The following is a 72,089-nucleotide window of genomic DNA, read 5'->3' on the forward strand; positions in this document are numbered from 1 at the left end:
GACTAATTTCAGAATATTTTTATCACCCCAAAAAGAAACCCCATTCCCATGAGCAGTCACTCAGTACTTCCCCTCTCCCCCCAGCTCCTGGCCACCACTAATCTACTTTTTGTCTCTATGGATTTGCCTTTCCTGGACATTTCTTACAAATGAAATTATACAAGATGTGGTCTTCTGTCTGGCTCCTTCGCTTAGCATAATGTTTTCAAGGTTCATCCATGCTGTAGCATGAATCAGCACTTCATTCCTTCTCATGGATGAATTATATTCCATTGTATGGAGAATTATCACATTTTGTTTATCCATTCATTAGTTGATGGACATTTGGGTTGCCTCCACTTTGGACTTACGAATGATACTGTTAGGAGCATTCCTATGCAGGCTTTTATGTGAAAATATGTTTTTAATTATCTTGGGTCAAATTAAAATTTTAAGACAAAATGCATAACATAGATTTGGGTGTCCTTATAGCAAAATGCAGATTAAATGTCCTGCATCTGTGCATCAGGCCAGGTGACTTCCTGGGGAATAGAGGCATGCTGGGAGACGGCCGGCTGGCCTGTTTGGGACCCAGCTGGTACAGGCAGGAGCTTTCTCTTCAAGCCCCCATTACCACCACCACCCTTTACTAGGTATCCACACCCCACTCTGTATTCCAGGGGGTTCCTGAGCATCCTGGCTGTCATCCACTTGTGAGGAGTTGGGGAGGGGGCCCTGAACAAAATCTCAGAGCACAGATGGCATCACTCACGTCGGATGATTGATGAGCATTGTGCACTCCTCTCTGGACCTCAATAGGAGGCACGGATGGGCCCGTGCTTGGCTTTGAGAGGGCCTCCTGGCATGGGAAACACACCACGCCGATTCTGGTGGGAGCTCATGGTCCTTCACTTGTATGCTGCACCCCTTTCAGGTGCTTCCTCCCAATCCTTCCCAATATATTTCTTCCCACCCCCTGGGTTCTTTTAAACTATCCTGCCTTTCACCACCTCTGCAACTGTCTACCTTTCACCAGCGTATGTTGAATTCAAGACTCAAATATGCCACCAGTATTTTCCTGTCTTCGGGGCCTCTCTCCACCCAGAGGAGAGGGTAACTCATGTCTGGCTACCTGGGTTGGGGGAAGGAGGAGGTGAAAAGCCCAAGTAAAGGTAACTCATTTTTATATACAACTTCGGAGTAGAAGGAGGAAGAAGAACTGATCATTTTCAACATTATCCCACATAGCAGTGCGCTCAGTAATGCCATACCATTTCTTAATGATAAATTATCCCAGGAGACTAAGAATAACCATAGGTTTGATATTTTTCTTAGACATTTAAGAAGAAAGACATTCACTAGTATCCCTGTGAATTTCCCCCACCTGGCACAACCTTAGCCCTTTATGGAACCCAGTTTTGGAAATGAAGCACCCCAGAGCGTGCGGCCACACAAAGGATCTATTTTGAGCCTAGGTGTCCTCAACTAGTCCCAACTGAGGAGTTAGGATAGCTAGGTATGCTGCAGAAACAAAAGACCCCAACCTTGAACTGGCTTACAATAACCAAGGTTTATTTCTCACATAGTTATATGCCCACGTGGGTCTGCTGTGGCTCTGTTCTGTGTCATCCTCACTCCAGGATCCCCATGGAAAGCAGCCACTATCTTCGAACATTGCCAGCAAGAGGAAAGAGAGAGCAGGCTGACCCAGGCCCTGGCTCTCTGCCTTGCCCAGAAGTGACACACATTACTTCCTCCTCCATTTCATTGGCCAGAGCAAATCAAGTCCCACAGCCATGGCCAAATTCATGGGGTGGGGATGTACAACCCTCTCATGGGGAGGGGCATTACAGTGAGGAGCCCTGAATTTCAGTGAACAATAAAGCAGTCAACTATGGGACCAGAACCAGAAAGCCCCACAAAATCTGGACCCTCGTGTAGGTCCTAAGTCACCAAGCCATACCTTCTATTCCCCTCAGTGAGTCCTTTGAGATCATTTGGGTCCTTCTCTACTGGGATCACACCTCCTGGTCAAAGCCATCTTATTCTACCCCATCTCTATATCTGCCTCTAACTTTGAATCTCAGAAAGTAGGGGTTGGGGTCTCAGACTCTTCCCTCTGAGCAGGCCCTTGGCTCCTTCCTCCTTGGCAATGGGCACAGCATTCTGCTGACTGCCTGTTCTACTCCCTACTCAGAGACAATGTCAGGGGCAGGGAAGCCACCTCAGCAATGGGCTACATAGCGAGCTCCAATCCCAGGCCAAGTTGTGGAAGGCTCTGGAAGTTTGGGCCACCGATTTTCCCTGTTCATGATTTCCTCCATACAGTCACATTGACTCATTATAGAATAACTACCACATCTTGGATATAAAACCATACAATGAATTAACTAAAGTCAGCAGGAGATGTAACAAGTCCAAAGCACTCAACAAGTTCTCTCAAACATGCACGTTTTTATTATCCTAAATCTAAAACCCTCCCTTTCTCTGATCGCTGTTATCAATTAAGATTGCATTCACTGCAAATAACAGATCCTCCCTCCCCCCTCCCCTCCCCCCACACGCATTGGTGACTTAAATAACTCCCTTAAGGGAGTATGTTTTTTTTCATTTAACATGACCTTCTAAGTTAAGCAGAGCTGGTACTGAAGTTCCACGGTGCTATCAGAGACCCAGGCATTTTCTCTTTTTCTACTCCTTCATCTTTAATATAATGATGTTCACGTCGTGTTTGTCGATTCATGGTCCTCTGATGGTTGCTGCCCCTCCAAGCCACACAACCGTGTCCAAGAGGGAAAAGAGCAAGAATAGCGGGCAAGGGGCTTTTTCTTCAGGGGCTGTGCCTTTTTATGCAGGAAGTGGCACCATAGGGAATCCCTCTCAAGAGCTTCTGCCTGTATCTCACTGACCTGAACTGTGTCATTTGCTCCACTGGCCATAATAGAGGCTAGAAAAGAAAATGTTCACCTTTTACAGCCTCTGAGGTTGAGTTTGAGTCAGCCAGTCTGCAACGTCTGCTGTGTCCGGGCTGCACAATTTCCACAATGCCATCTACTTCTGTGCCCAAATTAGGCATTTGATTAGATTACATTTATCTCCTGAGGAACCGTATGATTATACTCCTGGGAGTGGCTGGTGTCCCCAGCTTCCTTGTTTGAAGCCTCTGCAGTCCTTCCTTGGTAAATACCCTAATGCCAGTTGGTTTTCATCCAAGTGTGTATAACCATATTAATCTTGGGTGATCAAAATTATACAAAGAAATAGATGCTTGCTTTCTGTCATACATTAGAGATGCTAGTTGGTATTAATATGACCTGATTTTCACTATCCTTGTATTTTTTTTAAATAGATCTTTATTGGACTATAATTGCTTCACAATACTGTGTTAGTTTCTGTTGCACAACAAAGCGAAATCAGCCACATGCATGTATATATCCCCATATCCCCTCCCTCTTAGGCTTCCCTCCCACCCTCCCTATCCCACCCCTCTAGGTCATCGCAAATCACTGAGCTGATCTCCCTGTGCTATGCTGATGCTTTCCAACAGCCAGCTATTTTGCATTTGGTAGTGTATATATGTCGATGCTACTCTCACTTCGCCCCAGCTTCCCCCTCCCACCCTATGTCCTCAAGTCCATTCTCCATGTCTACATCTTTATTCCTGCCCTGCAACTAGGTTCATCAGGACCATTTTTTTTTTTTTTTTAGATTCCATATATATGCGTTAGCATATGGTATTTGTTTTTCTCTTTCTGACTTACTTCACTCTGTATGACAGACTCTAGGTCCATCCACCTCACTACAAATAACTCAGTTTCATTTCTTTTTACGGCTAATAGTCCATTGTATACATGTGCCACATCTTCTTTATCCATTCATCTGTCGATGGACATTTAGGTTGGTTCCATGTCTTGGCTACTGTAAATAGTGCTGCAATGAACATTGTGGTACATGTCTCTTTTTGAATTATGGTTTTTTCAGGGTATATGCCCAGGAGTGGGATTGCTGGGTGGTATGGTAGTTCTATTTTTAGTTTTGTAAGGAACCTCCATACTGTTCTCCATAGTCGCTGTATCAATTTACATTCCTACCAACAGGGCTGGAGGGTTCCCTTTCACCACACCCTCTCCAGCATTTATTGTTTCTAGATTTTTTGATGATGGCCTTTCTGACCGGCGTGAGGTGATACTTCACGGTAGTTTTGATTTGCATTTTTAATTCTATTCTTGGTTCAAGCCCATTTTTCCTCAGACTGAGGCTACTGATTTCTAAAATACTAATTGAACCTGATCACACTTAAATATTTTATTCTGTTTTACTCCTACTATTTGACTCCCTAACATGTACCAATACAGCCCATGTTCAGGGCCTGATATGAACAGGGCATAAAAAAATTCCATTGCACTCTTTCCCTAGAGAAGTGGGTGGCTCTAGTTAGATAAGCTAGGAAGACGATTATAAGTGATTCTTCCCAAAATAAAAAATCTGTTTCAAAATAATTTGTTGTGTCTTACCTAGTAGAGTCTTTCAGTTACAAGTAGTCTAACAATTTAGTTGTAAAAATACTACCACACCTTCAAAAGGGGTTGGACAAAGAAGAACCTACAAATTCAAATAGTCTGTGTGCTAAAGCCAATAGTAAACACAGGTTAAGAAGAAAAGGCAAAGGTAAATACAATTACTGTCAAACTATATGTGACAGATATTACTATTCTTTGGATTTAGTGAGATGCAGGAAAATATGGAGAAAGAAAAATCTACACACATTTTTAAAATTGAATGTTCCATTTGTTCAATGTAACAGAGTTATCTGCACTATGTCTGTCCTCACCTAATTTCTGCAGCACCATCATGCCCCTTCGAACTTCTGGGTGGCTTGCAGCAAATACATTGATGGCAGTGCTGAGGACAGCAGAGAGAGAGTGCTTGAGGATGCCCTAGGGCAGCTTTTTTTTTTTTTTTTATAAATTTATTTATTTTTGGCTGTGCTGGGTCTTCGTTGCTGCGCGCAGGCTTTCTCTAGTTGCGGTGAGTGGAGGCTACTCCTCCTTGTGGTGTGCGGGCTTCTTATTGCGGTGGGTTCTCTCGTTGTGGAGCACGGGCTCTAGGCACACGGGCTTCAGTAGTTGTGGCACGCGGGCTCAGTAGCTGTGGCTGGCGGGCTCTAGAGCGCAGGCTCAGTAGTTGTGGTGCACGGGCTTAGTTGCTCCGTGGCATGTGGGATCTTCCTGGCCCAGGGATCAAACCCGTGTCCCCTGCCTTGGCAGGCGGATTCTCAACCACTGCACCACCAGGGAAGACCCCTAGGGCAGCTTCTGAAAGTTTCCTTACAAGCTGGCTGACATTCACCTGTTGCTCTTTGTCTTCTCTTCCTCCTTTTCTCTGGCCAGAGTGCAGACTGATAGACGGAATTGGAGCCTCTATCTTGGACCACAAGGTGCCCTTGAGATTAGATGTCACACATGGTGGACCTACCAGACCCAAGCAGCCCTGAGTCATGGGGGACTTCCTGGAGCCATACCTGCCCTGGACCGCCCACCTCCAGATTTTTTAAATTAGTTTTTATTAGAATATAGTTGCTTTACAATTTGTGTTAGTTTCTGCTGCACAGCAAAGCCTCCAGACTTTTATATGACAAAGATGTCAACTTCAGTCTTATTTATGTTGTTATGCTTTGAGGCTACACTCCACACAAACGTAACCCTGATATACTTAGGGAACAGCTGAAATATCTAAACACTTACTCTGTATTTTTATGTTCCTTTCACGGGTGATGTGGCTTTCCCCCACCTCCATTACCTCTGCAGGAAAGGGCAACAGAGCCTCTGGAAATTGGCAAGATGAAGGAAAGATAAGGTGCCCCTGGTTGCACAGGTGCGTTGTGGGGAGAAGAAAGGGGAGCACGGGCTGTGAGACCCATGTATCCTGACACCCCCACCCCAGGTCAAAGCCCCAGAGGGCCAGGATTTGCCTTAAGAGGGGAGGAAAAGCCACCAGCTGAGAGGTGGGCTGCTGGGCATGCGGAGTAATGGTGCTGGAGCTGGGCTGGGCAGGGGTCAGGACGGGGCTAGCCCAAGCCCTCCTGCAGCCCGCCCACCCCCTTCTCCCCTTGCTGTGCTTTGTAGGGTGGACTATGGTGGAGCTCGCAGAGGCGTGTTGGGGTGGCCGCTGCCCAAACCCACTGCTACAGGAGTCTCAGGCCTGGGATCCGCAGCCCAGCAAGGGATTTACCCATGCCCAAGGACGCAGCCAGGCCCCTCAGGCGTCACGAGCACAGAGAGCCACCCTGGCCACTCTACAGCCACAACCAGTGAGGGCCCAGCATGGATCAGAGGCCCTTCGTCCCCCTCCAGCACGAGGCCTCATAAAATCTCCATCTTCCAGCTGCCGTTTTTGAGAGAAATGGGAGGGAAGAAAGCTTCCCTAGAAAGAAATCTGATCCCGAGACACAAATCAAGTGAATTCACCCAAAAGGGGACTGCTCACACTAAGAGAGACTGAAATGTTACTGACAGGCCAGTAGGAGCTTTTGCGTCCCCCTCATTCACACCCTCCTGTGTCCTCCACACCCTGGGACCCTAGGGGGCTCTACCGAAGAAAGTTAAAGAAGCTGCCTTGTCTCTGCACCTCTGAATGTAGCCTAGGTGAACACTGGACCCTGGTGACTCTGGTAACATCAACAGCAGTGGATTTTTAAAGATTGGGAGCCTGTGTATCTGCTGCCAACCCTGTGATAGGAAGGTGTGGTCCTTATATAATGTCACGTCCTGAAGCACTTTGCTAAAACAATAGTGTTTATTTACTGGGTAAAAGAGTACTTTTTTTGTGGCCCTAATGTGAATTCGTAAGTGGAGATTGTTTCTGCTTGGAATCAAAACCAAAAAAAATGTATTCCCCTTATTGTTATTGTGGATACATCTGTGGTCCAGTTGTGACATCTGGAACCTGTTGAATCCAGCTCTTTTTACAAACAAAAAGAAGTCTAATATTAATTTTGTTTTTTAAAAACATGGATATTTACTTACACGGGGTCTGTATGATATAAAATGTTCAGAGTGTTAGGAGAAAAACAGATTTGTCTAATTTGTGGCTTGAAACAAAAGATCTTGTGATACTGAATTCTGGAGAAATTTTGTTTTTACTTGTCAGACTTTTGCAACAATGCCCATTAAACATTTGGATGACCTGATAACAAAGTAGCATTCCTTTTAAACAATGGGCAGAGATGTCAAGAAAACTCAAATGATTTTAGACTTAAAATATAGCCAAGCAGACTTTTGTTCATTTTTAAAATTGTTTTCAATTAAATAGGAATTTTTAAAAGTACTTTAAGGGAAAACTTATGATTTGGTATCATGTGCTTTAAATTGTGCTAAACTCTTCTATGAGATTAATGTTATTCTGAGTTAAAAGGAAGTCAAAATCTAAATTTTACACTATTCAATGAAGGTCAAAGTCTCTCTAATGTTAAAGTTTATTTGTAGCATACCCTTAGACAAAAGAAGGAAATTAAAAAACATGTACTAAGTGGCCAAATATATTTTTTCCTGATTGCCTCTTTTGAAATTAACTTATTTCTTTTCAGATTCCGAAAGTAATTCATGGCCGGTGTGGAAAATCTGAAAGATTTAGATTAGTATGATGATGACAGATCCATAATACTACGTCTTAGAGATAACAATTACTGTTTTTGTATTGGTTTATGTCTCTTTGTTCTTTTGTCAATTTGCTATATTTTAAAAGATTTTAAATTCATCAAACCAGCAATCTGGAACTGCATTTTGCTAATCTGATGGATTATATACCACCATGTTTTTCTTTTTATCTACTTCTGGAACAGTTAAAAATATTAACTAAAAAAGAGTAGAAACCAACCAAACAATTATTCAACAAGTGTTAAGGGAGCTCATCACCCCTTGTGGTTAATACTATGGGAAATAAAATACACAATTGATTTCTGCCTTGAGGGATTTATAGGCTATGTGCAAGATGAGACTAACATGCATGAAACCATTAAAAAACAAACTAGGACAGTAAATGTTATAATATTTATCTTAGTGATTATTAATTGAGACCATTTAATTGAGCCTCTGGCTTAATCAGGCTCTCTGATTTCAAGAAACAGAAACCCACTAAAAGGAGACTTATTGGAAAGATGCCGAGCTCTATCATAGAATGTAAGGCACTGGAATCAGGAAATACTGATTCTTGAGTTCTTAATTCAAACTCTAATGGGAGAGAATCTGATTGATCCAGGTTAGGTCAATGTTCATTCCCATACAATCAGTCGTGGCTGGAAGAACTCAGGTGGCATCTTGAGTTGCCCAAAGGACAGTCATGGTTGACACCTAAAATATAGCCATCCCCTCTTCTTCCTTGACAATAGAACCCACTTCTGGTATCAAGCAGGAATGTGCCCAAGCCCAGAGGATGAATCACGACTAGTTCAGGTCAATTATTATAAATGCATTTCCCTTTGGCCAGATATGCACTTACCCAGACTCCCTTTGAGCTGGAAGTGGATACATCACACAGTTCTGGCCAATAAGGTACAAAAGGAAGTCTATTAGGAAAGATTTTCCTCCCAAACAAAAGAGAGATGTAAGAAAGTTCCTTCCTTCCTTCCATGAGGGTAAGTCATGCTTTACGGTACTAACCAAAGAATCCCAGAGGTGCCAGTTCAGAGTCTTGACATCATAGAGCCTCAACACCAATGCTAGAACTGCTTATATCTAGACTTCATATTTATTAGGTGTTTTTTTAAAATCAGTATTATTTAATCACTTTTTATCAGGCATTTTTTAACCTATATCCAAAAAGCATCCAAAACAATGGGTATCTCTTCTGGGGCTGTGGTAGGAAAAGGTTCTCTCAGAAGGGGGTATGAGAACAGGAAGCAAAATATTGGCTTATCTGGTGTGTGTTTTTTTATTGACAAGGCATGGTGTTAAGCACCAGATACCTATCCTTCCACCTGCCCTCTCCTTCCACTGATCCTCTAAGGTAAAACCATATTACCCCCTTTTACAGACAACAACAGAGCTTCAGAGAGGGTAAAGAGCTCCCCCACCCCCAATCATTAAGAGACAATGCAAACCCAATGTAAATCCAAAGACTTGCTATACTCTTTCCCCAGTTTCAGAGGTTTTGCCATCCAAAATTGCATGTTACACAATTTGGGCACTGAAATGTCTAGGAGAGGAAGATAATGGTGGAATTGACAGAAAATTTCAAAGAGAAGGGGAAACTTGACTAGACCTTCAAGTATAGGTGGAATTCAGGGAGGAAATGCACAGCTTGAAGGGCGTTCTAAAAGGAAGGAATACATGGGCTCCCCTGATGGCACAGTGGTTAAGAATCTGCCTGCCAAGATGACATGATACTATACATAGAGAATCCTTAAGATACTACCAGAAAACTACTAGAGCTAATCAATGAATTTGGTAAAGTAACAGGATACAAAATTAATGCACAGAAATCTCTTGCATTCCTATACACTAATGATGAAAAATCTGAAAGAGAAATTAAGAAAACACTCCCATTTACCACTGCAACAAAAAGAATAAAATACCTAGGAATAAACCTACCTAAGGAGACAAAAGACCTGTATGCGGAAAACTAAAAGACACTGATGAAAGAAATTAAAGATGACACAAACAGATGGAGAGATATACCATGTTCTTGGATTGGAAGAATCAACACTGTGAAAATGACTATACTACCCAAAGCAATCTACAGATTCAATGCAATCCCTATCAAACTACCAATGGCATTTTTCACAGAACTAGAACAAAAAATTTCACAATTTGTATGGAAACACAAAAGGCCCTGAAGAGCCAAAGCAATCTTGAGAAAGAAAAATGGAGCTGGAGGAATCAGGCTCCCTGACTTCAGACTATATTACAAGGCTACAGTAATCAAGATGGTATGGTACTGGCACAAAAACTGAAGTATAGCTCAACGGAACAGGATAGAAAGCCCAGAGATAAACCCATGCACATATGGTCACCTTACTTTTGATAAAGGAGGCAAGAATATATAATGGAGAAAAGAGAGCTTCTTCAATAAGTGGTGCTGGGAAAACTGGATAGCTACATGTAAAAGAATGAAATTAGAACACTTCCTAACACCATACACAAAAATAAACTCAAAATGGATTAAAGTCCCCAGTGTAAGGCCAGACACTATAAAACTCTTAGAGAAAAACACAGGCAGAACACTCTATGACATACATCACAGCAAGATCCTTTTTGACCCACCTCCTAGAGAAATGGAAATAAAAACAAAAATAAACAAATGGGACCTAATGAAACTTAAAAGCTTTTGCACAGCAAAGGAAACCATAAACAACACGAAAAGACAACCCTCAGAATGGGAGAAAATATTTGCAAATGAAGCAAGTGACAAAGGATTAATCTCCAAAATATACAAGCAGCTCATGCAGCTCAATATCAAAAAAAACAAACAACCCAGTCCAAAAATGGGCAGAAGACCTAAATAGACATTTCTCCAAAGAAGATATACAGATTGCCAGCAAACACATGAAAGGATGCTCAACATCACTAATCATTAGAGAAATGCAAATAAAAACTACAATGAGGTATCACCTCACATCAGTCAGCATGGCCATCATCAAAAAATCTACAAACAGTAAATGCTGGAGAGGGTGTGGAGAAAAGGGAACCCTCTTGCACTGTTGGTGGGAATGTAAATTGATACAGCCTCTATGGAGAACAGTATGGAGGTTCCTTAAAAAACTAAAAATAGAACTACCATATGACCCAGCAATCCCACTACTGGGCATATACCCTGAGAAAACCATAATTCAAAAAGAGTCATGTACCACAGTGTTCACTGCAGCACTAGTTACAATAGCCAGGACATGGAAGCAACCTAAGTGTCCATCGACAGATGAATGGATAAAGAAGATGTGGCACATATATACAATGGAATATTACTCAGCCATAAAAAGAAATGAAATTGAGTTACTTGTAGTGAGGTGGATGCACCTAGAGTCTGTCATACAGAGTGAAGTAAGTCAGAAAGAGAAAAACAAATACTGTATGCTAACACACATATATGGAATCTAAAAAAAAAAAAAAAGGATCTGAAGAACCTAGGGACAGGACAGGAATAAAGATGCAGACATAGAGAATGGACTTGAGGACATGGGGAGGGGGAAGGGTAAGCTGGGATGAAGTGAGAAAGTGGCATGGACTTATATATACACTACCAAATGTACAATAGATAGCTAGTGGGAAGCAGCCGCATACCACAGGGAGATCAGCTTGGTGCTTTGTGACCACCTAGACGGGTGGGAGAGGGAGGGTGGGAGGGAGACGGCAAGTGGGAGGGAATATGGGGATATATGTATATGTATAGCTGATTCACTTTGTTATAAAGTAGAAACTAACACACCATTGTAAAGCAATTATACTCCAATGAAGATATTTTTCAAAAAACCTGCAAGATGAACAACGGATTTTAAAGGAACAGAATAAAAATTTCACTGAGCTTTTGCATACAAGGTGCTATTTAGAAATGACCAAAAATGGATATTTTTGCCAGTGATGTATGTAAACACATGTACAAATTAAATAATAGAAATCATATAGATTTTGTGATTCTAAAGTGTCTCCTATATCAGGTAGTGCAGAGTATAAGTTCTCATGTCACCCTAGCTTCACTAATTTAGTAATAACATAAGCCCAGGCAAGTCATTTATGCTCTGCAATCCGCACTTTATTCATGCATAAAATGAGAGAAAGTACTTATTTACAGAGTATCATCAGTACTGAAATAGGTAATACATGTAATAAGCTAGATAGAGTGTCTGACCCTCAATAAATTTTTTTTTTGGTTTAAAAAAAAAAAAAAAAGAATCTGCCTGCCAATGCAGGGGACACGGGTTCAAGCCCTGGTCCGGGAAGATCCCACATGCTGCGGAGCAACTAAGCCCGTTAGCTACAACTACTGAGCCTGTGCTCTAGAGCCCACGAGCCACAACTACTGAAGCCCACGCGCCTAGAGACTGTGCTGTGCAACAAGAGAAGAAGCCACTGCAATGAGAAGCCTGCGCACAGCAACGAAGACACCATGCAGCCAAAAATAAATAAAGTAAATAAATTTATTTAAAAAAATAAAAGGAAGGAATACAGAAGGCAGAATGAGAAGGGAGTTGGTGAGACAGTCTGATTAGGGCTATGGAGGGCGAGGTCGTACAGTAACGAGATCTAAGAGCCAGGCTGAAAAGGTAAAATTTGATATACTAAAGCTAGCACTAGGGAATGCTGGAAGGTTTGTGAGCAGAGCAAGAGAGCAATACACTGACAGTAGCGTCTGATGGCGATTTAGGTGGCATGGATTCCAGTCACAGAGCTATTGGAATCATCCAGGCACAAAAAGAAGAGAACATGACCTGATTTTTTTTTTTTAACCAAGAGTATGTCCCATGGTCTAAAAGAAAGTTGTAGGAACAGAAAGGAAGCTCTGTTAGAGAATCAGTTTGAAGGAAAACTGACAGAACTTGTTGACTGACCAGATATGGAAAATGACAAAAGAATGTTTCCCTCAACTATTTCCTTTCTTTTTTTAAGTATGTGCATTTTCTCCTTTTCTATGTCTTTTCTTTCTTTACTCTCTGATTTTCTTTCAATTTGTGTTCTATTCTGCCCTTTCACTTCCGTTTCTTTGTCCAGGTTGGCTGAAATGCTAGCTACAGCTACAAAACACAAAATGTTTGCCAAAAGGGAGCTCTAAAATTAAAGACAGATTTTTTTTTCAGTCAATTCCACATAGGACACAGGAAAAATCCTTAGTAGGGAAAAGGAAACAGCTTCTCCTTTTTAGGGTGATCAGAGATTAATTTATGTTTGTGTTAATCAAGTTGCTTTCTGAGCCTTTCCTGCTAGGCTCTAAATGCTGGTCCTGTGAACGATGTATTTATTCATCTGAAGTCTCACCTCTTTTCTCTACAGGTACTCTCACTCTAAACAGAGGGGACCAGGGGCAAGAACAGAACTTCAAAAGTTGTTGGATCTTAGTACATTGTTGTCCTGAACAGATTTCTCTGGGGTTTTTTAGGCACTTTCTTTGAAAGTGAGGGACTAACTGATTTAAATAAGAGCTCTTATGGGGTTTTTTAGGAGGATGTCCAGGAACGGGTTGATGTTCAAAGGCACTGAAAGCTTCAACAGTTGATGTTTACACCACAGATTTCCTTTCCTCTCTTGTTTGTGGCTTACATCTCTTTAATTCAGGGAAAGAAACTCTTGGAAATGAAGGTAACTCTAATGCATTACACTGGACTAGAATCTCAAGGAAGCACCAATACCACTGCAACCTTTGCCCAAGGGGCTGAGGAGGAAAAGAAAGAAGCCAAACTCCCACAAAACAATATACAAAAGACAAGCAACCCAAAAGAAAAATGGCCAGTGGCTAAGAACAGGCCAGAAGAAGAAACTGAACAGTCAACAGACAGCAAAAAGGAGGCTCAGTTCCATGAACAATCAGGGAAATGCAAAGTAAAATGAAAATTAGATGCTGTTTCTGTGCCATTGGGCTGACAAATTCAAGTGTTAAAGTATCAATATTGGCAAATGAACTGACTCACACTCACAGCTGTAAACTGTTATATACTGGCACAGCACTTTAAAGGGCAGTTTCCTGCTACCTATTAAAATTTGAAACGTGCATATCCCATGACCCAGCAGTTACACTTTTTGGTGTTCACTGCAGAAAAATACTCATGTGGCTCCAATTAGACAGGCTCATTGTGTATATTTGTAGCAATGAAAAAGTGAAAACAGCCTAAAGGTCCATTGACCAGGGAATGGCTAAGTAACTATGGTATATCCATATTATGTAAAATTATGCCACAGTTAAAAGGTATTAGGTAGATCTATATACTGACATTAGAAGTCTCTTAGTCATAATGTTAAAGGAAAAAAATCAAGTTGCAAGATGCATACAGTATGATACCATTTGTGTTAACAACATACAATAAAGTATTACATATTATAAATATACATATATAGTCTATAAGTATATACTATAGCATATATATATAAACTATATATAGTACATATAGCATAAGTAGCGTAAGTAGTGTATATTTTCTACAAGTATACTAAAAGAAGTACATATTTTCCATTAGCATAAGTACTTTCTATAAATACAAACAGAACATATTGCATATAAGTATACAAAAGGGAAAGCCTAGAAAAAGGTGTGCAAGTATTCACACCAAACTACCGACAGTGGTTATTACCTCTGGGGAAGGATCTGGGATGGAGAGTTGGCGGTCAAAGGGAAGTTAAACCTTACCTTTAATGTTTTTCATTTCTTTAGAAAGGGAAACGTATTCTTGTATTCTCAAAAAAATGGATAAGGAAAAGAAAACATTTAAATACAGAAAAACTATGGAAATGAAGGTGAAGTTGACTAGGCCTGAGGAAAAGGAGACGAGCGAGTTCTACCAGCCTTTTCTCCCTGCTCCTCCACGGTGTAAAACAGCCTCTGCTTCTCTGATGTGCAAATGTCTGCTCAGTGATGCCTCTTGACTCAGAAAAAAGCAGTTTCAAAGCGACTGGGAGGAGTATAAGCATGAGTAGGGAGCTAGCAGTGGGAGCCAAGGCTGGAGATGAGGTTGTCAAACGGTATAGGTGTGACCCCAACACCTGGAAAAAGGACGAGAAGATTTTCTGACTGGCAAAGTTCAGAGGGAAATTTCTGTTAACCGGGTAGCCTCCTCAAGGGCCAATTGTGTTGGAGCAATTCAATGGTGTAGGTTGGTTTGAACGTAGATTTGGGGGTTTTCCTTCATTTTGATGGAACCACTTAAGTCCTGGTCCTGGCCCTACTTATTAATGTGAATATATCAGAAATGACTAAAAAACCTTTTTTAATAGTGAGAAAAGGGCTTCCCTGGTGGCGCGGTGGTTGAGAGTCCGCCTGCCAACGCGGGAGACACGGGTTCGAGCCCTGGTCTGGGAAGATCCCACATGCCGCGGAGCGGCTGGGTCCGTGAGCCACAATTACTGAGCCTGCGCGTCTGGAGCCTGTGCTCTGAAACAAGAGGCCGCGATAGTGAGAGGCCCGCGCACCGCGATGAAGAGTGGCCCCCACTTGCCACAACTGGAGAAAGCCCTCGCACAGAAACGAAGACCCAAAACACAGCCATAAATAAATAAATAAATAAAATTAAAAAAAAAAAAAAAAAGTGAGAAAAGACTCCCAACCTTCCTTCCTCTTTACTTGGCTACTCTCATGGAAGTCAGGGATTTAATTTGTCCCACTACATTAGCCCTTTCATCTCCCACGAAGCTTGCTAATACAGCATAATGGTTAAGAATTCAGACTCAGAAGCCAGACTGGATCAAAACTGCCACTCTGATATTTACCAGCTGTGTGATCTTGGGCAAGTTATTTGACCTCTCTGTGCCTCTGCTTCCTTCTGTATAAAATGGGGATGGTAATAATAGTACCTATTATTATTATAAAGATTGGATGAATTAACAGAAGTAAGATGGTTAGAATAGTGCCTGGTACGTAGTAAGCACCATATCAGCATCAGTGATTTTTGTCATTATTGTTACTTTTAATAAGTCAATCACTTTCACGGTCATCTGTTTAGGCAGGCCTTTTTAAGTCACTGTGAAGATTAGGTCAGCGTGGCTCAGGCCAACCCCCAAATTCAGGCAACCTGCTTATGAGATTAAGTGTTGAATGAACAAACTATTATGCAGGTACTAGGGTTAAAGGTGAATAAATGGGGCTTAAGCAACATTGCTCAGTGGACAGACATCTCTGCAAGTACACATAAGTGCCCTTGAGGTGTGTGTTGCTATGCTGGGCCATGTGAATACAGGCCCAATAGAAGCTAAGGTACCATACCCTGAGATTTAAATGGCATTGGCTCAGACTTCAGTGTGCAGTTGGTATAGCACACATCTCTTTCTATATCTCTGGGAATTCTGAAAGTATGATTTATGGCTTCCAGGTCACTTCTGGCTCCAAGCTTCTGTCCCTGATGAATTATTTCATCTGTGGATCATCCTGCTGCAGACCGTGCAGTCCCTGTCTATACTATGTTGCTCCGGAGGGGGAAAAGAGACACTTTCTTGACAGCCCTCACAAAACGCCACTGGCACAAAGCTTTTGTGTATGTAGTAGAACCTTACTTAAGGTTGGAAGCAATAGAGCGGTATTGTGTTATGGAGTCAGAGCAAAGAGCCATAAATCTTTTGGCTGTTAACCATCTACTTAAAAGTACTTTGGCTGACCTCACTCTCCACCTATTTCAGTCAAGGTTTTTTGTTGCAAGCAATAGCCACAGTACTTTTGGCTGATTTAAATAGAAAAGGAATCTCAAAAAGGACTGAAGAACAAGGTTGGAAGTCTGTGTCTCCAGGAACAACACGTGGAATCATGCTGCAGAACTGGTCCAGTGAAGGAGCTTCAGCTGCTACTGCTGGGCACTGAATGGCATCACAGCTTGCACAGCTGACCTCAGTGGATATCGCTGCTCTGACTGATGCCAGGGCTGCTGCTGCTGTCACTCCTTTGTGGCATTATTAGTCCCCTATTCAAAATTTAGGGTAGGTGCATCTCATTGGTGTTGTTTAGGTCACATGCCCAGGTCTAGCTGTAAGAGAGGCTGGGAAAGCAGTCTCTCCCTGTAAAGTGAGGGATTCTCAAATCCAAGAATGCAAGTTGTTTATGGCAAATATTCTCTATGTCAGTGCTTCCTGAACTTTAATGTGTTTGTGAGCCATCTGGAGAGCTTATCAAACTGCAGATTCTGATTCAGTAAGTCTAGGGTGGGGCCTGAGATTCCACAGCACCCAGATGATGCAAAGCTGCTGGTCTGAGGACCACACTTTGAGTAGGAAAGCTCTATACCAAAGATTTTCAAATTTAGTTGCATATTAGATTAACTCGAGAAACTTTTTTTTTTTTTTTAAATACTAATGTCTGGGTCTCATCCTGAATTAACTGGTCTGGGGTAAGGCCTGGGAATGTGAACTTTTAAAAGCCTCCAGATGATTCCAATGTACTCAGATAACATCTTTCATTGCAGTCTCCAACTTCTCACTTTGCAAGGTTATTCCTTTTTTCCAAATTCCCAGATTTCCACTTTTCCAGCCTTGCTTGGTTTCCCTCTTCAAATCGAATTACTCTCACTTATTATGAAGAACAATATGACACTCCACCCCCTAGTTGCTGGGACCTAACTTTGTATATCCAAAGACTGGATAAAAAGTTCTCCTAGGGGCTTCCCTGGTGGCGCAGTGGTTGAGAATCTGCCTGCCAATGCAGGGTACACGGGTTCAAGCCCTGGTCTGGGAAGATCCCACATGCCGTGGAGCAACTGGGCCCGTGAGCCACAACTACTGAGCCTGCGCGTCTGGAGCCTGTGCTCCGCAACAAGAGAGGCCGCGATAGTGAGAGGCCCGCGCACCGCGATGAAGAGTGGTCCCCACTTGCTGCAACTAGAGAAATCCCTTGCACAGAAACGAAGACCCAACACAGCCAAAAATTAATTAATTAATTAATTAATTTAAAAAAACAAAACAAAACTGATTAAACCCTTTGTAAGTTAAAAAAAAAAAAAAAGTTCTCCTAATCCAGTATTTTTCTATTGCTCTGGGAAAGTGTGATCTGAAGTGATCCACAGACCAATACTTTTTTTAATGTTAATAATTATATATTTTAACATGCATTGCTAAAAAAAATATAACTAACACAATAAATATGATTTCATAAATATTTTTGTTATGACAAGTCAGTTTTTAAAAAGTTAGGTAAATAATGAAATAGAGATTCAGAGCAGATACAACTTAAATTATGAAAATGGTTTGCAAATGAATGAAGTTTGAGAGTGTTTTTACTGCTAATTGTAAGCCTTCTATCCAAAGTCACAGGCTTTAAGAGCACAAAAGAACTGGCAGAGGAGTTTAAAAATATCAGTCTTTTTTCTTCTCCCTTCCCTATCAGTCTTGGAGGATAAGGAAGCAATATAGAGATTTATTTCTGAATTTATGTGAATTATGCTACCAATCTTAACACATTGAAATACAGTCAATCTTCGCCTTAAATCAATTCTTTTTCTCTATGTATGTGACGATTCCATAAGGTTTTAAGAAAATACTATCATCCTTTGAAAAAGTCATGAGCTAAACAAAAATCACCATAAGAATTGCTTATGGAATATGAAATATAGGTTAAATTCCCTAACCAGTTAATCTTTGACAAGAAAATGGATGAAATTTTTTAGAATTCTTGAAAGCTAATCTACAAATCCAGAGAGCCCAAAAACTCCTAAGGAGAAGAAATTTTAAAAACTGTACACCTTGTCACATCACTGAAATTTCAGAACACCGAAGAAAAACAGATCTTAACCAGCAATTAGATTGATAGCAGATTTCTCAGTAGCAACAGAAACCAGAAGATAACAGAATAATATGTTCAATATTCTGAGGAAAAAAGAAAACTGCTAACCTAGAATTATATCCAGTAGAATTACCTTCAATGAAGAAGGGCAAAATAAAAGCATTTAGGGTGGGAAAAAACCTGAGTTTACCACACATCACACTTATTAAAGGAAATTCTATAGAACTTACTTCAGGCACAAGGGAAACAATGCAGAAGGAAGATCTGAGATATGCAAAGAAATGGTAAGCAAAATATTTTTACACATGCAGGTGGCTTTAAAAAACATGATGTCTAATTCGTGGAAGGAAAACAGGATAGAACTAAAGTAGTGATTAACAATAGCTTATAAATTGGGAGGGGTGTGCCAACTTAAAACATCCTAAGGTCTTTGAATTATTCGAGAGGAGAGCAAAGATATTTACTGGTTTGAGACTTTGCTTACAAGTTATAATATAGTAGAAAAATCACCTTACAATATACATAGAGTGTATGACTCCAAATAAGAGAAAAAGACATGTGCCCAGGTGTATGCACACACACTCCAAAAGAAGTTTCTTTTGTTAAGTTTTTGACATTTTAATCTTCACTGTTTGCCATTCTTATTCATGGTAAATAGTATGTTATGACTTTTCATTCTGAGTTTAACTTTAAAGGGTTCTTTTCTCATGAGAATTCCTTTCAGCCTTTTACGGAAGCATCCCTCCAGGTTGGTTTTTCGTTTTTTTCTGCTAGGCATTCCAGTTGCACCCTGTCTGGGATCTCTTTTTGGGGAGGAGGCGAAGGTTAAGGGGAATCAATTTCTAGCTTTTGAAATCCCAACGCCACATAAGTGCTCCAGATTTAAACTCCAAACTCATGAAATGCAGGTCTAGGATTTTAAATTTTCATTGGAGTTAAATAATTTCCATTTTCACCCAGAAATGGGATAAGCTTCCTCACTTGCTTGTCCACTGGGTGTTTTACGTTGTCCCTAGTCCACCCTTTTCCTGAGCTGATGTCTCGCAGGGACAATGGCTTTTTGTAGCGTATTCAGTACCAGCTCCCACCCTGAGCTATTCCAGACCCCTGCCTCCTGTCCCTATACTTTCAGGCCTCAAGTCACAGAAACTAACGTTTTGCCCACACCTAAGATGACCAATTCTCCTGGTTTGCCTTGGACCTGGTCTCCAAGAATTTGGGGGTTTTCAGGGCTAAAACCAGGAAGGTCCCGGGCAAACCAGCTGATTAGTCACCCTACACTCCAGCCCTCACACCCAGGGGCGGAGAAGAATCTGTTCAACAAGTCATTGCTCTCTGATTTTCAGTTTATTTTGATTTCTGGCCTCTTGGGATTTCCCTTCATTTCTTGAGTTTAACTGCACATTGAACTCAAAACATGAAATTATTATATTATCCAGTAATGCTAGCTGTTTGTGGTCAGTTTTACGGTTACAGCTGACCACCATTTTGCCAGCTCACAAAGTAACATTTTCTAACTTTTCATCAGTACCAAAGTGAAGTTGGAGGATAAAAGTCAGTCAGTTACCCTCTGTGGATACAGGGTGCTGGAGTGGTTACCAAAGCTATGTGACTTGCTCCACCAACTGCCCCACAGCTCACCCTTGCTCTAGACCCTGTTTCTCCGACCTTGAGAAAGTTCTAGAATTCTCTAGACAGGCCTAGCTTCCTGTAAGGCCTAGAAGAAAAATTCTCCCCCTCACAACTTGAACTCCCCGAGCGAAGGAATGTTTGGCTGTTTTGTTCACTCCTACACCTTGGGTATCCGGCAAATCGCAGACCTAGATAACTATTCCTTGAGAGAATGAACGTCTTGAGCACCAAGTTGGCCTGCCCTAGCTGGTGTTCATTCCAATCCAACCCCATCTCCCTCAGACTTGACAGAAAGTCGTCCAGGTTTCTGGACTTTTGATGTCTCCCTCCCTGTTCTCCATATACGTGTTTCTATTTTCTATTTCTGTTGGCATTTCAATTGATTCTGCGGCCGAGGATAGGAATAATCGCCATCGATCGGGCTAATCCCGTGACTTCAGGACGCCATTTTGATACCAGCGCCTGGACACATTAAAATTTTGTTTTTAACTTTAACATGTATTTGAGAATGCATACTTATTTGAGGCGTGCCTCTAAGGCACTTTTGGGGTGATGCCTGTCTCTGTGGGTCGGGGGGCCCCTTAGTCTGGGGCCTGTGCCTGGGGCGTGGGGGAGGGGCACGATGCCGGCCCGCGCGCACCCCCTCCGTGCCCCCCGGGCGGCACAGTCGTGCCCCGCGAGTCCCCCCCCCCATGGGGGGCGGCGGCGCGGCCGCCCATTGGCTGACGCGTCTCTCCGACGAGCCCCCTCACCCTGCGCAGGAGCCACGTCCGGGCGCTCCGCTGGCCACGCCTCAGTCCGCCTGCGCCCCTCGGCCTCGCCGTGAGTCGCTGCTTCTCCTCGCTCGTCCATCTCTGCTTCAGTCAAGCCGGGCGGTGGGTACGAGCAGGCCTAACAGCAGCCCCGGTGCCTGAAGCCAGCCTCAGCTCCTTCTCGAGCCCCTCTGTGGGAACACTGGCTGCCGCCATCATGGTGAGTGGAGGAGGCCTGAGGGGTTCCTCAGGGCGGCCGGGGCGCTGAAGGGGACGGGGGACGGGAGCCGAGAGCGGGGCCACCCGGCTTTCCTGTACTGGGGCCCGGCCTGAGGGCGAGGGGGAGGCGGTTCAGCACGGCCTACAGGGCGCTGAGGGCCGGCGGAGGGGCGGGAGGCCTGGCTGTGGGAAGGGAGTGCCCGGGGCCCCGCCCAGCACGTGCAAGGCCCGCGGCCATCCAGCCAACGCAGGCAGGGTGTGGAGGGGCTTCCGGCCTCCGCCGGCCGGATTGGGGGGCGGGGACCTCACTCCGCCCCACCCCCACCCCACTCTAGAAGCCTCCCTTCCCAAGCTTATTCTGAGGAGACAGGCGGGGCGGCCTCCGCGAGATGGCGTCGGGCCTGCCGAGCGCCGCGTGGCGCGGCCTCGGGGGCGCCTGCGTGCAGACGCGGAAGCCGGGCGGAGCCACCTCGGGAGGCGGGGCCCCATGGGTCTGGCGCGGGGCGGGGGTCGGGGTTTCTGGGGGGCCTTTGGGGGTGTGTCCAAGCCCAGAGTGGGGGCGGGGCGGGACCTGGAGAGCTCGAGCCCATGGTGCCCCTGGGGCAGCCTCGTGCCTGCGCGGTGGCGGCCGCGGGGACCTCGGGGCGGAAGCTCACCCGACGCCATCATTTCCGCACGAGGTCGGCGCTGTCCACGTCTCTGAGCGGCCGCAGCTTGGGGAAGTCTAGCAGTTTTTAATCCGGGGAACACTTTTCCCCAAGAGAAACCAGAAACCTTCAACAAAATGTCCCTAGAGTATTACATGCTCTGTTGGGTGACATTTATGTGAGTTTTGTTAAGTGCATTTAGTTGATTTCACCACCTCAAGGTACAACTCTGAGAACACTTTTGACCAACCATCAAGTCACAGGTGTATTATATATGTGTAGTTGTCGGTAGTGTAATAACTTATTTTCTGTATTTTTAGAGGTAAAGGGAGGGAATTTATATACAATTTATTAGAATGTATAAATTTTAAAGTAAAAATTTGTAACTATTTGTAATAATTATGTCATGTACGTATCCATATCAATAATTAATAATTGGAGTTACTGTAATTATTTCCAACTTTGTCCTCTCCTCTTTTTAGAGGAAAAGGGGGGAAATGCTAATAACTTTACTGATTTTTTTTTTTTCTGATACAAAACTAATATGTTAACTCATTGGAAGATAATCAATGTAAGAAAGTAGAGGTCCATCTTAATCCCAACATTCAACCACTATTGAAGTTTTGATGTACGTATGCCCTTCCAGATTGTTTTCAAGCATGTATTGCATATATATAGGTACATTTTACTTTATAAAAATTTTACCGTGCTATATAATACTATTTTACAACCTGTATCCTTCACTTAGTGTAGTGGGCCTTATTCCAAACAGAAATTAAAATAATTTTGAATATATACTTAGTTATTTTACCAAAAATTATATATTTCTGTATTACCATTACTTAATTTTACCAAATTCCCTTATAATGAGTAATTTGTTTACATTAAAACAATACCATAATGAGTATGTTTGTGCAAATGTTTTGGCATGCTTATTCTGTTAATAACTTGAAATAAATTGCCAGGAGTGGAATAAATGGGTGAAAAGGTTACGCTCATTTTGTAACAATTTTGAATTATGATACATTTTTCTTAGTAACTCTTGATAAAGCACATACCACTATATATTCCCAGTGATGGTGTGTAGTGTGACCCCTTCTCCACACACTTTCTAATGAAAGGTATTGTACTTTTTAAAGTTGCCAGTCTAATAACTGGAAAATATTTCACTGTGTTGATGTACTTTTTCTTTTGTTTATCATTAGTGAAGTTAAAGTTTGTCATTAGCTTTTTGCATTTCTTTTTTTTAAAATTCTTAATCCACCTTTCTATTTGCATATTTATCTTTTGGTGATTTATAACAACTCTATTTTAGTACATTAGTTATATATAGGAAAAAATTTATAGGGGTGATAAGGAGAGACCCTTATTTCTAATTTTAATGTAAATTACTATCATGTTGTTTCACTTTAAGCTTGATGATAGCCTAGATTTAGATCAATAGAAAATAAGATGTTTTTATTTTACTTGGGTTTTTTAAAAATTAAGAAATGGATGCTGTATTTTATCAGATGCTTTTGCAGTGATGAATTGCAGTAACACATTTCCTAAGAATGAACCATCCTTGAATTTACAATGTAAACTGTTCTTAATTGTATATTTTTTTGTATACTGCTAGAATGTAGCATCTCAGTGTTGGGGGCAGGGGTGGACCATCTTAACCAGATTTTGTTATTTAGATGGTGTTAGTTTTATAAAATGCATTGAGAAATATTCTTTCTTCTTCTTTTCTCTGAAAATTTTTTTAAAACATCTGAATTTTCCTTCTCTTCCACTCTCTCTCCTGTCTACCGTTGTTTCTGTCTAGGTGCGCCCCCTCTTAACCACCCCGTTTGCCCTCCACACACAAATTACCTGTTTCTTTACAGTTTGAGAAAACTCCCAGTGAAACTGACCCAGGAATTGAGTGCTCTTTGTTTTCTTAAGATTGTCTTTAAAAGTTTACATTTCTCTGGAAAGTTAGTCATATTATCAAGATTTCCAAACTTATTCCTACAGAGCATTCTAATCTGTACTCATATCCCAATTTTTCAGGACTAATGTGTATTTTTGTATTCTTGCCTTTTTCTTGCTTAGCTTTCCCAGGATTGTTTGTTGTTTGGATTCCCCTTGCCCCCCCAGAGTCCATTCTTTGATTTACTTAAAGGGTTTTATTCTGATTTTCATTTACTATTTCCTTAATAGAATTTCCTTTTCTCTTTAATAACTACTTCCTTCTGTGGATATGACACTGATGACTGCAAATTATTTCAGTTTGCTTGCATGTAGACGTAATAGTTGAATAAAATGTCAAAGAGCTGACATCCCAGAAGCTTTAGTAATGATAAAGTTTTTTTTCCAGCTTTTAGTTATCTTTGTCATTTGGTCATCCAAATATAAAAGGGAATATATTACTGAATAGCAGTGATGAGAATTTTGTATATGATGCCCTCCAAGTTCACCCCTACTTAATATTCCAGAATTACTCATTTCAGAACCCATCAACTCACTTGAAGGTGTAATTAAGAAAAATAATTACTTCTTTCATTCAGTTTATTTTCTACATGCTGTTGGTAGGTAAGATGAATTTCTTCACCAAACTTTTTGCTTTAGCCTAAGAGTTCATTTGTGAAGTATTTTTGGCAATAGTTTAAAAGTAACCAAAGGTTGTGCATGGTTCTGGATTTGTATATATAAGTTATAACTGTATGTAAATACACATACAGGCGAAGTTTTAAAATCCCTGTTGTTCAGGCGTCTTAAAATGGAGTACTTTCCTTACTTTAGCTTTGAGCACCATCTGCTGGCTCAGGACTAGGATGGACATAACGATGCCTTCCTTAAGACATTATGATACTAGTGAAATGATTTGATCAATTTTATACTTAATACCTCAATTAAGCAGACAGTCAATTTGTACAACCCAGCCCGAAACCAAACTTTCTATAATATCTAATGGCTTTTTTCTGTTTTCGCAAATTACTGTTTAGTTGTCTCAAATCTCCATTTTACTTTTGTAAATAGGATATAAGAATTAGAACTTATCTCTTCAGTTCTGGCAACACTATCACAGGTTTCTCAACTGTGACACTATGCAAATTTCGGGCCAGATAATTCTTTGTTGTGGGAGGCTCTCCTTTGCATTATAGGATGCTTATTGTATCTGTGGCCTCTGCCAACCAGATACCAGGTACACCCCTCAATTGTGACAACCCAAAATGCCCCTGGGCCACAAAATCTTCCCTGGTTGAAAATCAATATATTATCATAACTCTTTATAATCTGGCACAGTTTTCTGGCCTAATGTTATACCTCTAATTTAAAATACATTTATCCATTGTGGTTCACAGACAGCTAATACTATAAATAGTTTGTCAAATAAAAAGGTATCCAAAGTTCATCCACAAACGAAGGGGAAATTGAGAAGGAGAAAAAGTCTTATAAGAATTTCAGAACTGCTATTTTTGTTTTATTCCTGTTTTGGGTTTTTGAATGTGAGCTAATTGAAAGAGATTGGTAAATTGTCTGTCATGAAGGGAAATCTAGTCAAATTTCTCGATAGTTCAAGGTATGTGACTTATGAAATATAGTCCCATTTAGAAAAAAAATAAAATTATAAAACATTTAAAAATGGAAAAGCTTTAGAAATGGTTTTTACTTTCTCTGATTTTATTGTCTTGGAATATCACTGTACCATAGTTAAAAGAAAGAATCAGGAACTATTCAAATAGAAACACTGAATAGCAAGTATGAACACAAATTAATAGAGAAAAGCCCAAACACTCAAATTTGGTAATTTAACAATTTTGATTTCATAGCTAATTAGTACAGCAGTTTATAGAATCTTAAATTTATCAGTAATTTCTAACACCTAACAAAGTAGGAACTCTACCTGCTTTTCATTATTGTAATTAATTTCTGTAAAAATTATTTTGCTTATCTTTTTAAAAATATGTATCAGTTGGTTTCTTTTGTCCTTGTTTTTGTTTTCCTTCGTAAGCTGAAGTGTAATATCTATATCTCTCTCTTGCAGCCTTTTGTATTTACTACTTATAATCAATAGGCACTTCATAAATGAATTTCAAATGAGCAAATGTGCCATAAAGTAGTTTCCTGAGGTTCCAACTCAAATTAGTTGTTAATTAATAGAGTATCTACAAAATAAGTACATAAATCGTAAAACCAGGAAAGAAACCTTTCTTTAACCTATTGAAAATAAATTCAGATACCAGGATGCTAACTTGTATTGGCATACCACTTTATAGTTTACAAAATGAATTTACAGATGTTATCTCACTTCATTCTCAAAGCAGTTTTCCAAGAGATAAACAACTGCTAAGTAAGTGATTTATAACTTAGTAAGGGACACGAATGTCTGACTAAATCAATTTTTAGATCTCCTGGCTAAATCAGTTTTTGTTTCCGAAATACGTATTACCAGTAAATTCTGATTCAGAAAAATCTACATTAATCTTAGTGTGGGAAGCCTAAAGACAGAGTTCTGACCAGAATTCAGAAAAATAATAAGTTTCTTGTGTGGGTCTCTGAAAATAAAGATGATATCATTTGTATTTTTCAGCTCATTGTGAAAATTAGAATTATCAGTAGGCCTTACTTGGTATTATTCAAGAAGAAAACATTATTTTAAAGATGCTATGAACACCCTACCATTAGGGAAAAGGATTATAAACCCTTTTTTTAAAAGCAGGAGCTATGATATGTGAGCAAAGGATGTTTTCATGATCCATTTCCAAAGTAAAGCAGGCATACTAACACAAGGAGTGTTACAATTTTAAAGTCTGTGTTAGTTTTGGTGAAGAGGAAGATGAGGCAAAATAAATTGGTTTAAAACCTTCTTGTTTCCTTTTTGATGCAACTTATAAAAAAATTGGTTATCCTTACCATACTTTTGAATAAGGTACTCAGAAAAGTGAGAATTTGCATATTGACGTACAACAGAATGATTTTAGTAACTTTACTTTTTACAAAGCCGAACTTTCTAATTACTTAACCAGTTCACGTAGTATTTCACAAACTCAATATAAAATCAGTATTCTGCCACAGCACTGTCCCAGGGATAGTGGTGAGTGACACTGGGTTTGAGAAAGTACTATATACCCTTCTGTTAAAATTTCATGCTGGTCTACTCTGATTACCCTAGACCTTGAGCCTGAACTAAGCTATATTGATGACTAATTTACGATGAAAGTAATTTATATGAAAATATTTTGTATTTTAAAAACATAAATTATATTTCATATCATCTGTGATTTTAGCCTGTATATCTAGTGGTGATATCTGCTTTCCAAATTACAGTCTGCTGCAGATCCTGACACTCCAAACTCAACCACCTCCAGAGAGGCCAGCACCCAGTCTTCATCAGCTGCCACCAGCCAAGGCTATGTTTTACCAGAAGGCAGAATCATGCCAAACACTATTTTCGTTGGTGGAATTGATGTTAGGGTATTGTATTCATGTTTCATTTATTTTTAAAAGTATTCTGTGAATAGTGGGATTTGGGCCCTGTTGTAAACATAAGGCTTTTTTTGGGGATTGTTTTTATGTTTAACCTATAGGGACTAAAAATATCTTTGACAAAGAACTACAGGTAATTTGGGGATACATGGAGGAGATACTTCCACATCATCAAATCTTCTTTATAGTATAATTGAAAATTTTGAATGTTGAATTTTTAATCTTGAAGTCAAATTCTTCTTCATAGATGGATGAAACCGAAATTAGAAGCTTCTTTGCTAGATATGGTTCAGTGAAAGAAGTGAAGATAATCACGGATCGAACTGGTGTGTCCAAAGGGTAAGTGAAACATATGTTCAATATAAATTATAATAAATATCTGAACTATAGCATCTATAGAGTTTCAGAAAAGAAAAATTCAAATCTGGTATTGTAACATTTGTATAAATGTAATTTGTTGCTTTGTAATTTCTTTCATGTAGAGAATAAAAGTTTGCTGCCAGCTGTTTTATTTAATCATTAGCCTAGTGTTTGTATTTAAATGTTTCCCATCTTCATTTGTTTCACTTAAGTGGATTAATCAGTTTTATTGAAGAATTGTTTTCTTCACACATTTCACAGTATCTTAAATTTTGACCATCTTGCCATAGATAGTAAGTTAAATTCAGGTTCATAGGTATGAATTTTTTGTTAATCTTTGTGCATTCTGATACAGATGACGATAGGAAAATAAAACAGTATTTATAGAGGATCTATCATGTACATCTTACAGTTATTTATCTCAGTATATTCTTCATCCTTTATCATTATTACTTCTGTCAATTATTTCATGGAATACTGAAGTTTCAAACCACGTACTGTTACGGTAGTGATTTTATACTTTATCTGCTTTTCTAGCTATGGATTTGTTTCATTTTATAATGACGTGGATGTGCAGAAGATAGTAGAAGTAAGTAATCTTCTTTTGGGAAAAAATCTCTTAATTACCTTATGGATGCAGTGTTCAGTATTGTTTGAGTCCTGAATATTTACTCAGTCTTGTATAATGTACAGAAATAAATGTATTTTCTGTTTGAAATCCAGACTTAGAATAATCTTACATAACTTGTCAGAACCTGTTTATTTTTGATTGGGCATCCAGCTGCATGATCCAGAGACAGGAAAGATTAGAGATAGAGAGTAAAGGTTTTTGATCAAATTCCACACCACCTCTCAACATTTGATTAGAGTAGTGAAGGTAAGTAAGGTAACTTCAGGCTGATACATTTTGATTTGGTATGTTCTTAGCAATGATCTTCTCCGATAGTAGTAATTTTAGAGAACTTGGGTGTTTACCAAAGTCTTGGAAGTAAAGATGTAGACATTGATTCTAGTTTTGTTACTGTTTTATTTTCAGTCACAGGTAAATTTACATGGTAAAAGGCTGAAACTGGGCCCTGCAATCAGGAAACAAACTTTATGTGAGTAAAGAAAGGAATTGTTCTCATTGACATGTGTAGCTTTTCAGAGAACTAAAAATAAGTTTTGTTTTCTTTTTGTTCTTTAAAAAGGTGCTTATCATGTGCAGCCACGTCCTTTCGTTTTTAATCCTCCTCCTCCACCACAGTTTCATAGTGTCTGGAGTAATCCAAACACGGAAGCTTACATGCACCCTCCAACCATGATGAATCCTCTAACTCAGTATGTTCAGGTAAGAATTACCTACATTCCTGGTTTTTTTGTGTATTCTATTAGAAATCTTATACAATAAGATGGGGGCACCTTAAAAATTAAGCCAGTCTCACTTCTTACCCTCTGTGGAATTACGTCAACAATTTCCATAGTAAGTGACGATATTATTCCTGTTTGAATATTTTTGAGTGATGGGACATCTGTTACGCCTGTTAGAAATCTGTCATTCTTAGTGTTACTTCTCATACTAAGCTAAAATCTGCTTCTATATAGTTTGTAAGCCTTTATCTTAGAACTGACGGCTGTAGCCACATAGAATGTGTGTATCTTTTTTTTTTTTCCCCCAAATAACTCCTAGAATATTTGAAGGCAGCTTTCCTCATGTGTTTGCCTGGTTTGTTCTTTTCTAGGGTCAGCTATTCTTTATTTGCAATGATTTCCAGATGCTTCCTCATATAGATTGTTGATTTCTGGATGTATTATGGTTCTAGAATGGATAAATTTCTGATGACTTAACTATATTTGTAAACTCTGTGAGTTTCTGGCATATAATTTGTCTTGTCTTGGTTACTTTAATATTTGAAGTGGGATTTGGAATACTTATCTCCCATTGATGATATTTATTTTCTTAGTTCAGTTTACTTTCTTCAGTTTAAAAGACTTTTTATTTTTAGGAAAAGAAAGAAACAAAATAATAGTGAAATAGTTCTGCAGTGTCTCTCATTTGTTTACATTTTCCATCTACCTGAAGTGTAGGAAATATCTTTTTTTTACTTTTCTTACATAAAACACAGAAGAAAAGCCGTACTTGTTCCTAACATTTACCATGAGGTGTTATTACCTATTCTGGTATATTTATGTATGCTACTATCTAGATATTTTCAATCGGTAAATACCTTTTGAAAGATATAAGACATTGTATTGTCTCTTTTCTAGTTTGGGGTAATATACTGCCCTTAACTTTTAGAAGTGAAATACAGAAAGAGCCAGAAAGTCTGTAGGAGGATTCCACGTTACCCCGAAATACTGTCAAAGGAATACAAAACTGCTTAAAAGTATTTTTACAAAGAAAGAGAACACATGTATTAATATAACTCTAACATGGAAATCTCTTCTAATAGAGCCTTATCATCATGTAAGAAAGAACTTCGGGGTGGGAATAAATATACAGATAAGATAAACTTAGGCTGGCAAAATCAGTCACTTACCTTATTTATGTCTTCCTTCTCCCAGCCCAAAAGACTAACATTTGACAGAGAATACTTATTTCTTCATGAAGCCAGTCACTCAAATAGAATCTTGCATTGTATATGAAAAAGCTAAGATTTCCTTATTTTCATATTTTTGTTACATTGGGAATAATATTCCTTCTTTCTGATTTTTAAAAATATATCTCATTCATTCATTCTTTCTGTAAAATTTGTTTTCAGGCTTATCCTCCTTATCCAAGTTCACCAGTTCAGGTTATCACTGGATATCAACTGCCTGTTTATAATTATCAGGTAATTTAAGAGGGATCAAAATGATTTACATTGGAATATTATTGAGGCCTTTATTTATGTAAATTTCCCTAATAGTTTGTCGTTTAAAGTAGTTGAGTGTGCTTAAAATTTAAGAAAAAACTTGGAATTAGTCTAGAATTAGGGCTTCTCTGTTACTTAGAAATAAGGGAATGAGCTTATTAGCAAGAAGCTTTTGACAGGAATGAGTTTAGGAAGAAGCTTTCTCTTGTACTTTCTTACAAGATTTGGTGTCCCCTTCTATATTTCAGCATGTATTCTTCATCTTTTCTGTCAAATAGCTGAAACATCCAGGCTGACTTTTATGAGTTTTTCTAATGGCATAGGTTGAAATAAAATGACTACTCAGTTCTTAGAGCATTGAATTCCAATTATGTTTGATAGTGTTTATTTCAGCTGGCTGCCACAAGATAGTAGTTCTCTGAATTTCTGTCCATGGATATGACCATATCTATGATAATATATTCACAGAACTGTATGTTTGAGTTTTCCTGTAGACCAACTCCAGAAAATTGAGAAAAAGATGGAGTTTATATATAAAAGTAACAATAAAATCCTTAGGTATCAGAAACAGAAAGTACTTTATTCTTCCATTTTGGTTCTTTTATTATAACAAGGTCAAGGAGCCAGCATGACAGATACCTCAACATTGTCTATCTCATATCTCTGTGAAAATGTGAGGGTATATTTAAATAATTATTTCCTATTTTTTCCTAAGATGCCACCGCAGTGGCCTGCTGTGGAACAAAGGAGTTATGTTATTCCTCCGGTAAGGTGAATTAGCGAAACGTGCACTTCCTATTTTAAAGTATTTTATTGTTTAACTATTATATATTTTAAAGTATTTTACTGTTCAGCTATTATATATTTCTTGACCTTTTGCCATATCAAATATGCCTAGAAATATTTTAAATGCTCTTTTACATTATGTGTTGTTTTATTTCTTGTCAACCCAAGTATATACTCCCGTGGGAGAAACTGTGCTTTTTGTTTCTCAGGTTGTTGTGTGTGTACTTAAGCAATGGCTGCCCTGCATACAACAAGTGCTCAGTTACTTGTTGATAGAATATGTAACCAAGAAAGGTAGTATTAATAACTATGCTAATTCTAACTCCAGGGATTTAGAATTAGTATTGAATCTGCCTCTAGTTTTCTAGCCATAAAAAATGTGATGAAGAGAAGCAAAAATGTTTTGCTGTCAATACTGTTATATGTTATATAAGAAAAGGAAAAAAACAAGAGAGGGTGCTACCTCTAAAACACCTGAGCCTTTGTTATCTTCTGTCTTTCATCAGGACTGGATATTTGAAGGATATAGTATGAGCTGAAATTCTCAGGCACTAGGAAATTCCCTTCTCATTCCCTTACTATATGTTGGAGTTTCTTTTTCTTAGGGAAATTCTAATTCTGATTGTGTGGACATTTCAAAATAAAAAATTGCCTTATTGCATTTCAACTCTACAGTTTGAAATAGTTTCTGAAATAATGTAATTGAACTTCACAATCCACATTTAGACTTTCAGTGTCAGCTCACCATTTTGAAGAATAGATTGTTTAGAAATGTATCTAATGTACATCTCTTTAATTACACTTTTATCATTTTAAATGTAGGCGTATACAGCTGTTAACTACCACTATAATGAAGTTGATCCAGGAGTTGAAGTTTTGCCAAGTGAATGCTCAGTTCGTGAAGCTACTGCATCCTCTGGAAATGGCCCACAAAAGGCAAACATCTAATTTTGCTTATTAATATTTATATTTTTATATTTATTTTTTCAAGTTTTTAGGGCCATTTGAGAAGCAAGCATCTTTGCCCTAATTTAAATACATTACATAGATTGAGTCATTGGCTAATAACTTTGCAATTTACGTAAAAATTAATGAAATTTTAGGCATCCCCAAACTTTCAGTGTGTATATATAGTTGTTGATTCAGTAGTCCTTCCCTCTGTTCTGTTTTCATCGGGGTTTTTTTGTTGTTGTTTTTTAACCGTAGTCTAATAAATATTAACGTGATTTGGCAGAGTGCAATGGGTTGGTTTCCTCAAGAATCCTACTCTTCAAAAGATGGATTAGTATGAATTATATCTACTTTGTCTTTTGCCAATTTAAACATTTATTTAGCTAAATAGTAATATACAGTTATTTATGGTATTCTCTCCATAACATTATATGTGGTAGCAGCTCTCAAGAGTGGTGGAGCTGCTAGTAATTGAAATACTAAAACAGACAGAGTTGTTTCTTTTTTATCATTAGAGCAGATCCCTATAATAACAGTGCCCTCACTCTTGAATTCTGTGTTTTCTTGTATGGGTGAGAATATGGAAGTAATTGATGTGATTGGAATGTGCATAACATTGGATGATTCCCATTGGAGTATGTGTACTTTGTTCATGTGTTTCTCAGTGGAAAAATGTTGAGAACTACTGAACTGTGGGGTGAAAAAATTCCCAGATTTGTTACACAACTTAAAATTTGAAAAAATATCAAAGTAACTTACAGTATAATTATATTACCAAAGTTTACCTAAATGTTTCTTGAAATGTTGAAGTCCACTGTTTTTTATCTAACAGGAAAAATTAAAGAGGCTTAAGCAAATATCTTAGGGCTTGACTAATTGAGCTTTTTAAGTCAGTACTCTATCACTAAGTTTCTGAAATAATTCTTAAATTTGGTACAAAAGTTACACACTAAGTGACACGTGGCACGTATTACAAAATTACCTGAGAATTGTTTAGAAATAAGTGTATGTATTCATTAAACTTTTTCAAAAAGCTTGTTACCAGTGAGTAAAAGGAGGAATAGTCTTTACCGAAAACTTCTGTGTTTCAGAAATCTGTGGACCGAAGCATACAGACAGTGGTATCTTGTCTATTTAATCCAGAGAACAGATTGAGAAACTCCTTTGTTACTCAAGATGACTACTTCAAGGTATGAAAGGAATAGTATACAGGAGAAAAAGCACACTTGTCAGCCATAAAGTATCTTTTTTCTGTGGTATATATATTTTGATACTACATAGAGCATATATCAGTAATTAAACTGTTAGTTTCTGACTGTAACCTGGTAAATCTCTGTGAGTGAGTTTTAAGTGGCAGTGTATTCTAGCTGCTCAAATCTTGATACAGTGTAGTTTGCCCTTAGGGAAGATATCTTTAGCAGAAGCCTGTACTGTAATTGATAGGGTTCATGAGAGTTGAATGAGAATATTGGCTTGACCAAATAGGAAAAGAGAAAATTTTAGAAACAGAAAGCAAAACTTGAGAGTACGTAGATATTGGACTAAAGAGAAGAAAAGAAATCGATCACTTAGATGATGCTTGAACAGTGTTTTGGGGGGAGAAAAGAGGTAAAATGAAGTAGTAAAAAGAGCTGAGTAGAAAGAAATGGAAGTTGATTCAGAGTTGGTGAAGTGGAGAAGAATATGGGTGTTTGAATTTAAGAAAGTTCTGGTTTCTGATCCTGGTTCTATCACCTTGGACAAATCACTTAAATCTTATTAAGGCTCCAGTTTTTACGAGTCTGAAATGAGTCTCTAAGATCCCTTTAAGTTCTGAGTCTCTGATTATGGAAAGGAACCGGTCGCTTCAATGGGGGAAGAATATTGTGCTTATTAGTAAAGGGAAGGTTTTTGTTGTTTTTTGTAACAGGTTTATTGAGAGAACGATTTTCATACCCTACAGTTCACCCATTTAAAGTGTGCAATTCAGTACTTTTTAGAATATTAACAGTTGCGCAACCATAACGACAATCAATTTTAGAATATTTTAATCACCCCCAAAATAAACCCCCTACCCATTAGCAGTCACTCCCTATTCCCCCATACTCTCTAGCCTTAGGCAACCACTAACCTCCTTTCTTTAAGGATTTGCCTCTTCTGGATATTTCATATAAATAGTATAATATGTGACCTTTCGTGACTGACTTTCACTTAGCGAAATGTTTTCAAGGTTCATCAATGTTACAGCATGTATCAGGACTTCATTTCTTTTTATTTATGGATCTGCCACTTTGCGTTTATCCATTCATCACTTATTTGATAGACATTTGGGTTGTTTCCACTTTTGGGCTCTGATGAGTAACGCTATGAACATTCGTGTACAAGTTATTGTGTGGACATACGTTTTTATTTCTCTTGGGTATATACCTAAGAATGGAATTGCTGAGTCATATAGTAACTATGTTTAACTTTCCAAGGAGCTGCCAGAATTTTTCCAAAATCACCATTTTGGAACCATTTGTAAGCCATTGCTTTGTATCTTAAAACAGGGAAAGGAGAATAGCTTTTTCCATCTATGAATGGAAATAGGATAAAGCTTGAAGTGTTTTTAAAAGGAATACTTAGGAGTTCCTTTAATGCAGAAGACTAGAGCTGTAGCAGAGTTAAGTTCTTAACCCCCTTCTCATTGGGGAGTAAACCCATTCATTTAAAGTTGATCTTTGTTCTCTTGTTTCATTCTGCATAGACAGGACAATTTAAAAGGAAAGAACTGGGAGCTGTAGGACAGCTTACTTTTGCCCAAGGTTCTGCAGGTTAAATAGGTAGTACTAAAGGATTTGTTTGCAAAGCAGAAAATCTTTAACCAGCAAGTCTTTAAACTTGAATTTTTACCTGGTATTAAAAGTTTCCCTTTGAACCTTCCAAAATTTTCTGCTCCTCTGAGCTAAGAGAAGTTGTGTAGCATATCTAGACTTATTTTGATTAGCTAAATGTTGTTGTTTTAATTGAATTAGAATGCACTGAGGCAGGATGTACACTGTTTCCATGATAAATTCCAGCTCCTTCATAATCTTTCATATCCTGCCTGATCTCTGAAGATACTTGAGTTTGTGACCACTTTTCTGGGCTTTAACCTAAATAGGATATTACCCTGTTAACAGATTACATAATTTCCAGAAGTCACCCTTCTTTATGTGACAACGGAATTTAATCCCTAGGAACAGGGCACAGTTAAGCTAAAAGTGCAGAGAAGAAATACTATTATTATGTTATTGCTGGTTTACTCGGCTCCATTCCTCTTTGTAAGGCCTCATTTCTTCTATCTGCACATCTGAAAGCAACATAAAGTGAAAGGAAATTTTTGCATATATTTTTATTTTTATATTCATTTCCTAAAAAATTATATATTTTCATTACAGGTTAAGGATATGCTTTTAAATATGCCAAAACTTCTCTTTCTTAACCTAAAAGCATGGGGTTTCAGATTGAAGTGGATTACTCTTCTCAAGCCATGATTTCTGTCAGATGTATTTTAGTAAAAATAGGACTTTTAAAAATCTCATGTGCTTTCTTTTCATTAGCTGTCTTTTTGGGACATCACTGCCAAATCATGAGTTAATCTACATAAAAGGGTATTGATTCTAAGTCCTCTTTTTCTGAGTTACTGATATTTCTTTTTTAACTAAATTGTTGAATAAAACTGGTCATTGGTACATTGATTATCACAAAGTTCAGGAATGCTTCCCCAAAAGGATCACTTTTCTTTCATTATTTATAGCTTTTAAACCCAAAATAAATGCTTTAAGTACAGTATTTTTCAACTCTCTTAGGTCATAATCGTAATAGGAATTTTCAGTGAAGTAAAATGGACTATTTCTGTCTTTTCTAGGATAAACGAGTTCATCACTTCAGAAGAAGTCGAGCAGTGATTAAGTCTGTTTGATCCTCTGCTAACTTTCTAGTCTCACAGGAAGGTGGAGGTTTTGAATAGTAAGAAGAGACTGAAAGTTTTTCCACTATTTAGAGATTTAATTTTGAATTTTGATAAATCACACTTAGACTTTCTATACAAGTTATATTAGATTGCCTAGTTTTATTTTACATTAGAACTGTTTTTCATTAGACATTTACTTAGAAACTGGTTCTGTGTTGAATATATGGTTAAAAGTAAAAATAAATTGAGACTGAAAGGAGGAACTTTAAGATTTATCTGTAAGGATTTTTTTAAATTGACATTTTAAGAGTTTAAAAGCAAATGCTGATTTTCAGAAAAATTGTTTTAGAAAACCTATTTTGAAAGGTCAGAATTTTGATTGTTTAAATACAAGCACTTCACTTCTCCAACAAGTACCTATGAACAGTACAATATCTACAATATTGTGCTTTTATGATTTGTCTAGAAATTTACCACAAAAGCAGAGTTTTTAAAACTGCATTTTTAATCAGTGGAACTCAGTATATAGTTGGCTTTACTGAAGTTTTCCTTATCTAAACCCAGTAAAACAGATTCTAAACAAATAGTCCAATCAGTGGGTCTTACATTTATTAGCTCAAAATATTTAATCTTATCTAGAATCCACACATAGAGATATCCGATTGGGATGGTAACTAGGATAACTAAAATTCTGGGCCTAATTTTTTTTTTAAAGAATCCAAAACAAACTAAACTTTACTAGGTACATAAGCTTCTCAGTGAGTTACCATTCTCCTTATTTTCTTTTACTTTATTTTCCTTGAAATGATAAATTCAATGGCTGTATCTTAAATTGTGCAAAATATTGGTATTGAAGAAGGCTGAAACTTTTTTTATGTCACTTAAAAGTTAATCAGAGTATCTGAAAGGAATTGTTTTATAAAAAACATTAAAATGTTAGTTATTTGTTAAAGAACAGGTCGATTTTTATTTTTGTTTTTTAGCCTATTATATTCCCTTTTTTAAAGTAAAATATGTCCAGTAGAATCGAAGTAGGTTTGGCGTTTCTAAACCACAAAAGTTGTTGAGTAATACGCATAGCCCAAAATTATACTAGCGTTAAGTGTTAACAATCCATTTTTAGATTAGCTAGGCTCCTGGTTAGACATTGTAAATCGTGACAGACAACTAGAGATCCAGAGCCCCTTTGCTCTACCCACAGTCTTGCTTTTCCAGTCTGTAGCACCATTCTTCCAGGAGGTTTGCTCTTAGAATAGGTGATGTAAAGAAGAGAAGTAGCAGTATAAGCAGTATGTGGGCTAATAAGCCTTGGAAAGGTAGCAATGGGGTAATACCTTTCTAAGGGAAACACTTGTATCAGCATCATTTGACCTGCCATGGACATGAGTTTAAAGTGGCTTCCTGGCTTTTCTTTCATTGGCCTGCCCCTTCACTAAAACATGGAAACTCCATTTATCCTTATCCTAATGAAGCTTCCATGGGCCATATCATCAGTGCCCACTGTTTTATAATCCCTAATAATTTTCATTCTGAATCTGAAGGGAGGAGTCTTTTAACTTGAGGATCCCCAAGAGAGCTTTCTTAGGCCTCAAAATTTGAAAGTGCCCTGAAATTTGTTCTTTTTAAAATTCTTTGTACTTTTGTGTGTGTGTGCTATAACATCCTTACATGTATTATTCTGTGATTAAATCTCCAGGTTACTGTAAATGATACCTAAATTCTAAAGAGCCAATTCTGATTATCCCAATATGACCTTAAGAAAAGTAAGGAAATAAACTTTTTGTCTGCTGTTTTGTTGGACTGAAGTATTTAAAAGAGTAAGGTAGAAGAGTCAAAATTCTGAACCTTTCAAAATGGAAAATTAATTTTAAACTTAAAAGTGTGTTCCTATTACCTGTGCTGATACTGTCTTTGCATAAATGAATAAATAGAAATAAAACTTCTTTTCAAAAGCATTTTAACCTACTTATTCATGTCATATTATCTTAAAAAATGGTGGGGATTTGGGTGGGTAGTATGTGACAAGATTTAGATCCTTGAAATTCAGGAGTGTAAATATTGTTCAGTTTCTTAATCTGGCCGAGTTTGTTTATAAAAGCACATTTTGGTACATCGTGTTTTTGCTGCTCTCTCTTATGAAATTAAGAGAGATTTTCATGAGAAAATAATTTCTCTTAGTTGAGTTGGAGATGGTTAACAGTGGGTTCCAATGCAGTGCATCAGCAGAGCAGTGCCTAGTAGGAATGCTGGAGAGTCATGTATATGACTGCAGTCCCATGGCCAAGGTCCCTCTCTGTAAACAACTTGGACTTTATAAACACTTTGTCTGTTGCACACTTTTGGTCTAATCTCTGTGACACTATTATTTTGGGGAATTGTGGTTGTTGATAATAGAGCTTAGATTTTTCATACTGCATGTACTTCATTAAAAAGAGTGCCTTCTGAATCACCAAAGATTAAATTTTGATGTTTAAAGTATAACTTGCTGACGATTAGTAGTACTTAAATGTCTGTGTATACTCATACATATATACTAACCATTATCCAGATTATTTGATTAGTTCTGATCAAGCTAAATTACAGTTTATAACATTTTGAGACCCTAAAACTAGACTATATATTTTAAAACAGTGGCTTTAAATCTACTTGATAATTTAAGCATATTTGCAGTTGAGGATTACCACAAAATTCTCAACACAAAGACAAGTCTTCGGGATTGAAAAAAATTTCATAGAACACCTTTTTGTAAAAAGTTGCAAGTTACGGCAAAATCAAGCAACTCCAAATACATATTTCGATAACTATGTAATCTAGCCCTTCCCAACATTATGTTTTCTCTGTGTGTAACTGAATCTTTTTGAGCAATTCCTCACCACCCATCATCGAAGACTCTGTAGAGAGTACATTTGGTAGTAGGACACAATAAACATAAAACTATAAACATGTGTTTTTGAATGCTCATGCAGAATATTCAGTCTGTATAGCAAAGAAATGATAGGTAATTCTGCATTGCATTTAGAGTTAAAAACGTGTCCAGTATGGCTGTAGCTGTGGGCCAATCCTAAGAAAATGCAAAAAATGGTCTCTCAATACAGAAACTGAAACTGCCACTGTACAGTTAAGCTCTGTGGTAGCTATATTTTATGTTTTTAACTGGTCTGAAAGCTTTCCAGTTGAGTCTCTAGTTCATTTTCCCAAGGCACACGGGGCTTTGTATCATACATGCACCTCTATTAAGGCTGCGTGGCAGGAATATGCCTTTTCTCATGTGAAATTCCCAGATACCAGTTAACTAGATCTTTAACAATAGAACAAATGCTTGCATTACTGGGATATTGAAGTCATGAAAGCTCTTTATAAATTGGAAGCAACAGTAACATTTCAAGCGGCTCAGAAAGTTGAAGGTTTTAATCCTTAATCAGTTCTTCTTCACAAAAAACAAATCTAGCAAAAGTACATTAAGGCTCTAGTCACATCTATTGTCTTTCTCCAAAAGAAAATGAACAGAGACACACTGTATTCTGGCTCAGTGTCGGGTGAAGCTATTTACTCTAGAAGAAAGGCAGGGCTGGCGCTCAACTGATCCGTGCTGGTAAAGCCGGATCAGCTGTTTCCAGTGGGCTGGTCCCCTCTGCCCATGCACACATGTTAAACGTTTTTAATATTAGCAACCTAGCCCCATCCCCCAGAATAAATCTGGCTGGACCAGTGAGAATGGGGAGGGGTAATTTAAAATACAGAGGCCGTTTTCTCTTTGTTTTTACCTAGTCAAGTCTGAACAACGTTAAAATAGTATACCTGGTTAACTGCACTTTCTTTCTGGACAGGGCGTGGTTGCTGCTCATCATTCTGATCGGTGGTGTGTCTGTCTTTGACAAAGTAAAAACCCATACACTCACTATCCAAGGTTTTATCAATGATTAGATCAACCTCATATTTAACAGGTCAAGTTTCAGTGATCCCAATCTCACAGGGAAGTCAAAAAACATCGGAACCACCACCTGGGGTGTTTCTCAGAGATTCAGACTCCTGGGCCCCATGCTCAGATACACTACTCTGTAGACGTGGGTGGGCTCAGTAATATGCATTTTTTTTAAAGTTCCTTGGGATTCTGATCTCTGTGACATTCACTTTGAGCAGTACTGCCCCAGATGGGGATCTCAGCATCTCAGGCTACCCCTAGTTTGAGGATAGCTGAATTTGGAGAACAATGCTGTCAAGTCCATTGTGACTCCTTCATAAGGGATTGTGTTGGCTTAATTAATCTTTCCCTGCCAAGCCTGTGCCCAGGAGTGCCGGTTGTCCTCACACCAGGTTGACTCGTGAACAGGCTGAAAAGTGGATTGAATGAAGTCTGAAAGCCAAGACTTGTGACCAAAAATGAATGGTAAGAGAGAGTGAGTGCAGGAGAAAAGCCGGATGTTGAGTCCAAGTGTAGGCCGAGTGTGAGGGACTAGGCTCAGCTTGGAGGGCAGAGTGGACTTTATGGAGGCTGAGATGCCCTACTTCCTTCCTGGAGGGTCTTTGGCCCACTTGGCTAATTTTAAAAACATATTACCTGGATTTTAGAAAAGTATGGCCTGTCATTTCTCCTGTTCCTGCCTTGGAATTAACTAGTATGTCTCATCCTTAACAGGAATATTAACACATCAACATTGGAAATAATATGTTAAAAAATCAAGTTCCAGAGACAGTCTTCAGCATACTGAAATCTGAATTGTGTTTATGTGTGTGTATTTTAAAAATTCACCCATAATTCATGTGAAAATGAGTATAGAAATAAGTATACCTTTAAAGAATAATAAAATACCCAAGTTAGCATAAGAAATATTTACTAATAAATAGCAATTCCCTCCTCAAAAAAAAAAATTGAATATTCCATTAATTTAAAAATTCCCTATATGCCTTCCCTCATCACACCCTCTTCCTCAACAAGAAGTAACCACTAAATTGGATTTTGGTTTAATTATCCACTAAATCGTTGGTTGTTTCTTTTCACATTGTTTTTAGATGCTTTTAAATTTTTATTTCACTTTTTTGAGGATTTTATTTGTTTATTTAAAGACTTCACTTTTTCAGAGTAGTTTTAGGTTCATAGAAAAACTGAGAGGAAGGTACAGAGATTTCCCATATGCCCCCTGACCCCACACATGCACAGCCTCCCCCATCATCCACATCCCCCAACAGAGTGGGACAGTTGTTAACGATGGATGGACCTACATCGACACATCATAATCACCCAAAATCCATAGCTTACTTTAGGGTTCACTCTTGGTGGTGTACATTCTATGGGTTTGGACAAATGTATGACGTGAATTCACCATACAGAGTACTTTCACTGCCCTATAGATCTTCTGTTGCCTATTTACCCCTTCAACCTTACCCCCAATCCCAAGCCCTGGCAACCACTGATCTTCTTACTGTCTGCATAGTTTTGCCTTTTCCAGAATTTCATATAGTTGGAATTTTACAGTATGTAGACTTTTCAGATTGGCTTCTTTCACTTAGGAATATGTATTTGTTTCCTTCACGTCTTTATGTCTTGATAGCGCATTTCTGATGAATATTTCATTGGATGTACCACAGTTTATCCTTTCACTACTGAAGGCATCTTGGTTGCTTCCAAGTTTTGGCAGTAAAGCTGCTATAAATATCCATGTGCAGGTTTTTGTTTTTTTTTTTCAATAAATTTATTTATTTTTGGCTGCATTGGGTCTTTGTTTCTGCAGGCAGGCTTTCTCTAGTTGCGGCGGGCTTTCTCTAGTTGTGGCAAGCAGGGGCTACTCTTCATTGCAGTGCACGGGCTTCTCATTGCAGTGGCTTCTCTTGTTGTGGAGCACTGGCTCTAGGCTTGTGGCTTCAGTAGTTGTGGCACACGGGCTCAGTAGTTGTGGCTCGTAGGCTCTAGAGCACAGGCTCAGTAGCTGTGGAGCACAGGCTTAGTTGCTCCACGGCATGTGGGATCTTCCCGAACCAGGGCTTGAACCCTGTCCCCTGCTTTGGCAGGAGGATTCTTAACCACTGTGCCACCAGGGAAGCCCCCATGTACAGGTTTTTGGGCAGTTTTCAAATCGTTGGGTAAATTCCCAGAGTACAGTTGCTGAATCATATGGTAAGAGTATGTTTAGTTTTGTAAGGAACCACCGAAGTGTCTTCCAAAGTGGCTGCGCCATTTTGCATTCATTCTCACCAGCAGTGAATGAGAGTTCCTGCTGCTCCACATCCTTGTCAGCATTTGGTGGTGTCAATGTTCCAGATTCTGGCCATTCTAGTAGGTGTGTAGTGGTATCTTATTGTTTTAGTTTTCATTTCCTTGATGATATATGGAGCATCTTTTCATATGCTTATTTGCCATCTGTGTATTTTCTCTGGAGAAGTATCTGTTAAGGTCTTTGGCCCATTTTTTAATTGAGTTGTTTGTTTTCTTATTTCTGAGTTTTAAGAGTTCCTCGTATATTTTGGAAAACAGGTGTTTATCAGATGTATTGTTTATTTTTACTTTCTCCTCCAGGATGTTTCAGATGTACCTTTTGAAAATATTTTCTACAAGTCTGTGGCTTGTCTTCTCATTCCCTTGAAATTGTCTTTTGCAGAGCAGAAATTTTTAATTTTAACAACGTCTAGCTTATTATTTCTTTCATGGATCATGGTGTTGCATATAAAAAGTCATCTCCATACCTAAGGTCATCTAGGTTTTCTCCTATGTCATCTTATAGGATTTTTATAGTTTTGCATTCTACATTTAGTTATATGATCCATTTTGAGTTAATTTTTGTGAAGGGTGTCTAGATTCTTTTTTTTTTTGCATGTGGATGTCTAGTTGTTCCAGCACCATTTGTTGAAAAGACCATCTTTGCTCCATTGCTTTGTCTTTGCACCTTTGTTAAAAATCAGTTGACTACATACTTACATGAGTCTCTGTCTGGGCTCTATATTTTATTCCATGATTTCGTTTTTCCTTTTCTAGTTTTTCTTTTCTCCCTTCCTTCCTTCCTTCCTTCCTTCCTTCCTTCCTTCCTTCCTTCCTTCCTTTCATTTTAACAGCTACATTAAAGTTGTATAATTGGTGTACATTAAACTACATATATTTAAATTGAACAATTTGATGAGTTTTGACATAGACATATATATAATATATATATATACACAACCATCACAACAATCAAGACAAGTAGCATTTCCATCACCTCTTTGTAATTCATTCGCAACTCACCCTCAACTACTAACCTTCTTTTTGTCACTATAGATTTGTTTTGCACTTTCTAGAATTTTATATAATGGAATCATATAGTGTATATATTCTTTTATGTCTGGCTCTTTCACTCAGCACAGTTATTTTTAGATTCATCCATGTTGTTGCATGTATCAATAATTTCTTCCTATTTATTGCTGTGTTGTATTCCATAATATAAATTTACCACCATTTGTTTATCCATTCTTCTGTTGATGGACAATTGGATTGTTTCCAATTTTTGGCTATTGCAATGAAGCTGCTATGAACTTTTGTATACAAGTCTTTGTATGGACATATGCTTTCATTTCTTTTCTATAAACATCTAGGAATTGAAGAGCTGGGTCCCATGATAGGTTCATTTTAAATTCATAAGGAAACTTCCAGACCGTTTTCCAGAAACGCGCAAGGATAAGGTAGCATCATCATCTCTCCTGTTATGTTTGTGCTACAGTGATGTTTGAAGGTTCTTATAAAATTAAATGAGAGCATCTGTTTCACCTGTGCCTCTGATTGCCTGGAGATTTCTTCTTTTTTCCTCCTGTAGTTCCTAAAACAGTGCTTTGTATAAGGCAGATGTTTAATCCGCCTTGGATGAATGAATATCAGGTAATGGTTTATCTGAACAAATGTGATGATGATTTAAGCACCAAAATGAATGACAGAGCAAAATTTGAGAGATCGAGAAATAGGTAAAATAAATAAAATAGGTAAAATAGAATAGGTAAGTAAATAACACTGTCTTTTAAAAATTATGCAAGTAATTCATTATGGAAAAATCAGAAAATACAAAATAGATTAAAGGAAAAAATAAGTCACCTGTGATCCTTCCCATTCCCCTCTTTAAAAAAATATTTTATTGCTGTTCTGTTTTCCCAATATACTCTTAAAGTTAGGGCCAGTGGTTCTCAACTCTAGCTACACATAAAATCACCCAGGGAGCTTGCAATGGACTGAAGCCCTCATGAGTGGGATTAACTCCCTTATGAAGGGCCTGAGAGAGTTCTCTTGCCCCTTCTGCCATGTGAGGTTACAGCAAAAAGATGGCCATCTAGGAAGAGGGCCCTCACCAGACACCTGAATCTGCCAGGACTTGACCTCAGACTTCCCATCCTGCCGAACCGTGAGAAATAAATTTCTGTTTATAAGTTTATAAGTCAACTGGTCTATTGTATTTTGTTATAGCTGCCCAAACAGATAAGCTAGAGCTCTTATCTGGGTAGGTCCAACGTCTGGGTTCCATCCCAGAGATTCTAATTTAATTGGTCTAAGGTGGAGTCTGGGTGTCAACAGTTTTCAATCAACTTTTCTGATGTGTAATTTACATACAATAAAATGCATCTATTTTAGGTGAACAGATCCAGTTTTGGCAAATGTATATCCCCTTATAAACACTATAATCAAGTATAGACCATCTCTGTCACCCCCAGAATAATCCCTGTTCTGTCACAAGGTAACCACTGATCTGGCTGGTCACTGTAAGTTTGACTCTGTAAGCACTAGAATTTCGTGTCAACAGAATCAAGCAGTCTGGCTTCTGTCACTGCATCATGTTTATGAGAGTCATCATGTTGCTACATGTTTCAGCAGTTCATTTTATTTTTTTCTTATAAATATTTTTTAACATCTTTATTAGAGTATAATTGCTTTACAGTGTTGTATTAGTTTCTGCTGTAAAACAAAGTGAATCAGCTATATGCATACATATATCCTCATACCCCTCCCTCTTGCATCTCCCTCCCACCCTCCTTATCCCACCCCTCTAGGTGGTCTCAAAGCACCGAGCTGATCTCCCTGTGCTATGCGGCTGCTTCCCACTAACTATCTATTTTACATTTGGTAGTGTATATATGTCAATGCTACTCTCTCACTTTGTCCCAGTTTACCCTTCCCCCTCCCCGTGTCCTCAAGTCCATTCTCCTATTACCATTTTCTTAATTGTTTTGGGTTTGTTATTGTAGGTCTTCTCCTTCTCTTGTGTTTCCTGCCTAGAGAAGTTCCTATAGCATTTGTTGTAAAGCTGGTTTGGTGGTGCTGAATTCTCTTAGCTTTTGCTTGTGTGTAAAGGTTTTAATTTCTCCATCGAATCTGAATGAGATCCTTGCTGGGTAGAGTAATCTTGGTTGTAGGTTCTTCCCTTTCATCACTTTAAATATGTCCTGCCACTCCTTTCTGGCTAGAGTTTCTGCTGAAAGATCAGCTGTTAACCTTATGGGGATTCCCTTGTATGTTATTTGTTGCTTTTCCCTTGTTTTAATATTTTTTCTTTGTATTTAATTTTTGATAGTTTGATTAATATGTGTCTCGGTGTGTTTCTCCTTGGGTTTATCCTGTATGACACTCTCTGTGCTTCCTGGACTTGACTGACTATTTCCTTTCTCATATTAGGGAAGTTTTCAACTATAATCTCTTCAAATATTTTCTCAGACCCTTTATTTTTCTCTTCTTCTGGAACCCCTATAATTTGAATGTTGGTGCATTTAATGTTGTCCCAGAGGTCTCTGAGACTGTCCTCAATTCTTTTCATTGTTTTTTCTTTATTCTGCTCCCTGGCAGTTATTTCCACCATTTTATCTTCCAGGTCACTTATCTGTTCTTCTGCCTCAGTTGTTCTGTTATTGTTTCCTTCTAGAGTATTTTTAATTTCAGTAATTGTGTTGTTCACTGTTTGTTTGCTCTCTAGTTCTTCTAGATCCTTGTTAAATGTTTCTTGTATTTTCTCCATTCTGTTTCTGAGATTTTGGATCATCTTTACTATCATTACTCTGAATTCTTTTTCAGGGATGTTGCCTATTTTCTTCATTTATTTGGTCTTGTAGGTTTTTACCTTGCTCCTTCATCTGTAACATATTTTTTGGTTGTTTCTTTTTTTTTTTTTTTTTTTTTTTGATGGGTGGTGCTGTATTCCTGTCTTACTGGTTGTTTGGCCTGAGACGTCCAGCACTGGAGTTTGCAGTCAGTTGGATAGAGCTGGGTCTTGGTGCTGAGATGAGGACCTCCGGGAGGCCTCACTCCAATTGATATTCCCTGGGGTCTGAGGTTCTCTGTTAGTCCAGCGGTTTGGGCTTGGAGCTCCCACCCCAGGAGCTCGGTACTGACCTCTGGCCCGGGAACCAAGATCCTGCAAGCTTCATGGCGTAGAAAAAAAAAAAAAAAAGGAAGAAAGAAAGAAAAAGAAGGAGCAGTACAATATCAAAGAATAAAAAAACAAAATAAAATTAGAAAGATAAAAAATATATTAGAAACAATAAGACTATAATTGAGACAACTGCAACAATGTAAAATAAAACCACATCAGAAAAAAGAAAAAAAAAGGGGGGGTGGGGAACAATCCAAAAGGAGAGATCACTAACAAAGTATAAAGAATAAAATAAAATTAGAAAAATAAAAGATTTATTAGGAAAAATAAAAATATAAAAGAATCAACAACAATGAATCAACAAGGTAAAACAGAACCCCAATCTAAGAGAGGAAAAAAGAAAAGAAAAAAAAAAAGCCTTGGCTATGGGGGTGGAGTTTAGGTGGGGGGTGGAACTTTGGCAGGGGCGGGGTTTAGGGTGGGGCGGGACCTAGGCAGGTGGGGGGTGTTTGAGCGTGGGGCGGGGCCTAGGCGGGGCTACGTTCAAGCGTGGGACGGGGCCTCTGCTTAGGACCTGTGCAGAAGGGGAGAGGCAGCACGTGGAAAGGAGGGCTTCTGGAGTTTGGAGGCAGGGCCCTGAGTGAGGGTGTGTGGGTGGGGCTTAGGCGCAGTGCAGCTGAAGGGAGCGGGTCTCCGAATGCAGAGGTGGGGCCCTGGGTGGGGGTGTAGGGGCGGGACTTGGGTTCTGTGCAGCAGGAGGGAGGCTCTGAGGGCAGAGGATTAGGCCTGGGAGCCCAACAGGCTCCCCAGTGCCTAAGTGGACAGGGAAAGCGCTGGCCCTGTTCCCTTCCATTCCTCTGTGCCCCTCCCCCCCACCTCCCTCAGGGTCTCCCCAGTCGCTGCTGGACCCCTAACCCTGGGTGGGTCCCCCTGGGTGTAGGAACTCCTCCCCTCCCCCAGCCGCCCCTCAGGGGTGCTGGTCCTGGACGTCTGGCCTTTACTTTTGCTCCCCCTTACCTCCCTCCCACTCCCTCAGTACCTGCGCAGCTGGAGGGGGCCTAGGTGGGTAGAGGATCAGGCTCGGGATCTCAGCAGACTTCCGGGGGCCGAAGTGGGCAGGGGAAACCTGGCCACACTCCCTTTTGATCCTCTGCCCTCCCAATGGTTCCCCAACTTCCCCCTTCTGGTGTGGGACACCTTCCCCTCCCCAGCTGCCCCTCAGGGGCGCCAGTCCCCTCCCGCCTCCACTTCTCCTCCCCCCTCACTCCCCCCATGCCCCACGTCCTACCTGGTCACTGGGGGTTCCTCCTGTCCCCTTAGGTGTCCGTAGTCCCCCACCAGTGCCTGGTAGGTGCCCTAGTTGTGAGAAGACGCGATTTCTGCGTCCTCCTAGTCTGCCATCTTGAATCCGCCCCCATTTTTTTTTTTTTTTTTTTACTGCTGATTAGTATTCCGTTGTGTGGAGGCACCATGTTTTGGTTTGTCTTTTTTTTTTTTTTTTTTGTCCAGGGCACTGGGCATGTGGGCTCTTAGTTCCCCCACCAGGGATTGAACCCAGGCCCCCTGCATTGCAAGCGTGGAGTCTTAACCACTGGACCACCAGGGAAGTCCCTCACCACGTTTTCTTTACACTCACCTGTTGTTGATGGACATCTGGGCTGTTTCCAGTTACCAAGCATTATGAATAACGCTTCTATCAACATTCATGTAAAAGGTTTTTGTGTGGATATGTGTTTTCATTCTCTTGGGGAAATACCTAGGAGTGGAATTTCTGTTCCTATGCTGAGTGTCTGTTTAACTGTATAAGAAACTTCCAAACTGTTTCCCAAAGTAGTTGTATTATTTGCATCCCCACTAGCAATCTGTGAGTGCTCGCTTGTACTGCATTTTGTCCACAGCACTAGGTATTGTCAGTGTTCTTAATTTTAAACATTCTCAAGCATAGCAGTTTTTAAAAGCTCCCCAAGATACATATACTTTTCTGTATACATCAATAAAAGGTTAAGAAAAAAACAACTCCCTAAATGATTCTAGGTTGAGAACTGCCAAGCCAGACTAGACAAGTTCCAAATATCTTTAATTATGCATTCATGGTTGTTTTTTTTTCCCACTCACCCACTTATTTACCCAAAAAGAGCTGCACCAGCTCTTTACTAAGCATAGAGAATGTAGAGATAACACAACACCCCTGCCTGCCCTCAAGAAGCTCAGTGTCAAGTAATTTTCTTTTTTCTCTCGTAAGAAAACCAGTTTCACATGTATGACCACAGTCATTTCAGAGAGTTTGATTTTTTTTTTTTACTGATCTTGGAACTTTGCAGCTCTGTCCTACATTCAGTCCTGGTGAGGGGAAGCAAGGGAGTCATTCATGGTGTTTGAGATGTTGCTTTGTTGGTTTTGCACTTTTCCTTCCCTGCTTCCTTACCACCAGTACTTTCTTATGTACATATTTAACTTTGGGGACCATGTGTTGTTTTTTTTTTTGGCCGCACTGCGTGGCCTGTGGGACCCTAATTCCCCGACCAAGGAACAAACCCGCGCCCCCAGCAGTGGAAGCGCAGAGAGTCAACCACTGGAACAATGTCTTTAAATGAGGTGGCAGAGGGTTATAACAATAAATATAAAATGAACATATTTTACCCCTGGTAATCACATTGGTGCCTGCACAGAGTATCACGGCTGGTTTCTGATCTTTGTATTTTATTTCTCTCCCTGGTTTGTTTCTTTAATACAGAAAATCTTCAATTAACAGAATATTCTATTAAAAATAAGACCAATTGGTATAATATTATAAAACTGTCACCAAAAACCTAGTAAAGAAATATAGTAGATGGGTATATAATATATATATAATATATAAGATGGCATGTAAACCGAACAAGACTCACATGTAAAATTGTGTCATTAAATAGTAAACTATTTTCTTATTTGCTATTAAAACTTACACTATACAAAGATTTTGAAATGATACAACAAAGTCTGCCTCCCTGGAACTGTTAGAAAGAGGTATAAAACTGAAGCAGAGTCTTTGCAGAAATTTTTTTATCTTCTAGGGTAGAGGTCAGTGTCAGGATTGTTAATATTGCCCCTTCTTGCAAGAGCAACTGATATAAAATAGATTCCATTTTCCTTTTCCTTGGGGCCTTAGTGGTTCCAGAGACCCCAGAAATCTTATGGAAACGTGGCTAATGAAAAAATTCTGACAAAGAGTAGAAAGCTATTAGTCTACCTTTGGGCCTAAAGAAACCTCATCTCTAACATGGATAAATTTTCATCAAGAAAATATTTTCCAGAGCAATCTCAAGCCAGTTTAATCCCTTGATTGATATTCTATACAATGGAATGAAGCCATTTTCAATATTTGCCGTGTTTCTTTTTATTTCATTGAAACTTTTCACTGCAATTGTTCTTTTTTTTCAGCCATGGAAAATTCCATTCTTTTTAAAAATTTTTATTGAAATATATTTGATTTACAATGTTGTGTTAGTTTCAGGTGTACAGCAGAGTGGTTCAGTTATACATATCTATCTATTCTTTTTAAGATTCTTTTCCATTATAGGTTATTACATGATATTGAGTATAGTTCCCTGTGCTATACAGTAGGTCCTTGTTGGGTTCTTTTTCTATGTGTATTGTTTTTACACAAATTGGATTCATTATCAGTCTTTTCCAGATTACTAAGGTATGATTGACAAATAAAAATTGTATATATTTAGGTTGTACAATGTGATTTTTTAAAGTATACAATGTGATGATTTACTATACATATATATTGTGAAATGATTACCACAATCAAGTTAATGAACACATCCATCACCTCACATAGTTACTTTTTGTGTGTTTGGTCAGAACAGTTAAGATCTATTCTCTTAGCATATTTCAAATATACAATATGGTATCATTAACTATAGTCACCATGGTGTACATTGGATCTCCAGAACTTACTCATCTTATAACTGAGAGTTTATAGCCTTTGACCAACATCTCCCCATTTCCTCTGACCCCCGACCCCTGGCAACCACCAGTCTACTCTCTGGTACTATGAGTTTGACTTTTTTAGATTCCATATATAAGTGAAATTATGCAGTATTTGTCTTTCTGTGTCTGGCTTATTTCACTTAGCATAATGTCCTCTAGGTTCTTCCATGTTGTCACAAATGGTAGAAATTTCTTCTTTTTATGGTTGAATAATACTCCATTGAGTGTGTGTATATACATATACCCCACATGTGTTTTATTCATTCATCCATCAGTGTACACTTACATTGTTTCCATATCTCAGCTATTATGAATAATGCTGCAGTGAACATGGGAGGGCAGATATCTCTTTAAGGTATTGATTTCATTTCCTTTGGATAAATAGCCAGACGTGGAATTGCGGGATCATATGGTAGATCTATTTTTAATTTTTTGAGGAAACTCTGTACTATTTTCCATTAGTGGCTGCACCACTTTACATTCCCACCAACAGTGTACCAGGGTTCCCTTTTCTCCACATCCTCGCCAACACGTGTTATCTCTTGTCTTTTTGGGAATAGATTAGTTTCTTGAACCACATCAATTTTTCCTCCTTTAGTTTCAACCATTGTGATTTTTGTTTTGCTTTTCCAAATCCAGAATTCCCCAAGGTCAAATTTTGTGTATCTAAATTTTGTCAAGAAAATGTAATCCTTCTGTCCAGTTTTAGTCAATAGCATTTTTTTGCCATGTGCGGTTTCATTTGTTGTCAGTTTGATTTTGTGTTGATTATTTCTGCCAGTAGTAACAATTAAGAATTAAGCAAAAATTGATTGTATTTATTTCCTAGATAATCAATGAGAAAATTCGGGGTCATTTAGTGAGACAGAGATATAGACGCACAGAAAGAGAGGAAGGGCTACAGCTGTGTATACATGGCTGAACTCTCAGTTACTGGGTGGGATCAAAGTACAGAGTGGAGTGGGATTGCTGGATCATGCAGTAGTTCTATATTTAGTTTTTTCCAGCAAAAACCACAATTTGAAAAGATGCATGCACCCCAATATTCATTGCAGCACTATTTACAATAGCCAAGACATGGAAGCAACCTAAATGTCCATTGACAGATGAATGAGTAAAGAAAATATAGTACATATATACCATGGAATATTACTCAGCCATAAAAAAGAATGAAATAATGCCATTTGCAGCAACATGGATGGACCTAGAGATTGTCATACAGAATGAAGTAAGTCAGACAGAGAAAGACAAATATCATATGATATTGCTTATATGTGGAATCTAAAAAAAACAAATGGTACAAATGAACTTATTTACAAAGCAAAAACAATCATAGAGGTAGAAAACAAACTTATGGTTACCAGGCGGGAAGGGGGGAAGGGATAAATTAGGAGATTGGGATTGACATATACACACTACTATATATAAAATAAGTAACTGATAAGGACCTACTGAATAGCACAGGGAACTCTACTCAATACCCTGTAATGACCTGTATGGGAAAAGAATCTAAAAAAGAGTGGATATATATAGATGTATAACTGATTCACTTTACTGTACAGCAGAAACTAACACAGCATTATAAATCGACTAGACTCCAATAAAAATTTTTTTTAAAAAAATGCATAGTGGAAACATCCACCATCAAAAGGGCAGCTCCAAGGGCAGAGTCCAAGTACCCTGCGTCAGCTCCTGGCCACTCTCTCTGAAGTCAGGTCACCTTCATTCTTCTCCATTCCCCACCACATCCCTGTCCTCTTCTCTTTGGGGCTGCCTGGCCATGAGCTCTCCTGGCTGAGAAGCCACTGACCTGGATGTGGACAGAAACTCCTAATCCCCTTAACTGAGCTGATCACAAGTTGAACTTTTTCAAAAGGAACGAAATTTACTTGAGTCAACTAAACACAACCAAGCTACATGAAGAAAATACAACAGCGTATAAGTGGATGAGGTCAGGGGCCTGTGTTTCAGTACTGGTGTAAACAGCAGATTCGTTCACTCCAGAACAGCTGTGCTTTGGACATTTTAATCATGTGTATGCTTTACAGGTACACGTGAAACTTTACAGAGCTTGTGCTGACACAGCCAACCCACTTCTAGGAGTTTATCCTAAGCCGATATATTGCACCCGTGTCCCAAGATGTATATATAAACTTGTTCATCAACAAAAACTGGCAATAAACTCAATAGGTACCAATAGGGGAATAATTCACTCAGGGTATTTTCATACTATTTAGTACTCAGCCACAAAGCAAGGGTTGGCAAATTCCTCTGTTAAAGAATAGATAGTACATACTGAAGGCTTTGTGTATGGTTTCTGTCACAAATAATCAACTCTGCCACTGTAGCATGAAAGCAGCCATAGACAGTATGTAAAGGAATGGACATGGCTGTGTTCCAGTAAAACTCTGTTTATTAAAAAAAACAAAGGGTAGATTTGGTTTCTGGGCCTTAATTTACAGACTCCTGGTTTAAAGAGAAAATATGGATTTGCATTTATTGACATGGAGAGTTCATCATAATATACTACTGGGTAAAAAAACAACAGATTTTGTTATTCTGATGCCACTTGTGTAAAATGAAGGTTTATTTGTGTACATATGCCTAGAGAAGGATCTAAAAGGACGATGAGCAAATGTTAAGTATTATCTCTAGGTTTCTTCTTTATGTTTTTATATATTTTTATTATCAGAAAAATACTTTCATTTAGTAATGTATACTCTGACAAGTAATCCATGGTTGTTGTTAGGGTCACCACATATAGCTGTGCAGCCTGTGCACTGCACAATTTTAGAAGATGCCATTCACATTGACTGCAGTGTGAAGGATTGCCCCCTGGAGTTGTGTTACGGAGCAGCCCTCCTATCTCCCATTCTCTGTTCAGCCCTGTCCAGTTATTTCAACAAACATTTACTTGGCATCTACTATGCCAAACATCGTTCTAGGCACTACGGAAATATCAACAAAAAGTAGACCAAAAATTCTGCCCTTGCAGTGCTTACACTCTAGTGGGGGAGAAAGGTAATAAGCAGAATAAAGATTGAAGTGTGTTAGAAGCAACAATAAAGCAGAGTGATAAGGGGCACCCAGGATGTTGCAGCAGGGATGGGGTTTTAATTTTAAATAGTTTCAGCTGGAAAAAAATGCATAACCTAAAAGTTGAGAATTACGTTTTATTTGGCGGACAAAACTGAGGACTTAAGCCTGGAAGAGAGAGTCTCAGATAAGCTCTGAGGGACTGTTCCAAAGAGGTAAGGAATGAGCCAGGATATATAAGATTTTTTGCAACAAAACCCAAGTAGTTGGAACATCAAAAGATTACTGTTAATTAAAGAAAATCAGACATCTCAAGTTCATGAATTGAGCTTGCTTCTCTACATATGGGAAGACGCAAGAGTCTGAGCTTACTGAAATTATTCCTTTGATATGCACCTCAGCTACCTGGGGCCAGTATCCTGCTTCTCTCCATCATGAATTCTGTCAGGGTGCATCATGGGGGGTGGCTACAGTGGCTGCTGGCTCGATGGCCCCAATATCCTTTGCTTACTGACATGGCAGGTGACATTCTTCATCCACAATAGGATGGTCAGAACTGACCTTACTCAGGAAGTCGCAATTGAGCAGACTCGAAAGAGGTCAAGGAGGAAGCCGTGTTGCTATCTTGGAGAGAGCATTCTAGATGGAGGGGACAAGCCAGTGCAAAGGCCCTGAGGGAAAAGCGTGCCTGGAGGTGTGAGGAACAGCAAGGCGGCCAGTGTTGCTGCGGTGAAGGGAGGGGCGGGGAGCAGTAGGGGATGAGGACAGATGGGTAATGGGTGGCCGGATCACAGAAGCCCCTGGAGGTCAGAGCCACTTACGTGTTTTTGAGTAGAGCAGTGACATGATTTAATTGATGTATTTACAGGGCCACTCTGAATACTGGGTTGAGAATAGATTGTCAGGATACCAGGGTAGAGGTAGCCCTTGACACAGTGTTTGGTAATTGCTTTTTTCTCTCTCTCCTCCCCAGTGGCCTGTGGAATCCTGGAGGTCAAGGAGTGGTTTGTGGTCTCCTCTGTTCCTAACACAGTTTCTGGCAGAGGGAATAACTAGTGCAAAGGTCCTGAGGCTCCTTTACTAAGTGAAATAAGGCAGGTAGGACACATACTTACTACTCTTGTTCTACAGAAGGGAAAAATTGGAACTTAAGGAAGTTTAAGTGATTGCCCAGAGTCAAAACAGGGTCAGTACCAGAACCAAGGCCCTTTTGAGTCCAAGGTCAGGGTTCCTAAGAACTTGGGACAAAAGACAGACATACTTACAAGATTCAGTGGAGTTGAGCTTCCACTGCATGGGGCATGAGTTTGATCCCTGGTCTCCTGGTCAGGGAACTAAGATCCCACGAACCTCTGGTGCAGCCAAAAAAAAAAGATTCAGTGGAGTTGGTGAAAAGAAGTCCTGAGTTAGATTCTGCAGACATTTATGAGAAGCCAAGGCATTTTGATTTCATGCAGTGATAATGATAATAGCTAACATATTAAAAAAAGATGACATATACTTACCTGGTAGGAGATCCACTGCACATTGCTGATTTGAAAAGGCAGGTTGAAAAATAGCATTTAGAGTTTAGGGACTTCCCTAGTGTGGCAGTGGTTAAGAATCTGCCTGCCAATGCAGGAGACACAGGTTCAAGCCCTGGTCTGGGAAGATCCCACATGCTGCGGAGTAACTAAGCCCCTGCGTCACAACTACTGAGCCTGTGCTCTAGAACCCGCGAGCCACAACTACTGAGCCCACGAGCCACAACTACTGAAGCCTGTGTGCCTAGAGCCTGTGCTCCAAAACAAGAGAAGCCACTGCAATGAGAAGCCCGTGCACCGCAATGAAGAGTAGCCCCCGCTGGCCGCAACTAGAGAAAGCCCACGCGCAGCAATGAAGACCCAGCGCAGCAAAAAATAAATAAATTTATTTTAAAAAATAGAGTTTAATTTCCATGTATCTAATACATGAACGCATAAGAGGAAGGATGTTCACCAGATGTTAGTGATGCTTATTTCCTGAGGGTAGGATTTCAAGGGAGTTTTTATTTTCTTCTTTATTCTTTTCTCAATTGTTTGAATTTTCTACAATAAGAACGTAAGACAGAGGAAATCAACTTAAAATGTTTGATGTTAAAAAGATATCACTAAGCCAATATTTACATGCACTTTGCAGTTTCACAGCACCTTTGTTACGCATGTTCCTTTGTAGATTCTTCCAGGGCAGGCACGGTTTTATTCGGTGTTGGATGCCTAGAGTGCAAAGCCTGCCACAAATAGGTGTTCAGTAGGGCATGTGGAATGAATCAAAGTGCCTCTGGGAACTGTAGTTCATATAATCTTCAGTAGACCCCTGGGAGGCAGAGGGGCTCAGGAATGACGTGAACACAGGTTTTGTTTTTTTTTTTTAATTTTTATTGGAGTATAGTTGCTTTACAGTGTCGTGTTAGTTTCTGCTGTACAGCAAAGTGAATCAGTTATACATATACATATATTCCCTCTTTTTTGGATTTCCTTCCCATGTAGGTCACCACAGAGCATTGAATAGCATTCCCTGTGATATACAGTACATTCTCATTAGTTATCTATTTCATACATAGTAGTATATATATGTCAATCCCAATCTCCCAGTTCATCCCACCCCACCCCCCTTCCCCACTTGGCATCCACAAGTTCTCTACATCTGTGTCTCTATTTCTGCTTTGCAAATAAGTTCATCTATACCATTTTTCTAGATTCCACATATAAGCAATATTATACGATATTTGTTTTTCATTTTATGACTTACTTCACTCTGTATGACAATCTCTAGGTCTATCCACATCTCTGCAAATGGCACTATTTCATTCCTTTTTATGGCTGAGTAATATTCCATTGTATATATGTACCACATCTTCTTTATCCATTCCTCTGTTGATAGACATTTAGATTGCTTCCATGTCCTGACTACTGTAAATAGTGCTGCAATGAACATTGGAGTGCATGTATCTTTTTGACTTACGGTTTTCTCAGGGTATATGCCCAGTAGTGGGATTGCTGGGTCATATGGTAGTTTTATTTTTAGTTTTTTGAGGAACCTCCATACTGTTCTCCAAAGTGGCTGTATCAAATTACATTCCCACCAACAGTGTAGGAAGGTTCTCTTTTCTCCACATCCTCTCCAGCATTTATTGTTTGTAGATTTTTTGATGATGGCCATTCTGACTGGTGTGAGGTGAGACCTCACGGTAGTTTTGATTTGCATTTCTCTAATTATTAGTGATGTTGAGCATTATTTTCATGTGCTTTTTAACCATCTGTATGTCTTCTCTGGAGAAATGTCTATTTAGGTCTTTTGCCCATTTATGGATTAGGTTTTTTTTTGATATTGAGCTGCATGAGCTGTTTGTATATTTTGGAGATTAATCCCTTGTTGGTTGCTTCATTTGCAAATATTTTCTCCCATTCTGAGGGTTGTCTTTTCATTTTGTTTATGGTTTTCTTTGCTGTGCAAAAGCTTTTAAGTTTAATTAGGTTCCATTTGTTAATTTTGTTTTTATTTTCATTACTCTAGGAGGTGGGTCAAAAAAGATCTTGCTGTGATTCATGTCAAAGAGTGTTCTGCCTATGCTTTCCTTTAAGAGTTTTATAGTGTCCAGACTTACATTTAGGTCTTTAATCCATTTTGAGTTTATTTTTGTGTATGGTGTTAGGGAATGTTCTAATTTCATTCTTTTACATGCAGCTGTCCAGTTTTCCCAGCACCACTTATTGAAGAGACTGTCTTTTCTCCATTGTAATATATTCTTGCCTCTTTTGTCATAGATTAGGTGACCATATATGCATGGGTTTATCTCTGGGCTTTCTATCCTGTACCATTGATCTATAATTCTGTTTTTGTGCCAGTACCATACTGTCTTGATTACTGTAGTTTTGTAGTGTAGTCTGAAGTCAGGGAGCCTGATTCCTCCAGCTCCATTTTTCTTTCTCAAGATTGCTTTGGCTATGCAGGTTCTTGTGTGTTTCCATATGAATTGTAAAATTTTTGTTCTAATTCAGTGAAAAATGCCATTGGTAATTTGATAGGGATTGCATTGAATCTGTAGATTGCTTTGGGTAGTATAGTCATTTTCACAATTTTGATTCTCCCATTCCAAGAACATGGTATATTTCTCCATCTGTTTGTGTCTTCTTTGATTTCTTTCATCAGTATCCTATAGTTTTCTGTTTTACATGGAAGGAGTTGCATCTCTTTCCTGATTGGCATGGCCCTGGCACTCAGGAGACCAGAAATCCTTGTAAGAAGCCTAAATGGTAAATTTACAGATTTGTGATGCCTGGTCTCAGGTCCCACCTTCACACTCAGCAAAAATTAAGTTTTTCTTTTTTCTTTTTTTGGCTGCATTGCGTCTTCGTTGCTGTGCGCGGGCTTTCTCTAGGCAAGCAGGAGCTACTCTTCATTGAGGTGTGTGGGCTTCTCATTGCGGTGGCTTCTGTTGTTGCGGAGCACGGGCTCTAGGCACACGGGCTTAGTAGTTGCGACACGCCTGCCCTAGAGTGCATGGGCTTCAGTAGTTGCGGCGCGTGGGCTCAGTAGTTGTGGCTCTCAGACTCCAGAGTACAGGCTCAGTAGCTGTAGTGCACGGGCTTAGTTGCTCCCTGGCATCTGGGATCTTCCCGGACCAGGGATCGAACTCATGTCCCCTGCATTGGCAGGTGGATTCTTAACCATTGCACCACCAGGGAAGTCCCTTAAGTTTTTAAATGGAAGAGTTTTAGCAAAGAATCAGTGATGTGGCAACGTTTACTCTGATCGCATTTCAATCTAGCTTTTGGGTTTTAAAGACAGTTGCCATCTGTGTTGGGTTACATCATGCTCAGGAAAGCCTTCTTTTAGTTTTATTTTTTAAAATTTTCTGGCTGTGCTGTGGTGGCTTGCGGAATCTTAGTTCCCAGACTAGGGATTGAACCCAGGCCCATGGCAGTGAAAGTGCCAAGTCCTAACCACTGGACAGCCAGAGAATTCCCAGGAAAGCCTTCTTTTATTTTTTAATTTTTTTTAATTAAAAAAAATTTTTAATACATCTGTATTGGAGTATAATTGCTTCACATTACTATGTTAGTTTCTATTGTACAACAAAGTGAATCAGCCATATGCATACATATATCCCACATCCCCTCCCTCTTGAGCCTCCCTCACACCCTCCCTATCCCACCCTTCTAGATCATTGCAAAGCACCGAGCTAATCTCCCTGTGCAACTGCTGCTTCCCACTAGCTATCCATTTTACATTTGGTAGTGTATATATGTTGATGCTACTCTCGCTTCATCCCAGCTTCCCCCCTCCCACCATGTCCTCAGTTCCATTCTCTATGTTTACGTCTTTATTCCTGCCCTGACACTAGGTTCATCAGTACCTTTTTTTTTTTGATTCCACGTATATGTGTTAGCATATGGTATTTGTTTTTCTGACTTACTTCACTCAGTATGACAGACTCTAGGTCCATTCACCTCACCACAAATAACACAGTTTCATTTCTTTTTATGGCTGTGTAATATTCCATTGTATATATGTGCCACATCTTCTTTCTTTTTCTTTTTTTTAACATCTTTATTGGAGTATAATTGCTTTACTTCACATATTCTTTATGCATTCTTCTGTCAATGGACATTTAGGTTGGTTCCATGTCCTGGCTATTGTAAATAGTGCTGCAGTGAACGTTGTGGTACATGTCTCTTTTTGAATTATGGTTTTCTCAGGGTATATGCCCAGTAGTGGGATTGCTGGGTCATATGGTAGTTCTGTTTTTAGTTTTTAAAGGAACCTCCATAATGTTCTCCACAGTGGTTGTATCAATTTACTTTCCCACCAACAGGGCAGGAGGGTTCCCTTTTCACCACACCCTTTCCAACATTTATTGTTTCTAGACTTTTTGGTGATGGCCATTCTGACCAGTGTGAGGTGAGACCTCATTGTAGTTTTAATTTGCATTTCTCTAATTATTAGTGATGTTGAGCATTATTTTCATGTGCTTTCATGTGCTCTTCTCTGGAGACATGTCTATTTAGGTCTTCTGCCCATTTTTGGATTGGGTTGTTTATTTTTTTGATATTGAGCTGCATGAGCTGTTTGTATATTTTGGAGATTAATCCCTTGTTGGTTGCTTCATTTGCAAATATTTTCTCCAATTCTGAGGATTGTCTTTTCATTTTGTTTATGGTTTTCTTTGCTGTGCAAAAGCTTTTAAGTTTAATTAGGTTCCATTCATTAATTTTTGTTTTTATTTTCATTACTCTAGGAGGTGGGTCAAAAAAGATCTTGCTGTGATTTATGTCAAAGAGTGTTCTACCTATGCTTTCCTCTAAAAGTTTTATAGTGTCCGGCCTTACATTTAGGTCTTTAATCCATTTTGAGTTTATTTTTGTGTATGGTGTTATGGAATGTTCTAATTTCATTCTCTTACATGTAGCTGTCCAGTTTTCCCAGCACCAGTTATTGAAGAGGCTGTCTTTTCTCCACTGTATGTTCGTTCCTCCTTTGTCATAAATTAGGTGACCATATGTGCGTGGGTTTATCTCTGGGCTTTCTATCCTGTACCATTGATCTATAATTCTGTTTCTGTACCAGTACCATACTGTCTTGATTACTGTAGCTTTGTAGTATAGTTTGAGGGTTGGGGAGCCTGATTCCTCCGTTTTTCTTTCTCAAGATTGCTTTGGCTATTCAGGGTCTTTTGTGTTTCCATACGAATTGTAAAATTTTTTGTTCTAATTCTGTGAAGAATGCCATTGGTAGTTTGATAGGGATTGCATTGAATCTGTGGATTGCTTTGGGTAGTATAGTCATTTTCACAATATTGATTCTTTCAATCCAAGAACATGGTATATTTCTCCATCTGTTTATGTCATCTTTGATTTCTTTCATCAGTGTTTTATAGTTTTCTGAGTACAGGTCTTTCGCCTCCTTAGGTAGGCTTATTCCTAGGTATTTTATTCTTTTTGTTGCAATGGTAAATGGGAGTGTTTCCTTCATTTCTCTTTCTGATTTTTCCTTGTTAATGTATAGGAATGCCAGAGATTCCTGTGCATTAATTCTGTATCATACAACCTTACCAAATTCATTGATTAGTTCTAGTAGTTTTCTGGTGGCATCTTTATGATTCTCTATGTATATTATCATGTCATCTGCAAACAGTGACAGTTTTACTTCTTCTTTTCCAATCTGTATTCCTTTTATTTCTTTTTCTTCTCTGATTGCCGTGACTAGAACTTCCAAAACTATGTTGAATAAGAGTGGCGAGAGTGGGCAACCTTGTCTTGTTCCTGATCTTAGTGGAAATGTTTTCAGTTTTTCACCATTGAGTATGATGTTTGCTGTGGGTTTGTCATATATGGCCTTTATTATGTTGAGGTAGGTTCCCTCTATGCCCATTTTCTGGAGAGTTTTTATCATAAATGGGTGTTGAATTTTGTCAAAAGCTTTTTCTGCTACTATTGAGATGATCATATGGTCTTTATTCCTTAATTTGTTAATATGGTGTATCACATTGATTGATTTGTGTATATTGAGGAATCCTCGCATCCCTGGGATAAATCCTACTTGATCATGGTGTATGATCCTGTTAATATGTTGTTGGATTCTGTTTGCCAGTATTTTGTTCAGGATTTCTTCATCTATGTTCATCAGTGGTATTGGTCTATAATTTTCTTTTTTGTGATATCTTTTTCTGGTTTTGGTATCAGGGTCATGGTGGCTTCGTAGAATGAATTTGGGAGTGTTCCTCCCTCTGCAATTTTTTGGAAGAGTTTAAGGAGGATCGGCATTAGATCTTCTCTAAATGTTTGGTACAATTCACCCGTGAAGCAATCTGGTACTGGACTTTGTTGAAAGATTTTTAATTACAGTGTGAATTTCATTACTTGTGATAGGTCTGTTTATGTTTTCTAATTCTTCCTGGTTCAGTCTGGAAAATTGTACCTTTCCAAGAACTTATCCATTTCTTCATGGTTGTCCATTTTATTGGCATATAGTTGTTTGTAATAGTCTCATAATCCATTGTATTTCTGCGGTGTCAGTTGTTATTTCTCCTTTTTCATTTCTGATTTTATTGATTTGCATCCTCTCCCATTTTTTCTTGATGAGGCTGGCTAAGGCTTTATCAGTTTTGTTTATCTTCTCAGAGAACCAGCTTTTAGTTTTATTTATCTTTGCTATTGTTTTCTTCATTTCTATTTCATTTATTTCTGCTCTGATCTTTATGATTTCTTTTCTTCTACTGACTTTGGGTTTTCTTTGTTCTTCTTTCTCTAGTTGCTTTAGGTGTAGGGCTAGATTGTTTATCTGATATATTTCTTGTTTCTTGAGTGAGATTGAATTGCTATAAACTTCCCTCTTAGAACTGCTTTGGTGTGTGTCCCATAGGTTTTCGGTTGTCGTGTTTTCATTGTCATTTGTTTCTATGTATTTTTTAATTTTTTTCTTTGATCTCTCCAGTGATCTCTTGGTTATTTAGTAGCGCACTGTTAGCTTCCATGTATTTGTGTTTTTTACAGTTTTTTTCCTGTAACTGATTTCCAATCTCATAACGTTGTTGTCAGAAAAGCTGCTTGATATGATTTCTATTTTCTTAAATTTTCCGAGGTTTGATTTGTGACCCAAGATGTGATCTATCCTGGAGAAATTTCCATGTGCACTTGAGAAGAAAGTATTCTGCCACTTTTGGGTGGAATGTTCTATAATATCAGTTAAATCTATCTAGTCTATTGTGTCATTTAGAGCTTGTGTTTCCATATTTATTTTCTGTTTTGATGATCTGTCTATTGGTGAAGTGGGGTGTTAAAGTCCCCTACTATTATTGTGTTACTGTTGATTTCCCCTTTCATGGCTGTTAGCATTTTGCCTTATGTATTGAGGTGCTCCTATGTTGGGTGCATATATATTTATAATTGTTATATCTTCTTCTTGGATTGATCCCTTGATCATTATGTAGTGTCCTTCCTTACCTCTTGTAACAGTCTTTATTTAAAGTCTATTTTATCTGATACCAGTATTGCTACTCCAGCTTTCTTTTGATTTCCATTTGCATGGAATATCTTTTTCCAACCCCTCACTTTCAGTCTGTATGTGTCCCTAGGTCTGAAGTGGGTCTCTTGTAGACAGCATATATACGGGGTCTTGTTTTTGGATCATTCAGCCAGTCTGTGCTTTTGGTTGGAGCATTTAATCCATTTACATTTAAGGTAATTATCAATATGTATGCTCCTATTACCATTTCTTAATTGTTTTGGGTTTGTTATTGTAAGTCTTTTTCCTTCTCTTGTGTTTTCTGCTAGAGAAGTTCCTGTAACATTTGTTCTAAAGCTGGTTTGGTGGTGCTGAATTCTCTTAGCTTTTTGCTTGTGTGTAAAGGTTTTTAATTTCTCCATCAAATATGAATGAGATCCTTGCTGGGTAGAGTAATCTCGGTTGTAGGTTCTTCCCTTTCATCACTTTAAATATGTCCTGCCACTCCCTTCTGGCTTGCAGAGTTTCTGCTGAAAGATCAGCTGTTAACCTTATGGGGATTCCCTTGTATGTTATTTGTTGTTTTTCCCTTGCTGCTTTTAATATTTTTTCTTTGTATTTAATTTTTGGTAGTTTGATTAAATGTGTCTTGGCATGTTTCTCTTTGGATTTATCCTGTATGGGACTCTCTGTGCTTCCTGGACTTCATTGACTATTTCCTTTCCCATATTAGGGAAGTTTTCAACTATAATCTCTTCAAGTATTTTCTCAGTCCCTTTCTTTTTCTCTTCTTCTTCTGAGACCCCTATAATTCGAATATTGGTGCGTTTAATAAGGTCCCAGAGGTCTCTGAGACTGTCCTCCATTCTTTTCATTCTTTTTTCTTTATTCTGCTCTGTGGTAGTTATTTCCACTATTTTATCTTCCAGGTTACTTATCCGTTCTTCTGCCTCAGTTATTCTGCTATTTATTCCTTCTAGAGAATTTTTAATTTCCTTTATTATGTTGTTCATCATTATTTGTTTGCTCTTTACTTCTTCTTGGTCCTTGTTAAATATTTCTTCTATTTTCCCCATTCTATTTCCAAGATATTGGGTCATCTTTTCTATCATTACTCTAAATTCTTTTTCAGGTAGACTGCCTAATTCCTCTTCATTTGTTTGGTCTGGTGGGTTTTTACTTTCCTCCTTCATCTGCTGTGTGTTTCTCTGTCTTCTCATTTTGCTTAACTTACTGCAGTTGAGGTCTCCTTTTTACAGGCTGCAGGTTCGTAGTTCCCATTGTTTTTGGTGTCTGCCCCCAGTTGGTAAGGTTGGTTTAGTGGGTTGTGTAGGCTTCCTGGTGGAGGAGACTGGTGCCTGTGTTCTGGTGGATGAGGCTGGATCTTGTCTTTCTGATGGGCAGGACCACATCCAGTGGTGTGTTTTGGGGTGTCTGTGAACCTATTATGGTTTTAGGCAGCCTCTCTGCTAATGGTTGGGGTTGTGTTCCTGTCTTTCTAGTTGTCTGGCATGGGGCGTCCAGCACTGTAGCTTGCTGGTCGTTGAGTGGAGCTGGGTCTTAGCATTAAGATGGAGATCTCTGGGAGAGCTTTTGCTGTTTGATATTACGTGGGACCAGGAGGTCTCTGATGGACCAATGTCCTGAACTTGGCTCTCCCACCTAAGAGGCTCAAGACTGACACCAGCCAGAGCTCCAAGACCCTGTCAGCCACATGGCTCAGAAGAAAAGGGAGAAAAAAAAGAAAGAAAGAAAAATAAACAAATAAATAAAATAAAATAAAGTTATTAAAAATTTTTTAAAATTATTTAAAATAAAACAAAGAAAAAAGTAATAAAGAAGAAAGAAGAGAGCAACCAAATCAATAAACAAATCCACCAATGATAACAAGTGCTAAAAACTATACTAAGATAAAAAAAAAAAAAACTGGACAGAACCCTAAGGCAAAAACAAAGCTATACAGACAAAATTACACAAGGAAGCCTACACATAGACACTCACAAAAAGAGAAAAAGGAAAAAAAAAAGTATATATATAAAAAGAAGAGAGCAACCAAATCAATAAACAAATCTACCAATTATAATAATCTCTAAATACTAAACTAAGATAAACATAAAACCAGAAACAAATCAGATGCAGAAAGCAAACCCCAAGTCTACAGCTGCTCCCAAAGTCCACCGCCTCAATTTGGGATGATTCGTTGTCTATTCAGGTATTCCACAGATGCAGGGTACATCAAGTTGATTGTGGAGATTTAATCCGCTGCCCCTGAGGCTGCTGGGAGAAATTTCCTTTTCTCTTCTTTGTTCGCACAGCTCCTGGGGTTCAGCTTTGGATTTGGACCCGCCTCTGCGTGTAGGTTGCCTGAGGGCGTCTGTTCCCGCCCAGACAGGATGTGGTTAAAGGACCGGCTGAGACAATGGTCTCTTGCCTCTTCGATAGGTCCAGACTTTTTCCCGGACTCCTCCCGGCTAGCCGTGGCGCACTAACCCCTTCAGGCTGTGATCACGCCGCCAACCCCAGTCCTCTCCCTGGGATCCGACCTCCGAAGCCGGAGCCTCAGCTCCCAGCCCCAGACAAGCCTCTCGGCTGGTGAGTGCTGGTCGGCACCAATCCTCTGTGCAGGAATCTCTCCGCTTTGCCCTCCACACCCCTGTTGCTGCACTCTCCTCCGTGGCTCCGAAGCTCCCCCACTCCACCACCCGCAGTCTCCGCCTGCGAAGGGGCTTCCTAGTGTGTGGAAACTTTTTCTCCTTCACAGCTCCCTCCCTGAAGTGCAGGTCCCGTCCCTATTCTTTTGTCTCTGTTTTTTCTTTTTTCTTTTGCCCTACCCAAGTACGTGGGGATTTTCTTGCCTTTTGGGAAGTCTGAGGTCTTCTGCCAACATCTTGAAGGTCCCCTATATCAAAATTTCTTAATCTCTTCACCTGTTGATCAACATTTGGGTTGTTTCCAGTTTGGGACTTTTACAAACAAATGTTAAATGTTGCTACAGATATTCCTGTATAAGTCTTTGTATGGACATGTGTTTTCATTTCTCATGTAGATACCTTGGACTGCAATGGCTGGATCATATGGTAAGTGGATGTTTGACTCTACGTAAATGCCAGACTGTATTCCATTTTGCATTCCCACTAGCAGTGTAGGAGAGTTACAGTTCCTCCACATCTTTGCCAACACTTGGTGTACTCAGTCCTTTTGATTTTGCTTTTTAAATAGATGTGTAGTTGTTTTAATTTGCATTTCCCTAATGACTAATGATTTTGGACATCTTTTCATGTATTTGTCATCCATATGACTTCTTTGTGGAAGTGTCTATTCAAATCATTTGCCCATTGTTTTATTAAATCATTTGTTTTTTTAATCACTGAAATTTGAGAGTTCTTTCTGTATTCTAGATGCAAGTCTCTTATCAAATATGTTCTGTGGAAATATTTTCTCCCAATCTCTAGCTTGTTTTCTCATTCTCTTAACAGTGTCATCTGAAAGACCAGAAGTTTTAAATTTTGATGAAATCCAGTTCATCAGTTTGTTCTTTTATGAATTGTATTTTTGGTGTCATATCTAAGAAATCTTTGCCTAGCCAAGGTCATAAAGATTTTCTCCTATGTTTTCTCCTAGAAGTTTTAACATTTTAGGTTTTACATTTAGGTCCATGACCCATTTTCAGTTCATTTTTATATATGGTGTAAAGTATGAATTATTATTTTTTAATTTGAATATCCATTTGTTGAAAAGACCATCCTTTCTCCATTGCTTGCTTTTGTACCTTTGGGGAAAAAATCAGTGTCCACATATGTGTGAGTCTCTTTCTAGGCTCTCTGTTCCTTTTCATTGATCTCTTTTGTCAATACCTGATGTAAATGTTCAACAGTCAGCCCTCAGGAAGGACCCTGCTTGTAGTTTATCAGTGGTGTAAATACTCTCATGGTGGCTGATTTCAAGCTTCTTTCTTTCCTCCTTCCTTCTCTCCTTCCTTCCTTCCTCTCTTTCCCCATCCCTCTTTCATTCCTTTTTTCCTCTCCCTCCTTCTTTTATTTTATTTTTTCCTCCCTCCCTTTTCTTATCCTCTGCCCCCTTCCTTCTCCAGAATTTGCATTTCATGACAGGAAGATCCAAATGTTTGTCTTAGTCATTGCTTAGAAGTGTCAGACACACAATAGATGCTCAGTAAATATTTGTTGAATGAATGAATGAATGACCCATTTTTAATGCTGTACTTCCAGCATTTAATAACTGTTCAAATTAGATGGCATATTTTTTTTAACTTTTAAAAGAATTGTTATACAGTTTTTAAATGTTACTTTACATTTACAGTTATTACCAAATATTGGTTATGTTTCCCGTGTTGTACAATACATCCTTAAGCTTATCTTACACCCAGTAGTTTGTACCTCCCACTCCCTGACCCCTATATTGCCCCTCCTCCCTCTCCTCATTGGTAACCACTAGTTTGTTCTCTATGAGTCTGCTTCTTTTTTAGATTCCACATATAAGTGATGTTATACAGTATTTGTCTTTCCCTGTCTGATTTGTTTCACTTAGCATAATGCCCTCCAAGTCCATCCGTGTTGCTGCAAATGGCAAAATTTCATTCTCTTTTATGACTAATATTCCATTGCATATATATACCACATCTTCTTTATCCATTCATCTGTCAATGGATATTTAGGTTGTTTCTATATCTTGGCTATTGTAAATAATGCTGCTATGAACATCGGTGTGCGAAAATGACATAGTTTTAAAATAACCAAATACTGTTTAGCACTTTCAGGTTTGCAAAGCACTACCTCACATGTCATCTCATACAACCTGGGCACCATCCTGAGAAGTAGCCAGACAAGGTGTTCCTCTCCCCACTTCACAGGTGAGGAAACAAAGACCCAGAAATGTGGAGGTGCCCACCCCAGGTCACACCACAAATGACATAATCTGCAGGGTCTGACTCCAGGTTTGGGGCTCTTCTCCAAGGCTGCCAGTGACCACCTGGCTCTGGGGGGATCTCAGCAGGGAAGGCTGGCGGCTTCAGGGAGAGTTGTCCCAAGGAATAGGAAGGCAACAGAGGGAGAGTGGGAAGAGGCAGCTGATACCAGGGGAAGGCCTACCTGGGCGGCTACCAGGCTGTGACTCTAACCTCAGGGCCAACACAGTGGTGACATCAGACCCCCCACCCCATTCCTGTCGCTGGACGTTCACGGCCCCCTCCCCCAGACCCAGCTTCCCCCAGAGAGCAGGCTTACTCCTAGCATCCACGTCTTCTTACATGTCTATAAAAATGAACAGCAGAGACTGAAAGCTGGAGACCCACAAGCTGAATTCAGTCCCCATGTATGACTTATTTAGTCCCTGCAGGGTTTTAAAATGTGGGCCAATTTACAGAGCGGGAGACTCCACGTGGGTAGTTGATTTCTTTTGGCAAAGAGGGAAATCTGGCCACCCAGGCCCACAGTCCCTTCTGGATGCCCCCTGAGACCAGGTAAGTGTTGTCCAGGTCACCACAGTCCCCACCATTTCCTAGCACTTCTCCAACCTTGAGGACAGCCATCACCTGCTGTTTACTTTCACCCTCACATTGTTTATTCTTATTGTTGAGAAACATACCTCGGAACCCATATCGCTAACAAAAGGAGGAACACGAAACATGTAGGACCTCATGATTTTATTACATCATGACAGGTAGTCATCTGAGTCTGAGCGCCTTGATTTACATCTGCTTTCAAATACACCCTCTCAACAATCCCACAAAGAAGGCTTGGAGAACCACCATTTAGGAGAGGATCCTGGGGTTCAGAGGTTGAGGGGTTTACCCAAGGCTTTATAACTAATTGGAAGCAGACATAAAACTTGAAGACAACATCTCACCCGGCAAGGAAATCTGCATAAATTGCCTTTGCAGCCATACGCTGCCTTTGTGTCCACTGTAGGACAGTGGGTGCAACCTGACGGAACAGCCCTGTGTAATCTTCCGCGTGCCCATTAGGTGGCGCCCTAAGCCAACAAAGCTTTCCGGGACAATGCCTTTGTGTAAATTGGTTTTCTTCCATTATTACTGAATTTTAAGCCAGAATGGTTTTTTCCACTTTCTCTAAGGGGAAAAAAAAAAAAAGGTCTTTCAGCACAAAATAGAGCATGGCTTTCGTGCCAGGCTTAAAATGAAATTTTCTTTAATCCATCCCCTAGGGAGAAAGTGTTTATATGTCACAATTGACATCTGTTAAATTTTAAAATGAAGTAAGCAAGCAATAAGAAGGTCTGAAACACAGTCTTTGTTCAAGAAGTTGTGCAGACACTGCTCAGCTGTTCTGTACAATTAGAAATAAAACAAGCACCTTTTCTTCCCCAGCATGCCCGGCTGAAAGCCCCAGTGAGGAAAAAGGCGGAGGGCGGATGGACCTGGGCTCTGAGAGAGGTTAGCACCTGCGTTCAGGCAAATCTGCCCGCACAGCAGGGATGACCTGCTTCTGCCCAGAAGGCCTCGCCTTCCTCACCTGCTCCTTTTTTTGCAAAGTGTAAGAAAGTGTGAGGAATTTCAGAGCAGCCAGGTCAGTTTTAACCATCAGCATATTTTATGGTGAAATCTATTCTTAAACCAATAGACATTTGTTCTTTTGTATTTCACACTAGCAAGGAATCTGGAACCAATCCTTCCAAAGTTAGCCCTTCCTATCTATTATTCAAGCTTCATTATTAAAAAGAGAATGAGAGCAGACATAATTCCAATATGCAGCTTAAGTATCAGTTAACAATCTGGCCTTTTGAAGATGTCCTGAGACCATCAAATGAGAAAGCGAGGCCTTGCCTATAAAACCAAATATTACAGTTGTGGAATGGGGTATTTGGGTATTGAAATTTTTTTGATAAATGTGGGAATAGGAAGCAAAGCCCCCTTCACTGACTGTATTGGACATGTAATAAGAGAAATACTTTTTTGGTGTGTTAAGCCATTGAGATTTGGGCTTAATTTGTTATTTCAGCATAACCTGTCCCATCCAAGAAGGTAGGACTGTGCCTTTGATCACTGGAGACTTGAGCTCTCGGTAAGGAGTCGAGGGAAAGAAATGCTTGTTGAACACGACTCATTTGGACAGTCTTCCCTTAGATTATTTGAAATACTTCAGTATCCATGAATAAACTCTCCTTTCTGATCAGTTAGTTTGAATTGGGGCTTGCCATTTTCAACTAAAAGACATCTGCTTAACATAAGTCATTTCTCTCTCTTGGAATCATCTTTTTTCTGATAAATAACTCTTCTTTTCGAATTTTTCTTCTCTTGTCTTATACGAATTGGTAAAAATGTACAAATGAAATACACGTAAGTATTTAATTTTTGTTTCTTTTACTCAGGAAAATGTCTTCAAGTTTAACAATGGCTTTCTTATTTCAAAAGCATGATGTACTTATTAAAGAAAAATCAGAAAATACATATGGGCCAAAGAGGGAAAAAAGTGCCTACAATCCCCATGCCCAGAGAAAAACGTGGTTCATATCTTACTGTGTGGCTATAAAGATAGCATGATTTTTACAAAATTGTATCACATTATATATATTTTTAAATCAGATTTTTTTCGTTGAAGTACATCTTTTCATTTTGGTAAACATATTTCTATAACACTATTTCAATGGCTACACAATAGTTCATTCTGTGACTATTTGATCATTTAAACATTTTTTCTATACATGTTAAATATCATAAACATCTACCAGATCTTTGTCTGAATTGTATCCTTTGTTAATTTCTTTTTAAATATTTATTTGGCTGCTCCGGGTCTTAGTTGCGGCACACGGGATCTTCGTCGCCGCATGCGAGATCTTTCGTTGCGGCATGTGAGATCTAGTTCCCTGACCAGGGATCGAACCCGGGCCCCCTGCATTTGGAGCACGGAGTCTTAACTGCTCGACCACCAGGGAAGTCCCTCCTTTGTTATTTTCTTAAGATAAATCCCCAAACATGGAATTTCTGGGTCAATGAAAAGACACATCTTAAAGACTTTTGATACATAGTGCCAAATTGCCTTCCAGAAAGTTTCTGCCAGATTAGAGAACATAAGTGCCCATTTCCCTGACGAGTATGGTATCTTAAAATATTTCCAACTTGGTAAAACTCATTGTTTTACCAAATTACAATAATAATTTGTATTTTTAAATTACTAGTAAAGCTATTAGTAAAGCTTTTTTTCATACGTTTATTCTAATAATTTTTTGTTCATATGTTTGTTCTATTTTTCTGTTAAGGTATTACTGTTTTGTTGTTGATTTGTAACAGCTTTTACATATTTTGGAGGTTAATTCCTTCTTATCATGTATATTGCAAATATTTCCCCAATTTTTCATTTGCTTTTTAATTTTTTATATACAGACATCTCTTAAATTTTATAACATCAAATGTACTTAGCAATCTTTTTTTTTTTTTTTTTTTTTGTAATTTCTGCCCTGGAGTCATGCTTAGCCAGGCCTTCCCCATCCTAATATGACATAAATATATGCTCATATTTTCTCCTAGTTCTTTTGTGGTCTCATCTTTCCATTTGAACACTTAATCCCCTTGGAATTTATTTTGGTATATTAGTTTTTAACCAGTTGTTCACAGACTATGTAATTAGTCTATCTTTTCCCCACCTATTGCAATTGCCAATCTAATATATGATAAATTCTGATTTCTGGATTTCTGGTCCAGGAATCTATCTTTTCATTCCTACATTGGTAAGAAACTTCTTAAATTAGAGTATTTGGAAATATGTCTTACCATCTAGTAGAGCCTGTCCCCTTTAATTTTAAAATATTAGTTACTCACAAATATATTCTTCCAGTGGAATTTAAAAATCAATTTGGCAAGTTAGAAAAAGTAAAGTTATGGGCTTCCCTGGTGGCGCAGTGGTTGAGAGTCTGCCTGCCAATGCAGGGGACACGGGTTCGAGCCCTGGTCTGGGAAGATCCCACATGCCACGGAGCAACTGGGCCCGTGAGCCACAATTACTGAGCCTGCGCGTCTGGAGCCTGTGCTCCGCAACAAGAGAGGCCACGATGGTGAGAGGCCCGCGCACCGCGATGAAGAGTGGTCCCCACTTGCCGCAACTAGAGAAAGCCCTCACACAGAAACGAAGACTCAACACAGTTATAAATAAATAAAAATAAAAAGAACGTGAATTTCTTTAAAAAAAAAAAAAAGAAAAAGTAAAGTTGGCAGCCCTAGCCTTCTCATTCAGATGCATGGTGTTTCCCTGCACTATTCAGCCTTCTTTCTGTCCAAGTTGTATATTTCTGCTGTATTTGGTCCTAAGTATAGGATCATTTTTGTTGCTTCTGTGAATGGGATATTTTTCTCATTCTATTTTCCAATTTTTATGACTGAACATTATTCCACTGTATGTGTGTACCACCGTTTATTTATCCATTCGTTGTTGGTGGACATTTGGGCTGTTTCCACCTTTTGTGAATCGTGCTACTGTGAACATGTGCGTGTTTACTTTTTGAGGAACTCCAAACTGTTTTCCACAGCAACTGAACCATTTTGCATTCCCACCAGCAATGTACAAGATCCAATTTGTCCACATCCTCACCAATGCTGGTTATTCTTTTAAATTGCCATCTTAGTGGGTATTGAAGTGGTATCTCATTGTGGTTTTAACTTGCATTTCTTTAATGACTAATGATGCTGAGCATCTTTTCATGTGTTTATGGGCTATTCGATATCTCCTTTGGAGAAATGTCTGTTGAATTCCTTTGTCCATTTTTTAAGGAATTGTTTATCTTTCTGTTGTTGATTTCCTAACTTTTTGACAGGAAGAAACAGCTAATTGAAAGTTGCCGTTTCATATAGAATACTTTCAAAAGCAAAAACTAGAGGCAATACAAAATGACTTAAATGATAAAACTTTTTTTAA

At 39.0% G+C, this 72,089-nt stretch overlaps 1 protein-coding gene across 1 annotated transcript; it reads left to right on the plus strand.

Annotated features, from left to right (window-relative positions):
• Positions 1-20,873: 20,873 nt before the first annotated feature.
• Positions 20,874-37,858, plus strand: DAZL (deleted in azoospermia like). The gene is made up of 12 exons (XM_036850596.1): positions 20,874-20,976; positions 26,918-27,064; positions 27,324-27,415; positions 27,974-28,025; positions 28,473-28,536; positions 28,627-28,766; positions 30,178-30,249; positions 30,986-31,036; positions 31,879-31,992; positions 33,099-33,197; positions 35,876-35,976; positions 37,617-37,858. Exons 1-11 carry the CDS (start codon positions 20,974-20,976, stop codon positions 35,927-35,929), a joined length of 888 nt encoding a protein of 295 aa, XP_036706491.1. The 5' UTR covers positions 20,874-20,973; the 3' UTR covers positions 35,930-35,976; positions 37,617-37,858.
• The last annotated feature ends 34,231 nt before the right edge of the window (positions 37,859-72,089 follow it).

Source organism: Balaenoptera musculus, chromosome 4 (genome assembly GCF_009873245.2).
Source record: "Balaenoptera musculus isolate JJ_BM4_2016_0621 chromosome 4, mBalMus1.pri.v3, whole genome shotgun sequence".
Classification (NCBI taxonomy): domain Eukaryota; kingdom Metazoa; phylum Chordata; class Mammalia; order Artiodactyla; family Balaenopteridae; genus Balaenoptera; species Balaenoptera musculus.

Bases quoted from the DNA above. Each gene is read 5' to 3' on its own strand.
- DAZL (XM_036850596.1), top strand. The intron at 27,416-27,973 runs GTAAGTGAAACA...CTGCTTTTCTAG, and splicing joins CGAACTGGTGTGTCCAAAGG to CTATGGATTTGTTTCATTTT. The intron at 30,250-30,985 runs GTAATTTAAGAG...TTTTTTCCTAAG, and splicing joins TGCCTGTTTATAATTATCAG to ATGCCACCGCAGTGGCCTGC.